Genomic DNA, 60,448 nt, shown 5'->3' with positions numbered 1-60,448 from the left:
CTTCTGTAAAGCTTCCCCTATCTGTCCAGAGTTAACTTCAACAACTAACCTCACTGAATGTAGTATATAACTTTATTATACGGTGTATCCTTTTAAAGTTTATTTTTTTGAGAGACAGCAAGCGGGGGAGGGGCAGAGAAAGGGAGAGAGAGAATCCCAGGCAGCCTCTGCACTGTGAATGCAGAGCCCCAAGCAGGGCTTGATCTCACAAACCACGAGATCATGACCTGGGCCGAAACCAAGAGTCGGACACTTAGCTGAGTCACCCAGGCACCCCTCATTTCTCATTTGTACCCCCTCTATGAGCTTTTTGAAGGCCAAGATAAATTCTTTTTCATTAAAAAGAAAGAAAAAACCACAGAGATGGATAAGCTATTAGGTTAACAATACCATTGAACTGTAAAAATATTTTTAGACTATTACCAAAATTACCATAAGTAACATACTAGTTGCATTTGACGTCACTGGAACTGAAAGCAGGATTTTACATTAATTTTTTTTCTTAATTTCTTACTAGTTCTGACCAGTGGGTGTACTTTTTCTGGATCCTTACTATCATAGCCAAAAGAATATTTTAGTATACGCATTAACAATGCATAATAAAACCAAAACCAAAACCAAAACAGAATACAGCTTTTATATTATTGAACTTTATGTACAAAATCATTTGATTTCAAATAAACATTTAATGTAAAAACAAATGTTCTTTTAAACTGAATTTTTTTTTTTTACATCTACTGTACCATTCAAATGCTTTATCATCTTACATGATTTCTTCAAAATCTCTTATCAAGGGTACATATAGAAAAGCATTTTTTTATAAATAGAAACAAAGGGATTTTTTCAGCTTTTATTATAAGATGACATAAAAAGTTTACTCAACAGAAGTAATTTCATTACTATTTGGGGGAGGGAATCACCGACTTTTTGTGCAAACAATGCTAGCCTTCTTTTAAGCATTAAGAGCATAACTGCTTAAGAAATGACATAAGCAATAATTCTACACCTACATCTCCCCTAAAATAATCTATTTTTTTTTTTTACATATGTGCACAGCTTTAGCAAATTAAAGCCCGAGAGAAATGCTCGAGATTCACTATCCAGAGGCATGATCAGAGTTGACTGTAACTCCTCATGTAGAGAGCTTACCAATCAAGGAGTCTGTAATGAAAGCTGCAGTTTCCCTCTTTCCTATTTTTTTAACACAAAAATCAATGACTAAGAACTTAATACTGGATGACAAATCACATCCACACTATTAGTTAAATAGCCTCACAGTTAAACACATCTTAAAAGACCAATCAAATCAGTATTTACATTTTATAAATTTCTGAAGACACCATTAGAAAGCTTATATATCCCTTCATTAAACAAAATAGGGAACTGCATCTGATGGTGGTGGAATGAAATTAAAAAATTAAAAATACCTGTATTTACAGCAGCATTGATCCTTTATAAATAAAGAATATGAAAATGCAATTATCTTTAAGGATAATAAAAAATTGAGGTGATGTTACTCAACCACAGTGCTTGGAGTTGGAATAAAAATCTATTGGTGCTTGTTAATGTGCCAGTAGTGAAACCACTTTCTGTTGGAGAAAATCCAACTGCAAATATGTGCATAAAACACATATCTCACAGGGCAAAACTGCTCACAATTCAAGTCAGCTTATCTGTATTGGATATTCTAATCATGAAATACATTACAAAGACATCCTTGCAAAGAAAAAAAACAAGTTATAACATCTTCTGGTTCATTTTTATAGAACATTTCCTTCCTCAAAAGTGGCATCTTAACAATCCCAAACTCATTCTTCCCTTAGTTTATAATGAAAAGATGCGGACAGCTTAATTTTCAATGTGATTACCATGTTGGAAAAAAAAAAACAAAACAAACAGCAAATGTTCAAGTTTAAAAAAATATACTGGGTGAGCAATGCAATAAAATTATCCACATAAAAACAAATGGTCAGTAACCTTGTAAGCCAATATGACATTTCACTGTCAACTATATGAAAAATTAACATTTCCTCAAACAGGCATAAGATGAAGAAGTGCTATTTTAAAATTGTAAAATGAACTTAGATAAAATATCTCATTGTAATCTCATTCCAAAATGATAAATGATTTCAAAATCAAGGATCAAGGTTTGATTGCAAATAATAATGCAACATAATTTCAAGAAATCTCCAATTTTTAAAAAAGGGAATCACACTCCAATTTTCCCTCCCCAAGAAAAGGTTTCACAATTACAAAGTAGAAAAACAGCCAGTCACAAATGCAAAAAACATTGTAATTTAAATATAGGAAATAATTTCTAGCTTATCAATTCAATATATTTCATAAGACAATTGTTAAAGTTAAAAATACTTTCTTTGAAGTATTGCTTTTCATGCTCAAACTAGAGTGTTTTAATGACATCAATAAAACTGATATACATGTAATGCTGCATAATGAAGTGAAGTAGAACCCTGATACAAATACCCTTGTTGAAATCATTTACTTCATCTAACAGTGCCTGTTTGAAACCTATGATTACAAACAAAAACAAAACTCTTCCTAGAGGCTGAATTCCCTAGAATGACAATTTCAGTGTTTGTCCGTAACATGGGGTTAGGCCTTTTCTTTTCAGAGTTTTTGTTTTTTGCTCTGTTTTGAAACCCCTGAGACACCATCTGCTTCCAAAGCTTTCTCTTTTGAGTTAATTTCACTAAATCCATTTGCTGTCCCATTTTGTTCTTCAGTGATTTCTTCATTTGCAGGGGAAGCAGATTCTCCTTTTTCTAATTTTTGCTGCATTTCACGGAGCTTGGTAACAGCTTTATCTATTGACATTATGCTAATAAGATTAAAGTCATGCATGCTGACTAGATGAAGCATGAAGTTTCGACATAAATTCTTCTTAATTATTTTCTGTCCATAGTTTTCTACAAACAGCATACAGGCATGATTCATTTGATTGTCAGCAATAAACCTATTTAATAAAAATAACACAAACATCAATAGTAATACAAAGCATTTTTGTCAAATGCAACATAACTATGACGATAGTCCAGTAAGTGATGATTTAACAAGCAGTGAAACTACAATGAAGCTGAGATTCAGTGACCTGAATGGGCTTACTGTTTTAAAATTTTTAAGAGATTTAATTTAACCAGAGCTTAAATAGAAATCATTTCTGTCTGTCCTAATGAAATTGCACACAACAGTATTAAGAGTATATAAAGCATTTTCTCTTGCCAGCACCACCTTCATGAACTCTCTACAAACAAGTTAGCTATCTATCCCCTTTATTCTCTCCTTTGACCTTGACACACTTTGCTATTTCAGAAGCAGCATTTCTCTGCATTTTCAGTTCATGGAAAACCTTTAAAGAAACAAAGATGTCACATTTGTGACAATATGGATGGACCTTGTAAGCATTCTGCTAAGTAAAAGAAGTCAGAAAGAAGGACAAATACTGTATGATCTCATTTATATGTGGAATCCAAAAAAAACGGGCATCTGGCTGGCTCTGTTGGTAGAGCATACAACTCTGGATCTCGGGGTCGTGAGTTTGGGCCCCATGCTGGGAGAGAGTACTTGAAAAAAAATAAAAACAAAACTCATTTAAAAAAAAGATCAAACTTACAGGCACCAAAGGCAGAAGGTGGGGGGAAGGGGGGATTGGAGGAAGGTATTCAAAAGGTACAAACTTTCAGTTGTAAGATACATGAGAACTAGGGATATAATGCACAACATGACAATAGCTAACACTGTTGTATGATATATAGGAAAGTTGTCAAAAGAGTACTAAGAGTTCTCAACACAAGGAGAAAATTTTTTTTTTTATTCTTTTTATTATATCTGTATGAGAACAAGGATTTTAGCTAAACTATTGTGGTAATCACTTCACAATATATGTAAATCAAACCATCATATGATACGCCTTATAAAGTGATATATGTCAATTATTTCTCAATACAACAGAAAAAAAAGCCACGTTAAAAAAAGATTTGAGGGGCGCCTGGGTTCGGCGTCCGACTTTGGCTCAGGTTATGATCTCGCGGTTCGTGGGTTCAAGCCCTGCGTCAGGCTGTGTGCTGACAGCTCAGAGCCTAGAGCCTGCTTTGGATTTTGTGCCTCCCTCCCTCTCTCTCTGCCCCTCCCCAGGAAGCACTCTGTCTCAGTCTCTCTCTCAAAAATAAACAAACATTAAAAAAAAAAAAAAAAAAAAAAAAGATTCGAAGATGTCACAACAAATATGGTACAGTGTGGTTGTGTTAGTAGAAAGCATGCAGGGTGCACCCACAATGAATAAAATTTGAAAAAATAAAATTAAACCAAACAGGAGAATGGCTGCTCAGTTACCCACTGAAACTGTGAGTTCAACAAGGTCTGTAAAGTCTGCCTGCAGATATCGTAAAATCCAAAGTTTACCCAGCTAGCTGCCACTTTATAATGTTGGCAAATCATGAACCCCAATAGTTGTTATTCTAGCAGATTTGGATCAAGGAATGAAAATGGAACTCAATATAGTAATACGACTAAAATTCTATCTTGAAACTGGCATATCAGGACAAAAGAAAAAATAGACACTAAACTTCCACATACATACTTTACTCACAATGGAGTTTTAATGACTAGCCCACGGACTAGGCAAACATTTTCTATGAAAGGACAGAGAAACATTTTAGGCTTTGCGATCCGTTGTCTTCCTCTTTTTTTTTCTTTCAACCCACTTAAAATGTGAAGACTATTCTTAGCTCAAGTCCATATACAAAAAAAGGCTATGGCTCATGCACCCTAGACATCTGGGCTAGACAGAACTTCTGCACCAATTCCTCTTCACTCCCAGGAGTAAAGAAACAAAAGTGCTCCTTCCCATTTATTTCATTACAAATGAAAAAACCTTGGCTGCTTGTACTATAGAAGAAAGCCTTAAATGAGGATCTAATAATGGAGTCAGAGGAGAAAAAAAACGTATATTGACGGGCAAACAGTTCCCACAGGGAAGGAGACAGAACTGTAGGAAAAGCAATGTCGTGGAACACGCTTTTAGCCATAAAGGCACAAGAAGTACTGTTCTACCCTGACTTCTATGGAGCGGTAGTAAGAAATCAGAAAAGCCACTTATATCTTATTCTTCATAATTAAGCAATTTTTAAAATTATGGTAATAACTGTGATAAGTAATTTTCAGGATTTCCACACATACAGCACAGGACGTTATCTTTTTAATCCTTGGCAATAAAAGAAATGAAAATTGGGTCATTAAAAAGACATATTAAAGATAAAAAATGCCGTTAGAGGTTACACCTTCCTTACATAAATCCTTTTTCCCTTATGCAGTTATAATAGTTCGGATTAGAGTAAGATTAGGGCACATTATGTCGAAGCTAACGGAATTTTAAATAAGATTCAAACACAGATTTATAGAATGTGAAGTAGCAAGAAGAGCAAAAAGGAAATGGAATATTTAAATTTAGGAATACCCTACCCATGTTTCATGACATGGAGATTCCATAGTTTCATCACCTCCTTCTCTCCTTCATTAACATCAGAAAATTCCTCAATTTGCTAAAAAAGGAAAGAAAAAATATCTATTAAGTGCACAATAAACAGAATTGGTATTTCTAAGAAAAAATTGTGAGAATGTAAAAAAACTGAACTTTTGTAACTAATACCACAACTTACTTACACAGCAAAGTGGGAACATCAAACAGCTTTTATTTTAAGTAGTAATTTTAAAAGGGAAACCCTAAGTTACGAAAGAGTTACCTATTAAAAAATAAAAACACAATACAAAATCACAAGAAGAAAACCTGTATTTTCTTTAGTTAGTAACTCTTTCATTTTTATTTATAAAAGACTTTTTTATGCCATTTGCAACTATGTGGATGGAACTAGAGGGTATTATGCTAAGTGAAATTAGAGAAAGACAAAAATCATATGACTTCACTTATATGAGGACTTTACGACACAGAACAGATGAACACAAGGGAGGTAAAAATAATATAAAAACAGGGAGGGGAACAAAACAGAAGAGACTCTTAAATATAGAGAACAAACAGAGGGTTGCTGGACGGGTTGTGGGAGGGGGAATGGGCTAAATGGGTAAGGAGCATTAAGGAATCTACTCCTGAAATCATTGTTGCACTATATGCTAATTTGGATGTAAATTTAAAAAAAATAAAAAAATAAAAAAAAACAACAAAAAACGGGAAAAAATTTTTTTTATTTTAAAGTTGATTTATTTTGAGAGAGAGAAAGAGAAAAAAAGAGAATCCCAGGCATGCTGTGTGAAGCCTGACATAGGGTTCGAACTCATGAACTGTGAGATCATGACCTGAGCTGAAATTGAGTGGGACGCTTGACCAACTGAGCCACCCAGGTGCCCCAGTTGATAACTGTTTAAATAACACAATTACAAAAATTGTGGAGGGGCACCCGGCTGGCTCTGTCGGTGGAACATGAGACTCTTGATCTCAGGGTTGTGAGTTCGAACCCCAAGTCAGGTGTAGAGATTACTTAAAAATAAAATCTTTGGGGTGCTTGGGTGGCTCAGTTGGTTAAGCATTCAACTCTTGATTTCAGCTTACAGTTTGTGAGATTGAGCCCCACTGGGCTCTGTGCTGACACTGTGGAGGCTGCTTAGGATTCTCTCTCTGTCTCTCTCTCTGCCCTTCTCCCGCTCACACTCTCTCTCTATAAATAAATAAATAAACTTCAAGTAAATAATATCAAATCCAATCAAATCTTTAGGGGTGCCTGGATGGCTCGGTTGGTTGAACATCCAACTCTTGATTTTGACTCGGGTCATGATCCCAGGGTTGTGGGATGAAGCCCCACGTCTCGCTCCGTGCTGAGTGTGGAGCTTGCGTAAGATTCTCTGCCCCTCTCCCCCACTCATACGTGCTCTCTAAAATAAAAAAAGAAAAGAAAATCTTAAAAAAAAAAAACCTGTGGGGGCACCTGAGTGGCTCAGGTCATGATCTCATGGTTCAAGAGGTTGAGTCCCACATTGGGCTCTGTGCTGACAGCTCACACCTGGAGACTGCTTCCGATTCTGTCTCCCTCTCTCTCTGCCCCTCCCCCATTCACAGTCTCCCTCCCTCTCCCTCTCTCAAACACAAATATTAAAAAAATTTATTTAAATAAAATATAATAATAAAAAAATTGCAGATTCCCACATTCCTTCATTTAGAAAGAGCTCCTGTACATTAAGTCAAGATTTTAAATCATATTAAACAATAGTTTTTAAACACAAATCCGTAAGATTCTAAAGTCACAGTCAATAGTGATACTAGTAATACTTACTGTAATGGTTTTTTCTCTTAGCCATTCAGGATCCTTTTCATCTTCACTGTCTACTTCCATTTCTTGTGGACGGAGAGGTAAACAAGTATCACTATGGAAATACAGACGGTTGTGTCCACTACTGTACGTTCGCTGCTGTTCCACTTCTCCATCTTCAGATTCAAGAAATTCAGACATGCTTGCTTTTGTTCGTTTTGGTCTAATGGAAAGAGATGTTGATGGAACACTGAGTGACAGGGATTCTTTCTATTTCACATCTCTCAAATAGAGTATGTTCCTTGTTTCCTATCTAGGTATGCACATAGTAACTTCCACTGGAAAAACTCCTTAATCTCTCGAACCACTAGAGCAGTCGTGATATTAACATTTAAAACACAGCAAAAAGTTCTAAGGAGGAAGTAAGAAAATCACTGTGGGAGCTGGGGAGGGTTATAAAGCAGTATACCACCCCAGAGACTTAGCTAACAATCTGCAATAATGACTCCCACCTAAATAGTAGCTTTGTCTGGCTCTCCTTTATTCCTCCACCATCATCAATAAAAGTCAGAGGATAAACTTTTGTTGTATGACCTTTTTACCTACCTGCACACAAGAATGTGTGTGATAGGCGTTCTCTTTACTGGTCCATTTCGGCTAAAAGCAAATCCAGGTTGGCGATGAATATCCTGAGGATTTCCTGCATAGGAGCCATCATAACACTCGTTGATAGAAACATCTATCCTAGCACCTTTTGGATGATACTGTAAGAAAAATAGCAAGATGCTTATAATAAGGAAATATTAATTATCCCTACCCTGAACACCTAACATGCCAATTTATTTTAAAAAGTACTAGTGGGTTCTTAATGTTTTGAAAACTAAAATAAACTACACATACCAGCATGGTGAAAGGGAAGTCAGAAGATCTGGACTCAAGAAGATCTGTGTTAAAATCCTGGCTGTGACATTCACTGGCTTGGTAATTTTGTACAAATTATTTCTTGTTTGAGCAAGAATAAAGAAATGACCACTTAATTCAAAGAGCTGGTGTGAGGATTATGTGTGTCAATATAGGTGCAATATGCAAATATATACAAACTGAATCACTGTAATTCATGCATTAAGCAATCCATCAAATGCAAAGATTTTGGTATTTTTTGCAGAAGGGAAATTTATTTTATCATGTTTTAATTTCAATATAATTAACGTACAGTGTTATATTAGTTTCAGGTGTACAAAAGTGATTCAACAATTCTATACATTACTTGGTGCTCAACATGCTAAGTGTACTCCTAAAAAAAGCACAATTTTTGAAAGTCAGACTGTCTTATATATTACTGGTAGGGAAAAAAAAAGGGGTGCCTTGGTGGCTCGGTCAGTTAAGTTAGGCGTCCGACTTCAGCTCAGGTCATGACCTCACGCTTCGCGGAGTTCGAGCCCTACATCTGGCTCTCTGCTGTCAGCACAGAGCCCATTTCGGATCCTCGGCCTCCTCTCTCTCCGCCCCTCCCTTGCTCACCCTCACTCTCAGAAATAAACAAACATTAAAAAAAAAGTTACTTACAACATAATTGAAGATAAATCTGCTGTGGCAGAGTTTAAGATGCTTGAGTAAGCTATAAAGTTTGCGGCAATTCAGAGTACACCATGGGCAATGTAGGTCGTCTCTTGCTTCAGTTTGTTGTCTCGTATTGTTGTTATAAAGGAACTTGAAAATAACAAAAAACAGCAAATCTCCAACTTAAACATCTCAAGATATTGTTTCATCATCCCCTTTAAAAATAGTTAAAATGACTTAAAAAGAAAATCAAATTAGAGACATTCTTTCATTTAAATATGCAAAATATTTCAGACGTGATGTGCAAAACAAAGGTGTTTCATGATTACTTCAAAATGAAGGGCCAGATGTTTACCTGATAAAATATTCTTAATTTTTGTCGGTTTTCGTTTGAAGTATCTTTTTCTTTTCTTGTTTGTAGGTCCGTATTCAATGATTCTTTAACAGCTGAAAATACATACTTTTATATTTAATGCAAATACCTGCTTATAAAAAGTGAAATAATGCATCTTGTGAAAATAATTAAACATGAAAGGTTTCAAAGAATTCTACTTATGGTACTTAAAACGCTTTTTGTTCTCATCCTCATGTGATGATTATAGGAACAATCTCCTTAACCAGCACCCCTAATCAGTTAAGGTCTTTACTGGCAGGAGCCATTTTTTCCCCATTAAAAACCACCTCTTACATTCTAAACCATTATAAAAGTACCCCAAATAATTATATGTAGTCACTACAGTATTTTAAGCACTCTGAAGGTCAGAGTGTGGTTCTGACTGGTCTTTGTATTTTCAATGCACAGCAGTGAGCAGACTTCCACTAAGTGTTAGTTTAACAAAAATTAAATTAAAAATGATTGTATTAATTTCATTGCAAATCCAAAAGATAATGGCCATCAATAATTTTGTTCTATTTCTTTACAGACTTAAAATGTTTTTATTTTCCCTGACAGAACAATTTCATATGTACAATTTTGTATGAAACTTTTTTTCTCAGTTTCTTTGAAACTCTTTACCTAGCAGACTGGCCACAGAGTATTTTCAGAAGTACCCAGACCACAATTTACTCGGGAAATCTTTGCCCTGACACAGGCCACTTCTTATATCTCTTGGACTCTAACAGTAACTTGCACACCATAAATGGACATGAGGGGTCAATGTCAAAGACAACTGTCCTACACCTTCTGTCTTCTTTAAACAGACTTAGACAAAAACACATAGGTGCTCTCAATCAAGGACAGTGTTCCTATCAGGCAGGTACAAGATGACAGAACACTGCACCTGGGCCTTAACTCAGCAGAATTAACTTCATTTAGAAGTGTTTTTCCTCTAAAAATTGACTGCAAAATTTAACCTGGTAAAGGGGCACCCTGAGTGGTTCATTCAGTTAATAAGCCTCTGACTTCAGCTCAGGTCATGATCTCACCATTCAAGAGGTTGAGCCCCACGTCAGGCTCTGTGCTGACAGCTCAAGAGCCTGGAGCCTGCTTCAGATTCTGTGTTCTCCCTCTCTCTCTCTCTCTGCCCCTTCCCTGCTTGTGCTCTCTCAAAAATAAATAAACATTACAAATAAATAAATAAATAAATTTAACCTGATAAAATTCAAGTTATGATGATCCACACCTAGAACTGTGAAAACACTCTGAAATACTGAATTCAATTCTATAACATATACAAATCTCTACATGAATTATAAAAAGCATACAGTTCCAAAACCCTTAATATAGCTGCAGTTCCAAAATCTAAAAAGTTAGAAAAACTAATTGTTTTTCTCATGAGCTTCTGAGAAATGTATTTACTGGAAAAACGTGTTCTAAATAGACATGAGGCTATCTCTAGACCTCATCTGGAGGCGTTCCGTAACACATGGCATATATATATACTATATGTTCCATCAGGCTTTTAACATTAAAAACAAGAGCCACAAAATTCTCAGACATATCTGGCAGAAAACATAAAGAACTGCTGAGATTTCTAAAAGAATAATTATTAGCACAAAAGGCAAACAAATTAATCCGAAGCCAAGTCCTAACTCTGTAAAGCATTATTTTGTAATTTTTTACAGTTTATTTATTTTTGGTAATCTCTACATCCAAGTTGGGGCTCAAATTCACAATCCAGAGTTACATGCTCTTCTGACTGAGCCAGCCAGGCACCTATGCAAAGTGTTATTTTGACAGCAATGTTTTCTTACCTATAGTCTGAGTAGGTTTAACTGAACCAGGCTTGTTTTCTTGATGAAGACTCTCTGAATTTCTAGTGGCAAGAGGCTTGGCAATAGGAGCTGTAGATTTATCATTGGTCTCTCCTGTCCAACGAAGAGTGAACTGCAACGTAGGTCCCTGAGAAAATGTTTCAAATGGAGGCAGCCTCTAAAAAACAAAGCATAGGAGAAGAGTGAAGATTCCATATAATGAAAGAAATCATAGGGGAGAAAAAGCGCCTCCCAATATTTATTATGATAAATTAACGTGGATTTGAAAACCTAAATGCCTACAGATATGGCCAGGCAGATAAAGCAAATCCGTGGCGCTGTACAGACTGTAGTACTGGAGTGCTCAGGTTGTGTACAAAGAGCCACTTAACAGCAACAGATGAACTGTTGCGATGTGCAAACACAAGCCCAGTACCATCACATTTTCAGATTTTTTTCAAAAGTCAGAAATCCAAGTTTGCGTGGGAAATCTTCCTATTTTTACATGTTGGCAATCAATGGAATATGGCTTTAAAGGCAACAAAAAAAAACCGTGGTAACCAAAGCCTGCCAGTTTGCAACCTCTGTTAGATGACCAACTACTTTCTTTTTGTAAACTGAACGATTATGGCAATTTGTAAATTTTCCTGGACTTATTCAGCTTCAATGATAGCTGTCCTTGTTTCTCCTGTTTGGGTTTTGGGACCCGGAACTATCAGCCTTCCTCCTCAACCTCAAATCATTTATAAAACGACCCTTCTGGTCTCCCTTAATTCCCAGCTAACATTTAGCCATCGGCCCTAATCTCTCACCTATCGTCAAGGATTTGCCTGTTAGGCTGATGATCCCAAACTGATCCTCAATTCTTTGTGCTTGAGGTCTAACCCCATATACCTCCAACTGCCTCTGAGACACTACTGCTTGGATGACATCAATGTCACCTTGAACCAAAAATATGTTTAGATGTGAATCTATTTTCTCTCCTTCCCAGGCATAATTATTTTTGTTCCCAGCATTGTCATTCTACCAGTGATCCTAAGCTAAAAACTTTAGAATTACATTTGACCATATTTTTCTTTTTGTTTCTCTTACATAATCACCAAGTATAGATCCTTATTACCTTTTTACTACAGTATCTCACCTGCTCTCCTGCTTCTTTTTACCTCTCAATTCATATATAGGAGACCAAATAATCTTCTGAAAGACTACTTTCATTTTATTCCATAGAAACCTTCAGTGGGCTCCTGTATATTTTACTGCCATACAAGCCTAAACTCCTACATCTTTATTACAAACAGTCCTCTTAAAACTGTAATTTTAGACAGGAATGAAGTAAGTGTGCTTTTATAAACTAGTTTTAAAACAGTTAAGTCTGCATCTAGGTATTTATCTTGTAAATATACTTACAATGCATAAAGATACATATACTAGTATATTTACCATAACATTTGTGAAAATGTAAAAAAAATTTAAGATAACTGAATTACCCATTAAAATAGCATTGGTGTAGTAAATTATGGGACATTTATTTAAAAGAATACCACAACACTTTTAAAAGTTAGAACCAAATCTAAATGTTCCAATTTTACAAGGATGCTCATTTCATATTGCTTTAATTTCTTGGCAAAAACCATCAACTCATATATATATAATTCTTATTTTCTTGTGAATAAGAACTTTAAACAAGAAACTTAAAACATAAAGAACACTTGCATGAAATTCAAACACTGTAGATAAGCATAAAAAAATAAAAATTTAAAATTCCGTCACCTAGAGGTAACCACTATTAATTTTAGAAAAAGTAGGAATATGTATACTATTAAGTAAAAATTAAATACCATGGAAATCCTATCAAAGTATTGTTCTTTTTATGTCTACCTTTGTAGATTTAAGGTACTTCCAATTTCTCATTATTTAAAAATTTTGCCAGGACCTGTTACCTACAACTTATCAGTTAACCAGTTACTACACCTTGTGACAAAATTGAGTAACTGGACTTAATTGCTAATGCCTACATACACAATCTAAAATGTCATCCATATTGCCAGTCTGCCTTCCAGTAAGGGTGTCCCAACTTACTCTTACATTAAAGCATTATTTGAGAATATGTGTCCTCACACCTCCAACTAGAAACTGTCAATCTTTTTAATTGTCAAACCAGTAGTTAAAATAAGATCTCTGAGTTTATGTGTCTTTGAATGCTAATAAGGTTGAATATCTTTTTAAAAGCTTGCTAGCCATCTATATTTGCTGCCCTAAGAATTGCCTGATTGTTCTTTACCCATTTTTCTAATTAGATAGCTTATCTTTTTTCTGGTTGATTTATAAAATTACACATTCTTAATACTAGCTTTTTGTATATTACATTTTCCCCAGCCTATCGTTGTCTTAAACTTCAGATTTTTGCAGTTTTAGAAACGATCCACCTTTAGTTATTTTATGCTTTCTAGCTTTTGCATCATACATACAATGGCTTTCTTCACACTAAGATTATATTAATATTTACCATTTTTTTCTGCAGTTACGTAGTGTTAGTTTTTACATTTCATTTATGAGACTTCTGGAATTTATTAGGTCTGTGTTTATTTCCAAATGATTAGAGACCAGTTTTGTCACAATTAATGAATAGTCCATCTTTCCCACACAGATTTAATACTAATTTTGTCACAGATTAAAGTCTAAATGTACATGAAACTTTTAAAACTATGCTTCAGTAATCAGCACTTCTATTCCTGTTTATTATACCGTACAATTTGGGTTTTTTTTTACCTTTATACTATGTTCTACTATTTATTAAGTAAACGTTCTCAGAAAACTTCCACAGTTTTCCTTAGTATTATTATAAATTGTTTTATTTTAACTTGAAACTAATTTTCAGGCTTAAAAAACTGCTGGGATTTTGCTCATGATAGCACACTGACCTAACATATTTAGAAACAAACGACATCATTATTTTGTTGAGTCTGCCTACCCAAGAAATGTTATTTATTCTTTTTAGTCTCTTAGAAAAGTTACTTTAAGTATGGTTCATCTAAGTTCTTGATAAATTGGTCATCATATGTTGCCTGCTGTTACTATGAACGGGATTTAAAATAGTTAACATTTATTGAGCACTTATTTTATGCCAGGCACAGTGGTAAGCATATTTCATTATTTCATTAAGTATCAATTCTATGCCTCATTTTACAGATGAGAGAACTGAGACACAAAAGATTAAATAATTTGCCAGAACGCCACACAGTTTGGAATGGAGATTTGAACCTGGCCGTCTGGCTCCAAGGACAGTGCCTTCCTTTAATACTCTGACTAGGTAACTTTTACTTTGTATATTTTAAGGTATAAAAACAAAGAACTTGTTACTTCCAACAAGAATTTGCATTTGGGAAAGAACACATCGATTAAAAAAATGGGAGTTCGTAACTATAACGTGCTCCACCTTCTAAGTATTCCATACCTTCCCATCAAGAATAGTCTCCCATGTTGCTCTTTTCTTGCTTATTGGACATTCTTCCATTTCCTGCATGGCTACTTCATATTCCCCATCTAAAAGCTGTAAGCGCCTGTTAGACAAACACATACACTTTAAAGTAACCTGTGTATTACTGTAAGTACACAAATCTACATCTTTAGATTTATACTAAAAAGCATTTATTAGATTTATAAACTAGCTTACATACCCAACAAGCTTTTGAAATATACCTACTCTCCACTCCTGACAAAAGCAATTTTAATGATTTGCACTAATAACTATTATTACTAGAGAATTGTTTCATTATTGTAGCTACTCAGATATAAATTTAAACATTTAAAGTATAATACATGCCTCAAGTCTCAAAACTTGGTAAATTTTAAACATTAAGTATAAAGCACAAGTGTAAGCTTTATACTTTTAAAAAAATAGGATAACAACAGTGTTACAATACTTGCCTTAGGGAACCACTAAGAATTATGCCTCTGTTATTTCTAACTATTGAAAATATTTGAACTAGAATTCTTCACTTTCATTCATCATGACCAATAAACTTGTTGATTATGACTCTGATAACTACACGATCCTGGGGGCACCTGGCACATATAGGTGCTCAATAAACATTTCATGAATGGATGAATGAAATACCAACTGAAACAAATAATTAATGCCCATATTCACAGTGTAGTTTTAATGTGTGTGTACATGTATGTGTGTGTATGTAAGGTTTATATATATTTTTTTCCATACCTTAATCACTGGTAACACTACTACCCTAAACACCATTCTTCAACCATGCTCAATAATTCATTGTATACAGCAACAATCTGGCTTCTACTCGTCAGTCTTGGGAAAATTCTGTTAGATGATAACGGCTAACATTTATTGAGTGCTTACTATGTGCCAGGCACTATTTTAAAGACTTAACATTTCATTTAACCTTCCCAACTCCATAAAGTAGATTACTCTGCTTTTCAGAAGAGGAGAAACTGAGGCACCGAAAGATTAAGTAGCTTGCCTTAAGATGACACAGGAAGTAGACAGAGCTAGCAATTGAACCCAGGTAGTCTGTCTCTAAGTCTGATCTTAACACCAAATGATTTTGAGACTTAACAGTTTTTGTCTTTATGCTATGCTCCTTGTATCTATTCTTTGACAGTACATCAGCAAAGCTATTTAACTTAGTATTTTACAAAACTATTTTTATTTGAATAGGTAATACATTCACATACTTCTAAACTGAAACGAAGCTTCCCTCATGCGTTTACATGGCTACAAAATATCCTATTTTATAGTTGCACATTTGATAGCTACAATCCAATTTACTCTCCTACCTGTAATGCATGAGGAGGCCCTTTTTTCCCACAGCCTCATCAACAGTGCTTTATCAGTTTTTTGATCTCTGCCAAACTGGTAAGTGAAAAAATGACATCTCAGTGTACTTTTATATTCAGATGTCTTATCTTTTAAATGTTTAAGAACCACATATATTGTTTTGTAAACATCTTTATCCTTTGCTCATTCTTCTATTGTGCTGTGAAACAGCCATACTCTATAGTATGAGTTGAAATTACTTTCCTCTTGTCGTTTTTGACTTAGCTTGTGACAACCTCTTTGTTTTCAGAGTAAGTTTTTAATTTTGCTCACTATTTCATACTTTTTCTCTATGGCTTTTGAACTGTAGTCATTCTTTAAGGAGACTTTAACTTCTCTGAGATTATAAGAAGAATTTTTATACATCTAACTCCTCACATCTTGGTGTGTAAAGTACTTTTCCTCCACTAAAAGGGATCGAAACTCTTTGAAGTGGCCAATTCCAGAGCAGAAGTAGAGAGGGAAAATGTAAGCCTGAAATATCTTACTATTCAAAAAATAAGGAAAAACTAACAAAAAAATAAATAAAAGTAAAAAAGACATATAGGACCCTGTTGGGAGGGCCTCCTCCTGACTAAATTTGTGACAATTTGGACATTAAAATGAATGACCAATGGCTAGATTAAAACAGACGTACTAAAAACGGTATTTGTTACTGATTAAGAAAACATACTGATTAAAAAAATAAGTTGAGGGGAAGAATGCTCTTCTATGTCATTTAAAAAAATGCCAATAAACATGAAAGAAATAATAGAATGTTAAAATTTGGCAACTGTCCTAAGAATAATTTTTTCAGGCACGCCTGGGTGGCTCAGGTGGTTAAGCATCGACTCTTAATGTCAGCTTAGGTCATGACACCAGAGTCACAGGATCAAGCCCAGCCACTGGGCTCCACTCTGAGCATGGAACCTGCTTGGGATTCTCTCTGTCTCCCTTTGTCTTCTCCCCTGCTCACGCTCTCTCTCTACAACAAGCAAAATGAAAAACAAAAATTCTTTTTTAAAGAATGATTTTTTCAAGGAAGAATCATCAATGGATGCTAAACTGCTGGGTAAAAGGTTGTTGGGGAGAAAATGGACATTTACCCAGTTTCACATTTACCATAGAAATTACCTATTTAAAATTTTTTTTAATGTTTATTTTTGAGGCATGCACATGCACGCGCGCGCACAAACACACACACACACGTGGGGGGGGGGGGGGGGGGGGGGACACAGAATCTGAAGCAGGCTCCAGGCTCTGAGCTGTCAGCACAGAGCCCAATGTGGGGCTTGAACTCATAAACTGTGAGATCATGACCTGAGCCAAAGTCAGATGCTTAACTGACTGAGCCACCCAGATGCCCCAAGATTACCTATTATTAATTAAAGGAAAAGGTACTATTACATTAGAGAAATCCTATGAACACCACCTTAACCAAGTGACCAAACCTAATTTTACCTGTGCCTGTGATATACACAAAGAACACATCACCATTCAATGTTCCTGCCCAAAATGTTTAACCTGAATCTAATTATAAGGACATATCACAAAAGTCCAAACCGAGAGATGTTCTGCAAAACTACAGGCCTGTACTTTAAAAAGTATCACAGATAAACAACAAAAAGAGAAAGGACACAGGTGCATAAACAGAAAACAAACTAGTGGTTGCCAGAGGGGAGGGGTGTGGGGGATAAACAAAATAGGTGAAAGCAGGACTCCTGGGTGGATCAGTCAGTTAAGCGTCCAACTCTTGATTTCAGCTCAGGTCAAGATCTCATGGCGTGTGAGACTGAGCCCCGCATTGGGCTCTGTGCTGAGCCTGCCTGGGATTCTTTTTCTCTGCCCTTCTTCCACTTGCACACACATGTGTGCTCTCTCTCAAAATAAATAAACGAACTTAAAAAAAAAAAAAAAGAAGTGAAGGAGAGTAGGAGGTACAAACTTCCAGTTATAAAATAAGTAAGTCACAGGGATGAGAAGTACGACATAGGGAACATAGTAACACCGTAATAACCTTCTATGGTGACAGATGGGGACTACACTTATTGCAAACCCTGCAAAATGTACGGAATTGTCAAATCACTATGTTGGAATTACTAGTTGTATCCCCAAAAGGAGTATCACGTGTCACCTATACTTCAATGTACAACAACGTAATACGAATTATAATTAACAGTAGAAAGTGTAGCAAAGGCAGAAAGAACAGAAAAAAGAAAAAGGGTTGAAGAACTATCCCAAACTGAAGGAGACTGAATAGATATGGCAATTAACAACTAGCTCACAGATCACAACCCTTGACTGGGGGCAGGGTGGAAGAGGGGGAATAACTATGGGGGGGGGGGGGCATTATTGTGGTCAGCTGGGAAGAGTATTAAAATTCCTGAGTATGACAGGTGTATTGTGGTTATGAAGGAACCGTCCTTGTTTCCAGGAGATACATACATACTTTAGGAGTGAGGAATGAAAGTAGAGTGTCACAAACTTTCAAACGGTTAAGCACAAGAATAAAATACACATTCACAAATAAAGCAAAGGTAAAACGTTAACAACTGATGTTAACAGCGAAGGGTTATGTGGGTATTAATGATATTTATTGTTCAACTTTTTCATAGTTCAGAAATTTTCATAATGGGGCGCCTGGCTAGCTCAGTAGGGAAGAACATGCAATGCTTGATCTCAAGGTCGCGAGTTCAAGTCCCACATAGGGTGTAGAGATTACTCAAAAATAAAATCATTACAAAAAAAAAAAAAAAGAAATTTTCAATGTAAGTGGGGGGAAAATTCTGTGTTTTCTTCTTGGTACTTTTATTTATTAAACAGAAAGCAGTATTTCAGGGGTGCCTCAGTCGGTTAAGCATCTGACTTTGGCTCAGGTCATGATCCTCTAGTTTGTGAATTCGAGCCCCACATCAGGCTCTGCTCTGCTGTCAGCGCAGAGTCCACTTCTGATACTCTGTCCCCCTCTCTCTCGGCCCTTCACTTGCTCACACGTGCACTCTCTCTCTTAAAAATAAACTTTAAAAAAAAGACAGTATTTCATAAATAAAAGGAATGTGTTAATACATATATAAGGTAGAAAGAATTTTAAAAGGCACGCACGCACACACACACCCCGTGCTGCCTAAAATAGAACACTGACCAACACCAACAAAGCCCACTGTGCTGCATCCTACTTGCTTCTCCCACAGACATAACTACTATCTCCTAGAACATTTGTTTCTGTTGTTTTCCATTTAAATCTCTAACTCATGGGGTGCCGGGCAGGCTCAGTGGGTTAAACGTCCGACTTCGGCTCAGGTGATCTCATAGTTTGTGAGTTCAAGCCCCACATCAGGCTCTCTACTGTCAGCGCAGAGCCAGCTTCAGATCCTGTCTCCCTCTCTCTCTGCCTCTCCCCTGCACTCTCTCTCTCAAAAATAAACATTAAAAAATAAATGTTTAACTCGTAAGTTAAACTTCACAAAGACACTATATTGTTTTAATATTAAGTGATATATTCTAATAGTGATGTTAAGTGATTTATTCTAATACAGTAACCAGAACTTATGGCATTTTTCCTAACCATCTTTACTTTTCTATTAAAGGCCACCTTGTTACCTGGTGGCTAACAAGTGATTACATAAAGCAACAATCTAGTACTTTCTAAAGAGTAGGGAGAATGTACTAGTTGCTGTCCTTGGCTCTTTCTCCTATACCTGACTATTAGTGAACTGTGTTAACCACTAGCAAGCAGCCTGAAACAAGAACTCATGGCATATTACAGGTTCCATTCTCCAACTGGGTCACAAAAGAATGCTACTGGTGGCTCAGTTGGTTAAGCGTCCGACTTGGGCTCAGGTCATGGTCTCATGGTCTGGGAGTTCAAGCCCCTTTCTGGGCTCTGTGCTGACAGCTCAAAACCGGGAACCTGCTTCAGATTCTGTGTCTCCCTCTCTCTCTCTCTGCCCCGCCCCTGCTCAGTCTCTCTCAAAATAATAAAAATAAAATAAAAACATTTTAAAAAAAATGCTGCCTTTGTTTCCTAGATCTTCCTTCACTGGCACTAAGATGCTTCCCTACCCAATGAAAACTGCAGAGATGATGACAGATCCAGGTCGTCTTTGCTACCCTGTGCCAAATGCACATAGAGCTACACGATGACACACAGGTTTCTTCCTTATCTCTATAGGAAATACATAGTGTCAAGATGCGCACATGGCCCACTTAATTCAGATTTCTGTTCAAATATTACCTTCTCCTAGAGGCTTTCTCTATAAAACAACCACTTAACACTCATCACTAAGTGACATTAGTTGATAGAATTTTGGGGGCAGTGGTGTCTGTTTTCTCCACTAGAAGTTAAGCTCCATGAAGGGAGGGATTTTCTCTTTTTTTTTTTTTCTTTTGCCTTTTCACTAACCTAGAACAGTGTCTGACAAAGAAGGGACACTCAGAAAATACATGCCTAATACACAATCTTAACTGAGCCATTCCAGTAACAACTCGTCTGTGTTTATTGCTTTCTATGTGACAAAGAGAAAAATTCAGTATTTACACATTTTTTCATTTTTAAGAATAAAGAGAAATTTGGCAAAGAAATATCACACTATATTATGCTTGAGAATAAAAACATTCTAGAACATTATGGGAACCTCACTTGTCCATCAACATTACCTGTTTTTATCAAATACTGTCATTTGTGCAACAAATGTCTTTTCCCCATCTTCACGATTTCGTTTTCTTCTAGCTGGAAGTTCTTCATTGACATCTGTATTTTACAAACATTTCTCATGAATCACATATTCAAACAAAAATGTCATATTTATGGTATATGGTCCCTTATCCCAAATTACGTATAAATTACGATTAAGTTGTGATACAATATCCAGATTTACACTCTTCAATTTTATGTTTTACCATATGTGTATGTCCTTACTAGGCAAGGAGAAAAAAAATCCTCATTTATCATTATTTTTCAAGAACTTCAAAGGATACTTCAAGACTCAAAGATTATTTCTCCCAAGGGGCTTCTCCACTAAACTTCACATGTACCTCTATTATACCACTCATCATTTTGCTACAATTATTTATATCTCTGTACTCTTAGGTCAGTTTTTGTGACCTTTTGGAAGACAGAACTGGATGTTTTAATCTTTGTATCCTCAGCACCTATATTTTGGTTGAATGATTCCCTCAAAGGTGGATTCAGAACTGTTGGGAAGACAGAGGAATAGATATGTGATAAGCAAATACAGTAAAATCTTAATTACAGAATCTAAGCGGTGGGTAGTTAGATGTTCACTACATAAACTCTTTCAATGGCTGTGTATGTATGAAATTTTTCACAATAAAATTCTGGGGGAGGGGGGATGAAATTCTGTTTGCTGAGAGACTAATTTGAAATACCAGTCTTCTCTATCCACTGTTTAATATAATTTTTTTTACTACATGAAATACGTTTCGTCATGGAACAATGAGAACTTTACAGATTAAATACCTAGTACAGCACAATAGCCAACAGTTTAAGATCCAGGGCAAGCTACCATAAGATTAATGATCTTATCAGACTGTAAAAGATTTGCAGATAAAGGCCATGCCTTTAGAATGCATGCAATTTACTTCTACTTCTTTCTTAGAAAAGTTTAAAATAAATTAAAATTATTATAACAAAAATTACCAATATTTTCATTGGTTTCTCCATTAATCATTCCATTAAACTCTCTTCTTCCCGGACGAGTCACTCTAAATAGCAATGAGTAAGACTTCACCATATGGCTGTTACTAGGTTCAAATTCATTACTGGAAACTGCAAGGGACGGGAAATTTCCAGGTTTTGTTTGATTGAGATCAGGATTCAAAGGCACCTGCTTTTTACCTGTAGGAACTTGCCTTATTGGACAACTTACATCCTGCAAAGGCAAAGATTATGAAATTATACTTATTTATCCATATGCAATTATATGAGTTATAATAAAACTTCTAATCACAGATATAGGAAACATCATTACCAAATGGCATGCTGAAATTCTAACCATAGTTCTGAAAATTGTGATGAAACAAAAAAAAAATTTGGAATAACCATATACCAAATCTTAACACAACTGAGGATTTATCCAATCCAATGTAATAAAAGATAATGATACAGTATATACAATATTTAGCTGGTGGTCATCTGAAATACTTTTACCTTAGAAATATAGAATTAAAACCAGGCTTAAAATGTTAAGCTCATATAAATTAATAATCTTTTCCCTTAAATCTTCTACTTTAACAAAATAATTGATGGGACCATTAGAAATGAGAAAATTATAATAACACCACTGTCAACTTTATGAAATAGTAAATCCGTATATTTAAATGCTGCTTAATAAAAGCAATATTAATCATCTTATGAGTAACGTTCTATAATTATATAAGTGGAATCGCTTCTTGGCCTTTTGGCTGAGATCAAGTGTATAATTATATAAGTGGAGTTATACTGAAAAAAAATAATTGAAAACTGAGAAGATGTGGAAGACCTTTAGAGCAAGTTAGCAGCTTCTTTTTGAAAATAGAACATATTCGTATTATCTAAAAAAAAAATTCTACTCTACAAAAGAGTATAAAATGAGAAATATTTAAGTCCGCCCCACTTCCCCAGGTCCTACACTCCAAAGATAACTAACATTAGCAGTTGGTTGTGTATATCCTTCTAAGCAAATGTTTACATCTATTATTTTTTTGAAACACAAAAACGGCCACTATAGTTGTATTCATTTTTTTTTTTTGCCTGAATATAACATATCTTGAAGAATTTTCACATCACTGTTTATCATGCATACCAGGACTGCACTGTCTATTAGTGTCTATCACCTTAGTGCACTCCATACAAGTGCTCTAGTAGTGTTCAAGCCCTGTATCACCTTACCATGATTTTGGAAGAACATCAGCAATAGGAACCTCTATACAGGTCATTCCTACTCTTAAAATACCCTAGCTCTTGAAGCTACCAGAAGTATAACTGTTGGCTTTAGTGGGTTGCCAAGGTAATTTAACTATCGTAACATGTGTTTCTATGATGAAATGATTTAATCTTACAAATAAAAATTTGAAGCAACAAATAAAAATTATCAGCAATGGCTGATAATACTGGCAACAAAATTTCTTTCCTGAGAGTAATGTTACAAGAGGTAACTCAGCCCTTACTTAAATTTCAATTGGTTCAAATAGCTAAAAAAAAAATTAGCTAAGAGACTGAAGTGGTAGAGCAGAAACCGAATTTATGTCCTAAGATGCTAAAAGATAGTTTCTTTCCTTCAGTGTCAAACTCCTACAGAAGAAAGTTTTATGCAGATATCTACAGCCAGTCCAGAAAAAAACATGAGTCTGCAAGGTTGGCAAAAGAGGCTATGAGTTTTATAATTCAGCATCGACATACTTAAAAGTTTTCAAGGTTTAAAAAGCACAATACATATGCACAAACATATTCAATTAAAAAAATTATTCCACATAATCTACCAGTATCATTTTACATGTTACCTTTCTTTTTTTGTGGCAAACTTTCACAAGCAGGACTTCCAGGGTAACAGAATTTTGTTCATTTTCTGAGTTTTGTGATGGCTTATCTAAACAGAAAATCAATACTTTAAAATGTATTTTTTTAATATAAATATCATACTCATTTTCCTAAGTAATTTCCAACAAAAGACTTCCTATAATGAATACTTCTCAGAAGTTTACTCATTTTTCCCCCGAAATCATTTTCAAATTTGCAGCAAACTCTTTCAAAGCCTTCATCGTCATTTAAATAAACCTTTCACAATACAATTGTAATTACCTTCCTACAATACTGTGATTTTCTTTTGATTCAAGTAAGATAGATGCTCAATTACTTTAATACTAAAAATATTTATTTATTTGGCTATAAAGATAAGTAAAATTTATTTGGCTATAAAGATTTAACATTTACAATAATAAGAGAATATAATACACTGTTAATCAAAAATATTTTTTGACAAATACAGTTAAAGCTTCATGGCAGAAAACACGAATGAAATATTCAGGAGAGACAACCACACACAAAATTAACATTAAAAGGTTTTTTCCTTCTCCCAAAATCTATTACAAAAATTACTTAAAGATACACTTAAACTGAACTAGTTATTATTATATATGTTCATTTTGAATACACAGTGATGTTAAACCAGAGAAGTTCTTTGATTTGACCAGGCCTTGTGACCAAAGGGATTAAAATAATGGATTTCTAAAATATTTAACAGTGTAAAAGTTACCTAAACAACTATAATATAATTTCACAAGAAAAATAGCTAGTTTTTTATCTTTTTCCCAGAATTTCTCTAAAGCCTACACAGGATAGCAAAAACTAGGATATTATTTACTACCTGGGTTTACAAATCTTAAGGATTTTAATTTAAAATCCTGTATTTCATACAAATCAAAACCACACTCAGATATCACCTCACGCCAGTCAGAGTGGCCAAAATGAACAAATCAGGAGACTATAGATGCTGGAGAGGATGTGGAGAAACGGGAACCCTCTTGCACTGTTGGTGGGAATGCAAATTGGTGCAGCCGCTCTGGAAAGCAGTGTGGAGGTTCCTCAGAAAATTAAAAATAGACCTACCCTATGACCCAGCAATAGCACTGCTAGGAATTTATCCAAGGGATACAGGAGTATTGATGCATAGGGGCACTTGTACCCCAATGTTTATAGCAGCACTCTCAACAATAGCCAGATTATGGAAAGAGCCTAAATGTCCATCAACTGATGAATGGATAAAGAAATTGTGGTTTATATACACAATGGAATACTACGTGGCAATGAGAAAGAATGACATATGGCCTTCTGTAGCAACGTGGATGGAACTGGAGAGTGTGATGCTAAGTGAAATAAGCCATACAGAGAAAGACAGATACCATATGGTTTCACTCTTATGTGGATCCTGAGAAACTTAACAGAAACCCATGGGGGAGGGGAAGGAAAAAAAAAAAAAAAAAAGAGGTTAGAGTGGGAGACAGCCAAAGCATAAGAGACTGTTAAAAACTGAGAACAAACTGAGGGTGGATGGGGGGTGGGAGGGAGGGGAGGGTGGGTGATGGGTATTGAGGAGGGCACCTTTTGGGATGAGCACTGGGTGTTGTATGGAAACCAATTTGACAATAAATTTCATATATTAAAAAAAAAATCAAAATAAAAAAGACAAGAATAAAAAAAAAATCAAAAAAAAATCCTGTATTTCATATATATTCCCTGTATCAATTAATTAACAAAGGCTTTTGCAAATTGCGGTTCTAGGTTCTATAACATACTTGTCTTCAATCCTAAAGGCACTATTAATAGTTCAAACTAATCATTTATCATTGTTTCAATAATATATATAGAACTACCATAATAGATGAATCCACAAGACATAAAAAAACTTAATTTTTGTTCTGAGATTTTGGATAACTCTTTTTTCTACTTGAAAACATTCTTCTTATGTAGGGTGTGTACATAAAATACGTTTGAATTAGTATCTTTGAAAGTTATATCCAGGATAAAAAACTTTAATACAGCAGAAAAAAAAAATCCAATGTTTAAAATGCAGTAACAAAAAACACTCTCCAAACAATACTAACTATGAAAATAGCACCCTAATAATCTGTATATTCATTCTAACCAGTTTCAAGTAGTAATAGCTAAGAAAAGTCTTCATTTAAAAACAAAAGGAAAAAATAAATAAATAAAAAATAAAAAACAAAAGGAAAAATAATCACATTTTAGGAATCTTAATGTTGCTTTTCTATCTTGGTTTCTTAAAAAAAAACAAGTATAAATATAGCTTAATTAGACAAGAGAGGCAATATAGCTGCTTCTTCCCAACTTCCACTAATTTTCAAAAAGTGGCAAATTATTTTCTGGAAACAGAAGTATCAACAGAGTTTACTTTCTTATTTACTTCAGTAACATCAAGAAAAAATTAAAACTTTGAGTTTGAGCAATTTTGAACTTTACATATTTTTGTTATGTAGACAGGAAAAAAGTTTAATCAGACTACTATCCAGTTAATTTCAACTAAGTAAAATTAATTCAACTTAAATATTAATCAAGTAACATTAATTAGAAAATATTCAATTAATATCCATCACCAATTTCAGTTATGAATAACTTTACATGTTTTATGTACATCCCTGGGAACAAAGGGCTAACGAAACTATAAAATTCAAACTATAAGCTTCTAAAGTATTATGATCCATGTACTGTATTACTACTTTTCTTTTCAATTTTTTATTTTAGAGAGAATGTGAGCAGGGGAGATGGACAGAGGGAGAGAAAGAATCTTAAGCAGGCTCCATGCTCAGTGTGGAGCCCAATACGGGGCCTGATCCCACAACACTTGGATCATGACCTGAGCCGATATCAAGAGTCAGAGGCTCAACCGAGTCATCCAGGTGCCCCCCAGAGTACCTTCAAAGTACCACAGAAAACCAATAAAATGAATGAGTAGAAAAAAGGACTCTACAAGATGATTATAAGTAATTTAGGAAAAAACATAAAAATGCTACTCAGTTTACTTATATATAAAAAAAATGGACCAGATCTAAGGTAAAGCTAGAATTAAAGTTACAGTAGCTGCTAATACAGATCTGACCAGATTTCAAACCTCTCACATAAAAAAACCTGATAAGGGTTTTCAAAGTGTTCTAATATATTATTATTAAACTTTGTTTCTTATTAAACAATACCAAGGATTACCAACTTGACATGTTTCTTGTAAAGATTTTATTCCATTACACGATAATTAAAGATGGATAAGCCAAGTGGCATTTTATCCATTTTGAAACCAAATGAAACTCTACCTAGCATACTTTAACTTCTTTTAATGAAGTGACATTTAAGACAATATACTTCTCTTTGTAAAATATCTAACATATTGATATATTCCACTGGTAGCAGTGGTTGCTTCTGTTGTTTTATTACTGTATTTTTAAAAAATTATAATGTGGGGTGCCTGGGTGGCTCAGTTGGTTGAGCGTCTGACTTCAGTTCAGGTCATGATCTCACAATTCATGAGTTCAAGCCCCACATGGGGCTGTCTGCTGTCAGTGCTCAGCCCACTTCGGATCCTCTGTCACGCTCTCTCTCTCTGCACCTCCCCTGCTCGTGCGCACTCTCTTTCTCAAAAACAAATAAAAAAAAAATAAAACTGAGGATGCAATAACATCAACTAAAAATGTTTATGCAGAAAGGGTTCTACTCAGGAGATGCTTCACCTGTTCCAGATTCTAAGACAGTTAAAGTTCAAAATACATTGGAAGTAAGAAATAACAAAATCTAAGAAACTTAATTATATGAAAAGATTTTCCCATTTTCTAGTTATGATCTCTGGAAAGATGATGGCTCTGAGATGGGTAAGACAATATTATATAGCCTTTTTTTATAGCAATAGTTAGTGCCCTAAAAAGTACCATTTAGAGTGAAGAGGTGGAATTTCATCTATTTCTACATAAGCCAGATGCAGCTAACACTGACCTTCAAGATTGATCACACACAACACTAATAATTTTAACAATTTCAAAATCTACTTAAAACTTAAATCAATAGCAGGAAAGCAATAAGGAAACCAGGCTATGAACAAGATCTTATGTATAAGGTCCACCTAAAAAAGCTTTTAAGCCAGTTTCATAAAATTTATTCCTGAGACAACCAACTTCTGAATTTTTTGGTGCTTTATTAAAATGCAGACTCTTAAGTTTTACCAAACATTGGTATACCAAAGCTATATCCTACTAGATCTGAGTCTTTGTAGGTCCAGGTATACATATTTTAAACAAACTGTCAAAATATTTCTACAAACACTAAAATTTAAGAACCACTACTTTAAAAGTTTAAAGAGTGACAAGTTGTATCTTCCACATCCCATCATTGACCACATAAAGCAGTAACTGAATTGTTAGAAAAATCAACTAAAGAGAAACTGAATTATCAGAATCGACATCTTTTCCATTAAATATAATTTTATAAATATTTTTTAATGTTTATTTATTTTTGGAGAGAGAGAGGGGGGTGGGGCAGAAAGAGAGGGAGACACAGAATCCGAAGCAGGCTCGAGGCTCCAAGCTGTCAGCAAAGAGCTCGACGCGGGGTTCGAACCCATGAACTGTACGATCATGACCTGAGCCCAAGTCAGATGCTTAACTGACTGACCCACTCAGGCACCCCTAATTTTAGAAATTTATACATACATGCAAAATAATTTTTTACATTCACAAAGGTGTTTTGATGTTAGAATGCCAATACATTTACTTTCAAGTACATACCATTTTTGTGGAAGAAACCAGTAAATGTAAGCTGTAGATGAGCTGACAAGCTAAAAAAACAAAAAAAAAAAATTTATCACTTTAACACTCTATAATAAAAATAGCCAAACTTTAAAAATTAAGATTGAAATCAAATTAGTTACTTCAGGTAATCTACAAATAATGTTTGACCTTCTTACTCTTAATTCTATGCAAGCCCACAACTTCACACAAGCCTATGAAAAACAAAACATAAAAATACACCATACAAAAATACCAAAGGAAGCAAAATTAATACAAAAAGAGGGAGGGGGACAAAACATAAGAGACTCTTAAATACAGAGAACAAACAGAGGGTTGCTGGAGGGGCAAGGAGCTAATTGGGTAGGAGACATTAAGGAATCTACTCCTGAAATCATTGTTGCACTATATGCTAATTTGGATGTAAATTAAAAAATAAATTAAAAAAAAAATACCAAAGGAATAAGGCAGAAAAGAAACAGATCAGCAAATACTTTACTGTAATTTAGTACCATCTACCTATAAAATGTGAACACATTTCCCTTCCCAGGCCTTAAAAAGAAAATTTTGATAAGGGTAGCTGAGTCCATACAAAAATGCTTGAATATTTTCAAGCTGGGGAAATTCAATCTCCTAACAAATGATGCAGAACCATCATTTTCTTCTTCCATTAGGGGTGAAATATACAATTACAGATCTGTTATAGATTTGTAATTTATTGTTTCAACATGTCATTTTCACTGTTTGTTTTAGAAGCAATGGAAAAGGAAACATAAACTATACTGATCCTTTTGTTTTGAGAATCATCAACTGACATGGAAAAACTATGAAGATGAGACAGAATAAACAGAAACATCCATAGGCTTTTGTAGTACCTTTAAACTGAAAGAGCAATCTATTAGTTGACCAGGAGCCATTCATAACTTTCTAGAATACAGTTTTTGTAGTGTGATACTGACAGATACCAGATTATAGAAAACAGATGTTGGAGAAGGGAAGGAATATTGATTCCTTAATCAAAAAATTTACTAGTGTAAAAGACAATAAGGATCAATAAAGGGTATGGCTGTATGTTTTTTTTTTTTAATGATGGTGACAATCTAGTCATTCTTATAATCAGAGAAGAGTTATGTAAAGACATTGAGGCAAAAGAGTTTTAAGGAGCAAGTAATGATTGAAAATGAGGTCATACTATAAAGAGATTAGTTGTGTAACTATGCCCAGGATTCCTCTCTTTCTTAGAGAAGTAAAAGGAGAGTGATCCTTCAACAGAAAATGTGAGAATGTCTCTATCTTCTTACTGAGGTAAGCCATGAAACTGCATGCTAAAAAAACTACAGGGTGAGTGGTCTCAAAAGGCATTTCTAGAACAATACTAAGTATGCTAGGATACCAATAGAGGACAAAATGATTATGAAAGAGTAGAAATGTAAGGGTCCAAGCAGAATTAGAAAGCATAAATATAAGGGGAAAACTAACAATAACAACTTAAGCATCAACAAAATATAAGTAGGATAGAATAGGATCCTTGAAAACAGGTAAATAATGCATATTACTCACTTTCTGACATGCATCAGATTTTAAAAGAAGGGGTGGGGAAGAAGAGGGCTGACTATAAAAGGGTCATAAGGAATTTTTAGGAATCTTTATCATGATTGTGGTGGTTGCTACCTGACTGCATGCAGTTGTCAACACTCAGAACTATACACCAAAAAGACCGAATCTAACTACATATAATGCACATCCCCACCCAAAAAGTATATTAAGGAAACAAACTTGAAAGAGGCCCAAAGGGATTTTTCAAGATGATAGAAATGTTCTATCTTGGTTGTGGTTATGGTTATGCAAGTGTGTACATTTGTCAAAACTCTATACTCTTAAGGTGGGTGTATTTTATTGAATGGTAGTTATATCCAAAGCTGATTTTAAAAAGTGTATCTGCCATCTACAAAATCTACATGTCATTTTACTAGAAGAAAACAAGCACTTTCCTATTAAAAAAAAAAACAGTTTCATAAATGTCACCTTACAAAGCAGAATTACCGAAACTCCAAAGCATAACTGAAAGACAAAGAGGATTATTCTATAATTTCCACATGTTAGAAGATAATCCATTACAACCCATCTATCCTATTCTTCGTTGTTTGAGTTAAACCTACATCTCAAGGCCAGGTTAATTCTCTTAAAACATCATTCCTTTCTCCAAATTTTCCAATGAGCCCCAACTGCCAAATCTTTTGTCTAACTGCTGTCTAGAATATGGCTCCCATTTCTTTTTATCTCCACTAAAGCCCTACATAGGAAAATTAGATACAATGGTAAAACAGAGACAGAAAAATCCAAGTTTAAATTCTGGCTCAGTTATGAGCTGTGACCTAATATCTGTAAAATGAAGAAATGAGCTCTCTCAAAACTGTGAGGCTTGTATAAAATAATAAAGTATCCATCAAAGTACTCATCCTCTTCTACAATGGTCCCACACCCAACCATCCCAGAGCTTAATGATCAGAGCTTAATCCCAAGTACTTTTATTTCCCACTTTTTTGTCATTGTTGTTTCACACACAATCTTTTTATTACATCAGTGTCCCTACCACCTAGCAATGCTTTTCATTAAGAATAGCGATGTCCTCCTAGAGTAATAGGTTTTTTTTTTAAAACTAAAACTCGATGCCAAACATGGGGCTTGAACTCACAACCCCGTGATCAGGAGTTGCATGCTCTACCAACTGAGCCAGTCAGGTGCCCCTAGAGTAACAGATTTTTAAGGCCAGGGATCATGGCCCATTATACTTCAGTGCTCTGCTTATAGTATTATTTACATTGTTTTATAGAATATATGATTCTAAATTCCAATTCTGAAATGCCAGAAACATCTGACATTGATCTACCCCAGAAAATATTTTAAATTTGTGTTATTCAAAATGTGTTCTGCAAACTGAGGTCACAGGGGAAACTTGTTTCCATTCCACAACAAGAAACAGAGGACACTTAAAAACTTTTACAGAAATCTAACATTGCCATAACATCTAAGCTTGTGATCCATAAGTGTATTTACAAAGGTAAATCTATGAAAGACTGAAAGTTAAAGACAAACAAAAAGGTCCCTTACCACAGACGGATTGAGACAGTTTTAAATGGTACATTGTTAGGGGGGCGCCTGGGTGGCTCAGTCAGTTAAGGATCCGACTTTACCTCAGGCCATGATCTTGCGGCTCGGCTCAGGGAGTTCAAACTCCACATCGGGCTCTGTGCTGACAGCTCAAAGCCTGGAGCCTGCCTCAGAATCTGTGACCCTGTCTCTCTGCCCCTCTCCCACTCATGCCCTCTCTCTCTCAAAAAATAAATAAATGCTAAAAAAAAAAAATTTGTTTTTAAATAAATGGTACACCCTAGGGGCACCTGGGTGGCTCAGTCAGTTCAGCATCCAACTGTGGCTCAGATGATATCGCGGTTCGTAGGCTCAAACCCCACATTGGACTCTACATTCACAGATTTGGATTCTATGTCTCCCTCTCTTTCTGTCCCTCCCCCACTTGCTCTCTCTCAAAAATAAATATCAAAAATTTTTAACGAAACATAAAAAATAACAAACGGTACACTGTGAGTTAAATAAGATATGAAGCACACATTCAGCTATCAGCCTAACATTGTTTCTTAAAAAAAATTTTTTTTAATGTTTATTATTTTTGAGAGAGAGAGAGACAGAGAGCAAGCAGGGGAGGGGCAGAGAGAGAGGGAGACACAGAATCAGAAGCAGGCTCCAAGCTCCGAACTGCCAGCACAGAGCCTGACCCAGAGCTTGAACCCACAGACCGCGAGATCATGACCTGAGCTGAAGTCGCCTGCTGGTAACCGACTGAGCCACCCAGGTGTCCCATAACATTGTTTCTTTAAGAAAAAGAATTCCAGGGGTGCCTGGGTGGCTCAGTCTGTTAAGCATCTGACTCTTGATTTCGGCTCAGGTCATCATCTCAACAGTTTGTGGGTTTGAACCATGTGTTGGGCTTTGCGATAACAGCACTGAGCCTGCTTAGGATTCTCTCTCCCTCTCTCACTACCCCCCCGCCTCAAAAATAAAATATAGACATTTTAAATAAACAAACGTTAAAAAAAAGAAAAAGAACACCAAGTTTCAATTAACCAACTTAAAAAATAACTTTGGGAATGTGATTTGCTATGCATAATTTCCCCTGTACCTCCCCCTTCTAAAAGTAAAAACTCTAATATATACTTGGAATAAAATGTAACAATGAGGCCTAGTTGCCCTCTTCCATAGCTGGCTTCATTCAAGGAAAAAGGGCAATTTTCTTTCCCTTCCTGATACTCTATTCCCCCTCTTTTTAAATTTTTTTCATGTTTATTTATTTTGAGAGCGCACACATGAGAGGGTGATGGGCAAAGAGAAGGGGAGAGAGAGAATCCCAAGCAGGTTCCATGCTGTCAGCAGAGCCCAACGTGGGGCTCGAACTCCCTAATCGTGAGATCATGACCTTAGCCGAAAGCAATAGTCAGACCCTTAACCGACTGAGCCATGCAAGCGCCCCTACCCTCTTCCCTCTCTTGTGGCTACTATATCCACATCTTAATAGTTAAGAATGGAAAGCAAAGAAACATGTAGGACTGGTCAGGCCTATTTGGTTCCAGGCTGCACATGATCCTAACTTAATCAAGACAAGACACCGGTTCATCTTTGTGATGTGTTCCCTAGCTGTTTTTTTTTTTTTTTTTCTTAACATTTTTGAGAGCGAGAGAGCGAGAGCAAGCAGAGAAGGGGCAGAGAGAGACAGAGACACAGAATCTGAAGCAGGCTCTGAGCTGTCAGCACAGAGCCCCATGCAGGGCTCGAACTCATGGACCACAAGATCATGACCTAACCTGAAGTCGGATGCTCAACCAACTGAGCCACCCAGGCACCCCCCTATCTGTATCTTCTGAGGAAGCAAGCTATGGGGCAACAGCAAACTATATCAGGAATTTGAAATTCTGAGGTAAGATTCCAAGCATAAACATCTAACAATTCTAAAGCTGTCTACGGAATGAGGTTAAATAAATTTAAATTCATAAGGAATTAACATTTTGAGATGACGTTCATGTAGAAAACTCAAATTTTAAGAATGTGCCCTCTCAAAAAAACCAATAGCCAGATCTCACTGAAGGACCAAAGTTTTTATGGTGGAAAGAGACCGAGATTAGTGCCTCTAATTTGTACACATTAATCTGATAGTGGTAGACGTAAGGCTTCAATTCTAGAGTTACAGCTATATTACCTCAAAACAGGATAAACTACTTCTGTTAGAAGTATACACTTAACGTATTTAACGTATAATTTCTTATATATTTAATGCTATGATGTATAAAATTGAGGAATTGGTGACTACATCAAGCCCATTATTCTGGAATCTAGCATATCTTCTGAGGTTTAGATACAGATGGGAACACTCTGTAATGAGAAGATAAAGTTGAATGAGGTGAGGGAGTCCATTACAAATAAATAAATCTCCTTTCAGAAGTACAGCAGACAAAACATAAAGGAATTATTGTAAACCCAAAGATTATAAAGGAGAAACACCTTAAAATTGTTCTTAAACACTTAGATTTTAAGAATCAGATATGCTCAGTAGCAACCGATAAGACACCTTTAGGAATAGGTAAGTAAAAAGAAATCTATGGCTTATGTTCTGAAAAAGGAACAACTAAAACTTGAACATGAAAACATGCTGATTTGAAAACAACTTCAAAATTTATAGTCAATACAAGATTGTTTAAAGAAAACAGAAAGGGGAGAAACACCTAAGATCTTATTAATGGTGAAAAAGATGTACAACTGAGTTAAAGAAGCAGGCTGAAGTTTTAAAAATGCAGCTAAGCTAAAAAGGAGAAGGGTGGGGAAATGACATTAATTCAATATATCTATTTAAAGTAATTTATGGGTTTCTTGGGATAAAGACCAACATCCTCAAATAGCCTTCAAGCCTCTGCATTATCTGGCCTTGGCCATATGCTCTAGCTTTATCTAATACCACGCTCCTTATTCTTTCTAGTTAGCTACTCTGGCCTCAAATGACATATGTACAATATTCCCTTTATTTAGAATCACCCATCTCTTCACCCTCTCTCCCCATTTTATTCCTATATTCACCTTTCCTATATCTCAGCTCATTTTTTAAAGGAAGGCCTCCCTGATCATCGCTATTCCCAAATCCAACATCTCAAACAAGAACTGGTTCTCCTGCTCCATCCAGTTTCCCTATCTTTTTCTTTCCTAGCAATTATTTTTTTAATTGTAATTATTATATAATTATGCCTTTTTTCTCCGTAACGGCAGGGCCTTCATCTGTTTTGCTCATCATCCTATCCCCTAGGACTAGTATAGAATTTTGGACCTGATACACCAAAAAAACTACAATCTCAGACAAAAATAGATCCAAACTTCATTATACAAAAGATGCTCAAAAAAGGAAGATTACTAACTAAAAAAGCTTAGGTTGTAACAACAACAATAAAAAGCGATGAAAGGCAATTTATGTTATTGACCTACAAAAACACTGGCTTGAAAATATCCCTAGTAAAAGCTCAAGTTCTGGAATCTCTCTCTCTTTTTTTTGTTTTGAAAGAGCGAGCATGGTGTGCAAGCAGGGGAGGGGAAGAGGGAGAGGAAGAATCTTAAGCAGGCTCCACACCCAGCATGGTTTGATCTCATGACCATGAGATCATGACCTGAGCTGAAATCAAGAGCTGGATGCTTAACTGACTGAGCCACTCAGGCGCCCCTAGTTCGGGTATCTTTTAAGGGGATTTCTTAAAAAACTAACAGTGGACCAGGAAGGGATAATGATTAAGGGAAAGAGAGAAAAGACATTTTGCTTCTCATCTGGCCCCAGGAAACACTTTTGGAAGCAACTCAAATTTGGAAATCTTTTCATGCTACCATTTAGCCAGTGGATATACACTTAGAAGTCAGAGGAGTTATGACTATAGAATTCTGAAACTGGTAGTACTAACAGCACAAAAGGCTCCTGGAATCGTGCCAGGATATAAAACTAAAGAAAGACTAGAGATTTACTCCAATAAGCCACAGTGCTTGGTCAAAACCCAAAATAAATTAAAACTCATAATATACTGGAATGTCAAAATTAGAGCTGAAGATGACAGGATATAAGGAATTATTTCAGACATTCTAAAAAGACATTATTTTAAATATACCCTATCACACTAAAAAAAAGGCAAGGAGAAAGAGCAGGAAAAACTTGAGACTGTAGGTGCAACCACTATGAATTTCTAAAATTTGCTACTTGGTATGGAGTTTTCAGAAGTCATTCTTCAAGAAAAGAAACAATCTTCATAGATGGTAGGGCTTATTACTGAGTTTTAGGGTTATAAATGTCAATTCTGGTCTATTGCCATGAATTGACTGGCATGTTAAAGAAGTAAAAACCATAAAGTGTCCATGTTTTTCTTTCTTCTATCAGCTGCTTCCCCTAGTAAGTTCTGCCAATATCTGTAACTAGGTAAGACAACTGTAGATCTAGAATATAAAATAATAAAAGATCCTTGAACACTAGCTTCATTTTGCACAGATAATGCTGGGAATTTGGTTTGGTTTATGAGTTATTACAAATGTCATAAATAGGTCAGGCAGCTGATTGTTCTAACTTTTGGGCTGTGGGACTACAATATTTTTCGTATCATGATATTCCTCTGGAACTTTGGAGAATGAAATACATGGGATTTAGGAGTAGAAACATAACTTGGGAAATGCTGAAAGAACATGAGTTCCAATGAAAGACTCCCAGACTACCACTACTGAACAAATCCAGGGTCCAACTAGACTGAATAAGATCTGTCTGAGATGGTACAGAATAAAAAATATAGATGGAAAAGAGATATGTTTTTATGTATGACTTAAGATTTTAACTTCTACTAATTAATGTCAGGGAAGAACAAAGATTCGTATTGTTCTCTTGTAGGAGAATTTGATCAAATTTTACAAAGTTTTACAGTGCTGGCATTACATATTGCTGTGTAAGGAACTTCTTACAATCCTATGTGTTACATTCAGTGGAACAATAGGATTATGCCTAATTTTACTGTATTTTTTTTAAAGTTTGGACACCCTGATGCAGGGCCCAAACTCACACACCATGAGATCATGACCTGAGCCGAAACCAAGAGTCGGACGCTTAACCCACTGAGCCACCCAGGCACCCCAGGATTATGCCTAATTTTAGATGAGAAACACATTCAAATAATTTAATAATATAGAGCCTTAGGGTAAACTTAAAATGAAGCAATCTCCCAGTTCATTTTAGTGACTCTGGGAGTGACATTGAGACATTCATAAAGACTGGGGTGGGAGGTGCTGAAGCACTTAGCACAGTAACTCAACACCTCCAGGGCCTAAAGTGCCTTCCTGGGTACCTGGGTGGCTGAGTTGGTTAAACGTCTGACGTTAGCTCAGGTCATGATCTCATGGTTTGTGAGTTTGAGCCCCGCGTTGGGCTCTATGCTGACAGCCCAGAGGCTGGAGTCTGCTTTGTATTGTGTCTCCCTCTGTCTCTGTCCCTCCCCCACTCATACTCTGTCTCCCTCTCAAAAATAAATAAACATAAAATAAAAAGTTTTTTTAAAAAGAGAAAGACGAAGGGGGGAAGGAGGGAGAGGGATCTTGGGGGGTTCAGATGGCTAATTCACTAGTCCTAGTTGGATACTAAAGACTAAAAAAGTTGTTTTTATCAGAATCACAGAAATTCTTACAAGCTCTGATGTTTCTGTGAGTTAAATATACCCCTGTTACAGTACTGCCCTAGCTACTGAACTCACTGCGTCAAAAGGAACAAAATTATTGGGTGATTATTCAGAGAGAACTGACCAGTATTACTGATCTCCCTCACAACACACATTCTAAGGGAAGCTCTGTAGTATTTATCAAAGCCAGTATCACAATGAGATAGTAGTAGGGTTTAGCAGTGATAAACATGGAACCTTGATGGGGAAGATGAAGAAAACGGTCAAGTTTTCTTTTTGGTTTATTATTCTTTCTCACATAAACCCTGAAAGACCTGCAGAGCAAACTATTAAAATATTCAGAAGAAGCAGGAAGCTCAGAGATCAGGGTTTGACTCTACAGCTTATACTTTAAATTAAAAAGACCCTGAGGATCCCAAGAGCTCTGTCTACGGTAGGTGACCAGACAAGGATCTGGAATAGAAATTCAAGCAAAAAAGTGTACATGTACTGAGAATATTCTCAGTCCTATGTTGTAAGGCACTCCTTGGGCACTAAGAGATTAGGTAAAGAGTTGGGATCTCAGCTTCCAGAATAGACTATCACAGCTTATTCACAAGTCAAGACTGCCTAGATATGGAAATATAAATTACAGTTCAGTCCTACAAAAATGCAAGATATAAAATAAAAAATGTGATTTTACAATTCAAGTAACAAAAGAACCTAATTCAAAAGCCAAACTTAAAATATAAGCAACTACAAAAATCACATTTTACACCAGTTACTACAGATGAGAAATCATAAATGAGGCATCATTAAGTCAGTGTACATGCTATCTAAATCAATACGACTTAAAATTTTTTCAAGAGAAAAAAACCTACTGTGGCAATTTTACCAGCTTCATTTTTTAAAAATCCAGTATTTTTAGTTCTGTATTCTCCCTGAAAGTAGTCAATAAATAAAAACGACCCAAGTTCCTGTGTCTCTTTAAAATAATACTCAAATTTCTTTAGTTTGACATATCAAGAGTAAACGGAAGCACACTATCTAGCTTAGGCAGGTATTAGGCTAGTCAGAACATTTAGGGATTAGTTCTGGGTATTACACTTGAAAACATACAATAGATTCTATCCAAAGGGTCAAGTTTCTGAAACTGTAATGTGATTAACATATTTCAAGTATAAAATAAAGTTAGGAATATTCTGACTGAAAGATGTAAATATGGGGAAGGTCAAGATAGAAAGAGAGCCTCTCTCAGATTTGAAGACAATTACTGACAAGAAATGTGATGTGTAGCACCTGGCAGAGCATCTGGTACGTAGTAAGTATACCATAAATATGAGTCTCTATCCCTCCTTACATAAGGTGGCAGGACTAATACCAACTGCAGAAGTTATAGAAACTTAGAGTAAAAATGCAAGAAGCTGGTAATAGAGATAAACAATAATGAATACAACTGCCTTAGAAAACAGCAAGTCCCCAATGTTGGAGGTATTCAAGATGAGGCTTAAGGGTTCTCTGTCACGAATGCTATAGAATTAGTAATTCCTGATTTGTGCATGAGTTTAGACCAACTGACCCCTAAGGTTCCTTCTAACTCCTTACAATACTGGGGTGATCACTAGAGAAATGATCACTATAATTTCTCCTCTTTCCTCAAGTATGTCACTTAATGTAAACTGATAGGTTATCTTACCTATGAGATTCTTGCTCTCCTTTCATTTTCTCTACTTTTGATAACATATCATCAACTTTAAATGTTTTCCTGGAAGAAACAGATAAACAAAATAATCACTTCTCCACTGGGGAAAAAAAAGCAGATTACACTTTATTGTCACTATAATAGGCAAGTTGGAAATCTGATTTTGATTATTTTTAATAAGATAAATTGTGGATGGTTAGCCGTAACAATGAATACTATATTGAGACAGTGTATGTTATATTACAGCAGTCGAGCCTTCAAGTCCCATCTCAAATGCTAACTTTTCCATGAAACCTTTTGTAATTATTCCCAAACCAGAGTGATTTCCTCTCACCTACGACACTTGGTTTATATTTATTTTGACATTTAGTCTCCTAAATGTGAACTTGCATAAATATTTTATTTCTCCTCCTAGACTATAAGCTCCTGAAGGGTAGAGATTGCTTTTCTTCAAGGAAAGTCACATAGTGCTTGGCACGGTACCTTATACTTTGAAGGTATTCAAGCATCTGCTGGACTGAACCAAACAAATGCAAATCATGTATACTGTGAAATATTCATATTTCTATTAAGTAACTTGACAAGTATATGCTAGCATTATCACATAAAATATATCCGAAGTTAATAAAACAGTCTGAAAGATTATTAGCAGTGGCTCAAGTTAAATGATATGTCACATTAAAGAGATGGGTGTCAACCATCATGAAAAAATTTTGAAGTTTAGGGGATACACCCATCAAATCATAATAAAATTATTAGCTTTTAACTTTACAAGTTTAAGAGAAAAAAGTATTTTTTCCACAAAACAGAAACTCAGATTAAGAATAACCCCCAGGCACTCCCAAGCAAAGTGAGAATGAATGGACTCTAGAACAAGGTTCATCTTAGTTTTTAAGGTGGTCTATTATTGTACCTGTCCTAAGACAGAGGCTAAAAATCTAGACCCATATGTTAACTGGAAATGAATACTTCTCTTTATACTCATATATTTTCTTCAAGTTTAAAACATGAAAAGCTTAGTGTATTCTATATAAATTACTTTGTAAAGCTTGAATTCAGATATTAGAAATTATTAATGTGCTCATTCCTCAAAAATAGCTATCGTACTCAATTACTATAATGTAAAATTATCAGTAGAGAAATGTTAATGTAAATATATTACAATAAAACACCAACAGGAAGAGAATTGATGCAATCTATAATTCAGGTGAATAGCCTCCATTAACAAGATCTTTTTTTAAAAAAAGCTTCTCTCTTTACCTTTAGAGTTACTGAAAACTTCAATATTAAAGTTTCATCCAATGAGCACAGTTAAGAAGTATTTTAGGAAGGATGGCAATACATTTTCAATCTCCACAGATAAGAGAGAAGAAAGAAGAAAAATGTAGGATTATTGTAGGCTACTTACAAAAGAACTTTTCAGTATAAATGCTGAAACGTACTACTGAGGAAGGTTGTAAAGTTACTGGAAACTTTTAAGAATATGTTTATCTTTATGTAATGATTAAGAAGAAATCCTGTTTGTAGGAAGAAAAGTTAAGACTAGAAGTCACAAGGTTCATCTCTTCCAACATTATGGACATGTGCATAGGACAAGTGCATAGGAAAGTTGAATATTAACAACCATCTGAAATAAGTAAGATCATAAAGGCAATTCAGCCTTCCTTAGGAAAAAAAACAAACCACATAAGCAACTATACAAAAGCAGCCCCACTCCAAGCACCAAGTATTTCTACTTCTGTTCTTTAGAAAGGTACTGCAACAGTAGCTCAGATTTAACAAGGGAAATAGTTATCAAAAGATCATCAAAAAGGAGAATATTTTTAAAATTCAAGAAATTCCAGGAAATTGTCTTGGGAGGATTCAGAAAACAACTTATGTGAAATCTAGTAAAATGAATTTAATAAAAGATGCCTGTCTCCTCACGAGTATTTCCCCTGTATCAGTGTTGTGTTAGTCTAAAGCATTTGAATACCTCTACGAAAGGAGACTAAAGTACAAGGTGAGTTTGACAAACATACCAGAATTAATATTACAACTGAGTGTAGGACTTCAAAGGGAGTGATATATTTATTCCAACAAGGGATATTATGCTGTTACAATAGTAAAAAGGGAATTCCAAAAACATTTTGAACAAAAGGATAGTATTAAAAGCAATTTTGTAAAAGGAATCTCTAAAACATGTTTAACAAAGACCACAATCACTAGGCTAAATTCACCACCCTCCGAAGTCACCAATTACTCTGAAAAGAACAGCTCTCATTTGAACATGTAGGTCATATAATTTAAAACTTAGCTTTAACATCTCTCACAGGCCAGGCATATAACAAAAGCATTAAGTGATTCCTAATGCATTTTTGCATGAAAATAAACTGGGATTTATATGTTTCTTGGCTGGTAAACTGCTACAGAACCCCCCCAAAAGAAAATTTGTTGCCTAAAGTACAACAAATTAAGAAAAGTAGTTTCTACTACCAAACTGTTAAAACTGTCTCCACCTATTAGCTGACAACAGAAACGTATCCCACGGTGAGACAAATAGTCCATTAACAAATATGACAAGAAAATGGGGTTAGATTTTAAACATATTTTGTATTTATTTATGGATTAACTCACTTATTTTGAAAAAAAATCTTTAAAAGATTTTATTTTTTAGTAATCTCTACACCCAACGTGGGGCTCAAACTTATACCCCCCCCCCCCACGACAAGATCAGGAGTTACATGCTCTACTGAGTCAGCCAGGTGTCCCTAAAAAACTTAATCACTTTAAAATTAAAATCAGGCAGCAACCTAAACGATAACTCAATTAATCTTCCATATTAAAAATACCAGAGTAAAAGTTAACTGCTTAATCAAATTCTCCTAGTTTTATAGACTAAATCAGCGGTCAGCACACTACGGACCATAGGCCAAATCCAGCTTACTATCTGTCTATGCACAGCCCACGAGCTAAGAATGATTTTTATGGATAAATATTTGTGACTGATTTGATAGAGAATTCTAAACCCCAATTAAGGAGAATGTTATCTCCTCCCAAGCCACAAAAATAAAAGAATCTCACATTTCTCACTAGTAGGCCCATATTACAAAACATTGTACTGAGTTATTACATTTTAAATCTCATCAATAAAAAATTTGCAGCCATTTGTTACCTCTCTTTTTGTGTAAGTACCCACCTACATTCTACTTAATAACCTCAATTCTGCCTCATGGACCACAAAGCCTAAAACATTTACTAACTGGTCCTTCATAGAAAAAGTCTGCTGAACTCTGTCATAGATCAAATAATTGCATAGACAGGCAAAAAGCTGACAAATTTAATTCTGTTGCCTAATCCATCACCTTCTTCCTAGTTATTTAGGCTCTTGGCAAGCTTCACCTATTAAATGTAATGCGCACAAGTGCATAATCGCTCCCACGCTCTCTGTTCAGAAAAGATTACCAGAAGACAAATAGTTTTAACATTTCCATCCTTCAAAATACACACAGGTAGATCTACAAAGATAAACCAAGTCTTGCTATTGAAACATGATGCTTACTTAGTAACCAGTATGAGCCTCCAAAGGAGTTTGGTTTCAAAGTCTATTGGGATAACTTAATGGTTTTAGTGAGTCAAGACTAACAACTAACAACTACCAAATGCTTAATACAAGATCTCTCCTTTAAACTTAAAACTGTTCACTTGATGTGCTCAATAATCTTGCACACAGGATAAGAAACTAGCATTCCATAATTACATATAGTTAAATATCACATGTTATAAACAAAAATAAGCTCTGATCAACACCTCCAGACTCTACCTGAAGACTAGATAATTAAGACTTATTGTTTTTTAAGGACATTCAATGTAGTGACTTCAAAAATATTTCCTCTTTTACAAAGACCACCATCAAAGGTATAAAATGAGACTTTCTGAACCTATCATTATGGAAGCAAATTCTTTATTGTTAGAACATATAAGAAATACTTAAAAATTAACTTAATTTTATGTATCAAAGATAGTTCCCCTGAGCCCTTTAATATTTAAATCCTCAACTTCTATCAAACTTGAAAAAACTCTTAGCACAAAGGAAAAATATGAATCAGTAAAATTACTTCATATACTTCACTACTAAATCATTTCTATTAGGAAAAACTTTGGTAATAAACTGGGATTTATAAAAATGTACTTATTAAAAATCACTTGGCAATCAATTCAATCACTCTTTTACCTCAGTTTTCATATTTAATCTTTAATTAGAAATAGTACTTTAATACAAAACTTTAACATCGTTTGATCAACTCGAAATAAAATTCATAAAATGTACCTTTTTATGTTTGTTCTGGAGTTTCGATGAGACATGTAAGTAAGAGTCCTGTGCAAAAATATTGGCTATAAAAAAAGTTTTAAAAATATTAAAATTAAATAGGTGAAATTTTTAGTAAAAAATAATATTCATTAATTGTATTGATTACTTACAGCTATAAGATTTCGAGTTCGAAGAAATCTATAGATCTGTGTTGGTTCTAGGTAACAGGAAACAAAAGGATTATTTAAGTTCTCAAGAAAATAACCAATCTAGCCAGTGTTGTAACCAATGTAAACCAATCAATCACCTGTACGAAAATCATGTACTAAATATCTTGACATCAAGAAAATTTGTATGCACAATAAAACCAAAAGACATTCAATCTACGGCATATATTCACAAAACTCACCTACATTTATTTTATTTTATTTTAATGTTTATTTTGAGAGAGAGTGAGGGGGGAGGGGCAGAGAGAGAATCCCAAGCAGACTCTGTGCTGTTTATGAAGGGCCCCACGCAGATCTCACCAACCTTGAGATGATGACTTGGATGTTTAACCGCCTGAGCCACCCAGGTACCCCTCTACATTTATTTTAAATTTAAGGTTCTCTACAATCTTGTGCTTAAGCCTTGCATTTCTAAGGTAGCTACTTTTTAAAAGTAGCTGAAATGAGGTAGCTGGGATTCAACAAAAGAACTTATTGATAACAAACAGCAAAATGAAATTTTCATTTTTTAACTGGTCTTTTAGAAAATTTGTAGTAAACCAAAACAGAATACAACTGTTTCCTAGATGTCCTAATACAGATAGAAAGTCTGTCAATAATGGGAAAAAAATGACTCAAATTGTAGCTGAAATTTCCAATGAATATTTAGTTATACTTCAAGTTTGTATCCATTTTGTTCAATGTAAATATTATCCCAATATGTAAATACCACCTCAAAACATATTTAATTAATTGAGATTCCTAGACTTTTTAATGCTATTTAGTTAAAATCAGTTTGCCTTTATAGATAAAAAGGAACTGTATACAAAAATACCAGTTACATTAATGATCTATTAGTTTCACACTTCCTTTAATAAAGGAGTATCAAAACAAACTAAAGATGACTGACTATATCAGTAAATACATCAAAGCATTCCAACCTCTCTGAAATTAAGATCAACGTTACAGAAGAATCAAGCTGTTGTGTGACAAAATCTAGCCCTTAATGACAGTTTGCTCCTCCCAACGTAGACTCATCAGAAAGCAAAACAGCTAAAACTTTCTTGGCAGATTTGTCTTCTCTTAACATTTAGAAGGAACTGTTTAAATGTCCACTTAATCTTCAGGTAGTTTAATTTTAGAGGCAAATAAACGAAAAAGAGAGATATTTTAGAAGGAGTACAAACATGTATGTTTATTGTCATCACTGCCCTTCAATGCTCTATCATTTTTCCAATTTAAAGCGTCTCCAGAATTTTCAAAGCAGATTAAGCAAAAGAAATGTGAATCTCCCTCAAGCAGGTTCAATATTCGTTTCAATAAAAACTGAAATTCCTTGTATTAAATTCCAATTAGAATTTCATGAGGCACTAATCAGAGAGAATGAAAGAAGGGTATTAAACAATGTAATACGTCTTTTCAAGCACAGCTGATACCATGGCCTTAACATATGCCACGGTAAAATCGTAAATAAAGACATTCCGCGGTAAAGCCGAGTTTATTCAAGTTTCTCTTATTTAGCTATTAGCGATCGTCCGAATTGTAAAATGTACACAAAAGCAAAAAAGGAAAACAGAGTATAATACTCACTAAAGGACAATTGAGATTATTTACAATCATGCTTTTAATAAATTCTATTGTTTTATTTCCAGATAACCTTGCCTGCCTTCCCAAATCATGTCATAGCTTTTGCCCTTTCAACAAGACCATAAAAGCCGAAATTGACATAAGAAAATGTTACGGAATTAAGACAAGTACAACCGGCAGCATTCCGAGGTCGCCGCAAGATGCGATGCTTAAAACACTACCTGACTCAGTTTACGTACCCATGAAATGGGTGGATAGATTTGAAAGGTTAAAAGCACCAAAAGGTGCCATGTTAACATGCAGCACCAAGTTAGTGCGAAAGCATTTCAGACAAATGACAATTTGGTCGATTTCACTGCAACTCATCCCTTCACAGGCTTCATTTTGCTCCTCAAAACCTACAACCTACAAACCCCTTGTACTTCCAGAGTAAAAAAGACATGAAAGAAAGCAAGAACTAGTCTCGGGATCTGACTGCATCCTCCGTCCAACTGTAACCTCCTCATCTAAAAGAAACCTGCTCTTAACGTGGGGCCACACTGCCCAACCTCTTGTGTAAATCTTCGGGGAGTCAAGAACCTCACCTGCACCCCCTATTCCACCTCCCCCGAAGGCCCTAGACTTCGGGCCCCCTTGGCCGTAATCCCTGAAGTGGGAACTGCCCCCTCAAATTTCTCCCTCCACTCCCAAATCAAGTCGAGTCCCGGAGAGGCAGGGGGCCCCAGCACGAGCGTCCCGGCCTCCTAATGCTGGACGAGGGGGTATTCCTGCCCTCAAAGCCTCAAACACACTCACTCTCAAAGGCCTGGAGGAAAAGCTCGTGGTCAGCCTGGACGTGCTCCATTTTCGGCTTCTTCACCGGTAACACCGCGGCCCCCGCCGCTGCCGCCGCGGAGGAGGAGGAGGCCGAGTAACTGCCGCCGCCTCCACAGCCCCCGCCGCCGGATTTGCCGCCCGACGCCGTCGCCGCCGCCACCGCCGCCGAACCCCCGAAGCCGCCTCCCCCGGACCCCGCGCTGGGCCCCGAGCCGCCCCCTCCCCCACCGCCGTGCTTCTGAGGCGCCATCGCGGTTCCTGCCTCCTCCCCCCGCCAGCTACCCGCCGGGCGGCCCCGGAGAGTAAGCGCCTGCAATACCAACCGCTCGCCCCAGCAGGCTCCGGCGGACCGAGGGGGGAAGGAGGAGAGAGGGGAGGAGAGGGGAAGGGAAGGGAGGAGGAGAGGAGGGAAGGAGGGAGGAAAAAAAAAGTGTCTCCTCCTGAGAGCCCCGCTCCGCTCGGGAGGCCGCTCACCCTAGCCTGGCCTCGCTCCGCCCACTTCCCCCGCCCGGCGCCCCGATTGGCCGGCGGGAGCGCGCGCCGCCCGGCCGCCCAGCCCGTTGGCCCGCGGATTCTCCCGTCAGTCACGCGGAGGCGCTTCTCGCGGAGGCGCGGCTTGGTTGGCCCGTGCGCGCTGCCGATCGCGGGCCCGGCCGCCTCTTTGAACTGAATTCGCGGGAAAATTAGGGGTCGGAGCGGCCTTCCTGCTGGCCCCGGTGCATTGTGGGGAGAGAGGGACCCAGCGAACGGCTTAGGGAGCCGTTTCTCGCCTTCTGAGCGTCGTCAGTCACCGCCCCCAGGGGGGTACAAGACCCCTGAAGAGAGGCGGGCCTCTGAGGAACTGGGGGCGAGGGGCCTGTTAAATGAACCGAGATCCATTACAGATCATCGAGTCTCTAACTTCACAGGAAGGGGCCTGGCTAGGGGTTGGGTGGGTCGTTTCTCGTCAGAGGGGCGCCCAGGGCGTGGATCGCGCGTCTCCTGTCCCCTCGCCACCACGTGCCCCTTGCCACCCAAGGCCGAGTCCCACCCAGCAAAGCCCTTGAGAGGACTGGGGGCAACCAGGGTGTTGTGGCTGCAGCTCTCGGACGCGACCGGGCTCCACCAAAGGGAGTGACTTCTATGTAACAGGAATCACCTATGAAATGAGGAAAACTATTTTTGGTAGGTGCTTTGAAGCTTCAGGATCGTTGCTGAGAAAGTCGTGGTTTCTCAACGTGTCGGAAGCCAAACGTAGATACCTGATCCCACCCCCACTCCATCCTCCCCCCCCCCCCACTGCACCCCTCTCCCCACTCAGCCCCGCCAGGCATCATAGGAGTGGGCAGAGACAAACTGAACAATTTCTTTAAAGTATGTGTAACCTTGTTGGGAACCTGCTCGTTTTGCGCTCAGAAACGCGAAGGAATCCGTGGTTTTGCCGGTCCTGCTAAAAAGACAGATGCATAGGCCCGACTTAGTCTGCTCGTACACACCGGTTTGGAAGTGAGCTAACCTTCTCCAAGATTTGAATTTCAGCTGGGACAAGGTGATGTCTGAGATGTTCCTCCAGTTCAAATACTGTGATCTTGCATTACATTAAAACGAAACATTATCTTCAAATATCCCAATCTCTAAGCACAGAACCATTTCATACTTCCAATAACAATACTTTCACACTTTCACATGGCTGCTTGGGGACCTTTGCAAAAGGCAACTGCAAACACTGTATCTTTGGAATGGGTCAAAGCTGTTTACAAAACTAGTGTCTTTGGAACAGTTATTCAAACATCTGAAGTACTGATTTTAATCCAAGCATTTGCTACCTAAGAAAATGAGCTCTACAAATGGTGTGTTTAATATAAAATACGGCATTTCAGGAACGCATCTGAAATAAGACATACCTGTTGCTGATACATAAGTACAGCCTGTATTTTTAGTCAGATAAAAAGTTCAGAATGCTCTCATTTCTTATACTGCTCTGTGCTCTCTGGAAAAACTCCCCCCTTCCACAAAAAGAGGGTTTTTTTTCTTCTTTTTTTAGATTTCTGAAATAAGTCTTTTCTGATTGATGCCACCCCACAATTTTAGATTGGGGTTTTAGATGTTGATAAACTGCTTGTCTTTAACTTTGCCTGGTTAGAAAATGAGGCTTCATCATTCGGTCGGGGTTTGGAGAGTTAAATCACACCAGGCAAATCACAAAATATCAAGTTAAAAACTAGAATGCCGGGGCGCCTGGGTGGCTCAGTCGGTTGAGCAGCCGACTTCGGCTCAGGTCATGATCTCACGGTCTGTGAGTTCAAGCCCCGAGTCAGGCTCTGTGCTGACAGCTCAGAGCCTGGAGCCTGTTTCGGATTCTGTGTCTCCCTCTCTCTGACCCTCCCCCATTCATGCTCTGTCTCTCTCTGTCTCAAAAATAAATAAACGTTAAAGAAAAATTAAAAAAAAAAACCTAGAATGCCAATTTATTCGCAGTAAACATAACCCGTCAGTGATCCATTATTTATACAGGGTTTTTCCTTTGCAGGGCAGTGTGGGGGACAGGTATGATCAAAGAAAAAGAGCAAGGCACAGGCTGTCATCAGTGTTTGATGAACAGAGAAATGGAGCTAAGGGAGCTGGGATGTTCTTAAAGGGTATTTCCCATAAGAACTCCATGTTAGGTAGCATTCTTGGCTAGGCATGGGCATGGTTTTGATGTACAGTAGAAGAGGCATAGTAACAGATTCTCCCTTTTTGTATTCTTTGTCTAGAATACATGTGGAACACTGAAAAAATCGTATTACCTTGGACAAGGTAGAGTTAACTGATGAGTTGTCTTTTACAGTCTGCATAATCACATTTTGTTCCATAGGCATAACTATTTAGAAATCATCACGCGGTTGGTTGTTTCTGCGGCCAGCTTACATATTTTGTGTTGTTATTTCTAAGTTTGGGGTGGCAACTGTTTTGGAAACTTGTCATGCCTCTTTCTGAAGGCACTAAATAAGATCTAGTAGCAGTTCAATCTGATAACTTTCAAAGTAATGATGACGGCAAATAATATTTTGAGATACCTGCAAGAACCGTAATGTGATACTGAAATATCTGTAATTTCTCCTGGAAACAAAGCCACAGGCACTGCTAACACTACTGTGATTTATCACTGTTATGAGTAGTTGAAGGAAATGCTCACTTCATTTAGGGACTCCTCGAATATGATTCAAATTATTAGCAACCCGTATGTTATAGCGCCAAATCTTTTTCTTTTTACTTTGCTGTAACCTCTTGGGTGCAGGGATGATGGGTGATTTGTCTTAGTAACTTAGATAGATAATGTCTACCGTTATGCCTGGCATAGAATAGGAACTCATCTAATGAGTTTTGGTGAATAAGGATGGATACCAGTGCACAAGTATAAGTAACAATAATGATTACCGGTGCCAATGACAGGCAGTATTTTAAGGTTTTGTTTGTTTGTTTGTTTGTTTGTTTTTTAAGTGGGCTTCATGCCCAGTGCATGAAGTCCAACATGGGGCTTGAACTCACAACCCTGAGATCAAGTCCTAAGCTGAGATCAAAGTCACTTGGGGTGCCTGGGTGGCTCAGTCCATTAAACGGCCGACTTCAGCTCAGGTCATGATCTCACAGTTTGTAAGTTCGAGCCCCAGGTCAGTCTCTGTGCTGACAGCTCACAGCCTGGAACCTGCTTTGGATTCTCTCTCCTTCTCTCTGCCCTTTCCCCACTTGCGCTCAAAAATAAATAACCAAAAGAAAAAATTAAAAAAAAAGAAGAGTTGGTCACTTAACCAACAGAGCCAGCCAGGCGCTCCAATTAAAAATTTTTTAATTTTTTTTAAAGATTTTATTTTTAAGTAATCTGTACACCCAACATGGGTCTCAAACTCACAACCCTGAGATCAAGAGTTGCCTGCTGTACCACCTGACCTATCCAGACACCCCAGTATTTTAAGTTTTTAACATTTTTAACACATTCAATCCTTATACCAACTCTCTGAGGTAGGTAATTATTATTATCCCCATTTCATAGATGAGGAAACAACAGCAAAATTTGTAATGGAGCTAGTATTCTAACCCAGACAGTTTCCAGAGCCCTCACTCTTGACCATCATGCCATGAAACTGGAGAGTTTTAGAGATATACGATGCTGAACATGTCATTTCTAGGTCAAGAAAGATCAGTAAATATTACCTCTGAAATACTGAGATAAATAATCATCAGCATTGAATGCATTTGCCGACAAAACCTAGATATCAGTTTTCTATTAAAAATTTTTTTTAACGCTTATTTTTTGAAAGACAGGCACAGAGCGTGAGCAGAAGGGCAGAGAGAGAGGGAGATACAGGATCCGAAGCAGGCTCCAGGGTCTCAGCTATCATCAGCACAGAGCCTGACGCGGGGCGTGAACTCACAAATTACGAGATCATGATCTGAGCTGAAGTTGGACACTTCACTTACTGAGCTACCCAGGCACCCCTCAGTTTTCCTTTTTAAATTGTACAGTGTCTTTCTACCCTCAGTCCACTCCTATCACCTTAACTAAGTGCTGAGACTATTGAAACAAGCCAACAAATGCTATATCAGAAAAAAAAATTTGTTTTAATCTTGCTTTAAGGAGACTAAAACTTTATATTTGCTAATAAGTTCTTAGAGAAATATAATCAAATTTGACTTAAAGGAATGGCCTCCCCTTAAGAATAGCAATAGCCTTCCTAATAAGAGCGTAAAGGAATCATTTTAACAGTTCTATTTGAAATTTAAAGTCAAAAGTTACTTTTTTTGTTTCTTTTGTCGAGAAAAGAAAAACAGGGGAACCATGGAACATTTACTGCGTACTATGGAGTGTTTGTAACAAACCGCTGATTTGAATGTGTGTGTTTATCTGGAGTTAACTAGATATAATAAGGATGTAGTAGGCCATCGTTAGAACCCCTGGGACAAGAAGAAACTTGATACTAATAACCTGAGGGATGAAAAAACACCTGAGACAAATTGGAAATATCTAAACCTGAATTTTTGGGAGGCCTACATCTGGAGACAGCTATTACCCCTGTGTGTGTGTGTGTGTGTGTGTGTGTGTGTGTGTGTGTGTGTGTGTGTTTCACTGTGGGATCAGTGTTTCATGTTTAATTTTAAACAAAAGCACAAGCGAACTGATATTTATTGGACATCCTATCCATACAACAATCATAAGCTGTAATTTTAGTTGCTATCGGTGACCTCACATACACGTAACTCAATCTCAAAGAGATTAACTCATCCTCCCACAGCTTGTAAGAGGGTCAGCTGAGATTTGAGCCCAGTTACAGGAGACTCAAAACCCCACGTGTTTTCCAGTACAACAAAGGTATCTAGGCTGTCGTGTTGAAAGCCCCAGGATTTCAAAAGCTACCCCAGGGAAAAGACAAGGCTGCAAAATGGTGGGGTCTGCACCCGCAGGCAGCTACTCTGATTTTATCTGTTTGAAAATTTGTTTGAAGATAAGTGGTTGTAGTTACTAAACAAATTTGTTTTGAAAACACCACACGATGTGTTTTTTACCTTCCCAAGTCTGGTAATGAGAGACAATGAGTTAAAGTGGCACTAATAATATATCCTGGGCTATACTCACCTCCAAAATCAACAGCACTAAAAACACACCTATGATAAGAATAATGACTATTTCATTTCATAGTCATGAAATATAGATGAAAGAATCAATCTGTGTATCTCTTAGGCATGCTCTGCTCAGGAAAAAAAAAAAAAATTAGTCTTGCTGTTGTTCCCTCTTAATCTGTGTGTGAGCTTATTGTTTCCAAAATGTTTTCTTTATTTTCTGAGGAAAAAAGGGCATTGCTGTGTAGCTGTCCTTGATAAATCAGGTCAGTATAACCAGGTATTATAACCACTTCCGTAATACTACTGTAGTCTGCATTTCCATTGAAAGTATAAATTCATCTTTTCACCATTACTAATTACTGTGAATCAGAACAAATTACGAGATAAAAGGGAGCCTTAATTTCTAGTTAGTTTTTATTGCAACTACCGTTCTTATTTCCGTGATGTGACTTTTGTCTGAAGGATATTATTTAGCAGTTACTGTTTAGAAACTTAGTTATATGAAGACACACTTATAGCTAGAGGAAACTTAGTATCTAGTTTAAGCCTCTTCCTACACCTGAGGAAATGGAATCCCAGAATTTAAAGTAATTTGCCAAGATCATACCAGAGGTTAAGTACATGTTGAGAGAGAATCTATTTGTGGAAGAGTTGTCTCCTAGCCTAGAAATTCCGTGTTCTTTGAGATGTTTCACGTACCTCACACGAGAAATGCCTTTACCCACCTTACTCTATGCAAGATTTTACTTCTGCTTACACTACTCAGTGGAACTAGTTTCTGGTGAAATGTTGCTGTTATTCCTGGTCGAACTACTATTTTTTTCTTCATACTGATGGCTTCCTATCTCTTAATTTCAGTCTGCAGGAAGATTTTTCCTAGGACCCTGTAGCATTTGAAATTTGCTGTGAATCCATTGAAAGGCATTGTCATTCCACATTGCCTGTACTTATTAGCACTCGCAATAATTTTTGGCACGGAAGATTCTGACAACTTACTCATGTGACTAGTTTTAGAAGGTTGCCACCTTCATGACTGAGCCTGAATAAGAGATGTACTGACGAGGCCACAGAATGATTTAGCAGCTGTTTTTGATAGAACAAGGGCTTATATGTTGTCACTAGTAGGAGAGTTTGTACTCTATGTGCTTGGAAGAAATTCCTTGAGATTACAAAAGCATTCAACAACAGAATTCAGAATTCTGTAACCACTTTCTATCATACAGGCACTCGAAGAGGAGGGACGGTTGGAGGAGTAGGACTTCTAGGACTTTTACTTTATATCGAGATAAATTAAGTTTCTTTTATTTTTTTTTTTAACGTTTATTTATTTTTGAGACAGAGACAGAGCATGAACGGGGGAGGTCACAGAGAGAGGGAGACACAGAATCTGAAACAGGCTCCAGGCTCTGAGCTGTCAGCACAGAGCCCGATGTGGGGCTCGAACCCACGGACCGTGAGATCATGACCTAAGCTGAAGTCGGACGCTTAACCGACCAAGCCACCCAGGCGCCCCTAAGTTTCTAAATTAACTTTCAGTTTATAAGGATCAAATTAACACACAGAGGCCAAGGAATTTTTATTTGGTCGGGCTTTCTTCAGAAAGAAAGAAGAGTTCTCTTTGAAGAGAATTCTCTTAACAGGAGAGAAACGCTTCTGGCTCTATTTCTATTTTTGAAACCTATTTTATCCTCAAGTTCCCCTTTGCAACAATCTTAGGAGAAAGAACATTGTAGTGTACTATAATCAAGTCTTGACTTAATCATTAATTCACAGTGTGAGTTTGAGAAAGTTATTTAACTTCTCTGATCTTAGTTTCCTCAAATAGAAAATTAAGGTTTGATTTAGGTCAGTGATTTTTGGCCATGATCTCTGAAAGTTGAGGATAGGTCATGTGTAATTTGGAAAATCATATTCAACATTATAATTTTATTTTTGGCAAGCAAAAACAAAGTCCATTTGTAGTTTTTCACTGTAATCACTGAAAACAAAATTCTTCATCATTGGATGTTAGGATATACAGTGTTTGTAAGACACATTGCTCTAAAGAGATAATTTCAGAAGTGGGGGATAGGAATTTTTAAAAAATCAATTTAGACATTGAGAAAAAACAAGAAACAATGATGTAGCTTATTGTTAAAATTATCATAGTTCTTTAATTCTAAGAAAGTCACTGAAATTTCATTGTGCTATACCAAAGTTAAATTCATACTATTGTCCCTTTTCTATAAAATTATGTAGCTTGGATTCCCCTTTTGGTTCCTGAATGATCAATAAACAAAAGGAAAATCGTGTCATCCTTTCTCTGATATAACAGAAGGGGATTACAAATTCAGCTCAAAACATGTCAAATGATGTCGAAGAGTGCCCAGTAAGAACGTGAACTGCACAACATTTAGAATTGGAAATAAAAGGGAGAGTTTGTATCACACTCATCATGCAAGAATCTCAAAATCCTCTTTCACAAATGGCAGAAATACCTTAAAAATACTGAAAGTACAAAAAGATAGGAGCATTCTGATAGGTGTATCACAAAATAAAGAAGTTAGGCCTTTTTTTCTTTTTCTTTCTGTTTTTTTTTTTTAATGTTTCATAATTTCTTTAACCAACCTTTTATTCTGTGTTGCAGTATAGTAAGGGGGAAAATGCTGTATAATATCTGCTTTTGAGAATTTGCTGAATTTTTTTTCAAGGCCTAGAATGGTCCATTACTTTAAACGTTTCATGGCTGTAAAATAACATGCATATTTTCTGTTGGGCAAAAGTTTACTGTTTATGTCTACCTACCTATCTCTCCATCTATCATCCAGGATACCACATTACTTTTAATCTTCATATCTCCTTAGTCCGCTCTGGTCTGTGACCTGTGACACTTTCTCAGACTTCCCTTGTCTGAGAAACCTTGACAGTTTTAAAGAGTTCTGGTCCCAGGTATTTTGTAGAATGTTCCTCAATTTGGGTTTGTCTGGTGTTCTTCTAAGAATGGGGTTATGGGTTTGGGGGAGGAAAATGACAGATGTGAAGTACCATTCTCATCACATCATATCCAGGGTACATCCTATCAACATGACTGTCATTGACAATGTTAACCTTAATCGCCACCAACTTAGTAGTTGACAGGCTTTTCCACTGTAAAGTTACTTTGTCTCCCTTGCTCCCTTGCATTCTGGAAGCAAGTCCCCAAGTGTAGCCCACACTCAAGTGTGGTGATAGTGATTGGGTGGTGAATTAAGCTCCACCTTCTTATGTGGGGAGTATCTGTGTAAATTATTTCCAATTCTTTTGTAAGGAGATTTTCCTCTTTTCCTTCATTTCTTTATTTATTCAATCATTTATTTGTATCAGTATGAGTTCTTGGATATTTGATGTATCTAATACTGCATTATTTGTTTTGTTATTCACAATGTTCTTTCTTTGGCCATTGGGAAATCTTTTAATTGATTCCTCTGTCCCTTTGACATGACCCTATCATTGTGGGTGTTTTTTTGCCTTTAGCAATTCCTTACTTTCTTGTACTATGAGAAGCGTGTCTCATTTTATATATTCCCTACCCCAGTTCTAGATCAGCCATTTCTCCAAGGAGCCCTGGTTCCTTTCATTATGATAAAATGATACAGAAACCAAGATGTGGGTGTTAAGTGCGTTTATTGCCTCTGGGGTGTCATTGCTTCTAGGCTCTCAGTGGACAGAACTAGGAAATATGTGTATGTAAATTAATACTTATATGCATACAAATTTATAATTATTTCTGTATCTATCCATCTCTATATTGATAAACATGAGTTCATACTGCTGTCTCTGACTCCAATCCTTTCTTGTTTCTTTGTTACTTCTTTTTTAAGTTTATTGTGACAGAGAGAGAGCTCACGTGAGAGTGCAGGGGAGGAGCAGCAAAGGGGGAGAGAAAGAATCCCAAGCAGGCTCTACATAATTAGTGTGGAGCCTGACGTGGGGCTCGAACTCATGCACTGTGAAAATCATGACCTGAGCTGAAATCATGAGTCAGATGCTAAACCAACTGAGCCACCCAGGTGCCCATTGTTTCTCTGTTGTTAGTGAGAGTAGTCCTATTCTTTTCAATCTCTCTCTTTCCTGAGCACTTATTCCAAGGGGGCCCAGTTGTTGTTGTTAATACAATTACATACGCATTTACCATATTTTAGTGAGAACTAATTTCATTTTCCCAGGAAGCTTGAAATGTCAGGGAAGAAATATATGACAACCAAATTCTTGAGTTATAGGAAACACAGCATTGCTCCTAGCTCTTCCCAGCAAACTCTGGTGAGGGAAAGAGGCAATGGGGGTAGCGAATGAGTTGAAGGTCTACTTAAAAGTGATGTCTCTTCTTCACTGGCAGAGCTCACTCTCTAGACTGGGGGCTTACTCTTCACTTAAACATGAATCCCCATCTTAAGAGGCATGTTTTGGGTTTCTGTCTTTAAGGGCTCCCAGAAAATTGTATTAGCAACTATATTTTTATGGTTGTGATTATGTTGCTTATATACTCGATTAAAGGAGAGGTTTTTGTTTGTTTGTTTGTTTGTTTGTTTGTTTCTCATTAGAAGCTACTTTGCAGGGGCGCCTGGGTGGCTCAGTTGATTAAGCGTGCCACTCTCGAATTGGCCCGGATCATGATCTCCGGGTTGTGGGATGGAGCCCTGCATGGGCTCCGTGCTGAGCATGGAGCCTGCTCAAGTTTCTCTCTCCCTCTCCCACTGCCCCTCCCACCCTACTCTCTCTCTCTCCCTCTCTCTCTCTCTCAAAAAAAAAAAAAAAAAAAGATGCTACTTTTCATTACTTAGAAATCTTGAAATTTTATTGAAGTGTTGGAATAGAAGAAGGAAAGCAGAATATAACATGAACAGAAAGAATGAGTTCACCATAAAACTCCCAAATAAAGTTGGGAACTTGTTTTATTCTGGGCTAGATGTTTCCTGACACTGTGAATTCAGGAGTATTTCAGAGGAAAGTATGGCACATAACAAGTAGTTTGGAAAGCCATGAAGACTTTTTTGAATGCCTAAGCTACTGATTCCTGACGGAAACAATACCATGATAGCGTCTTTTGCAAAGTTAACCAATATCCTCAATTTCTTAGGTAAAGGCCTTGCAAATCAGAATCTTCCCACCCTCTTACCTCATTTCTTTCTATTCCTGCCCATACTGCCTACTCTGGGTCATACTAGGTTCAGGATTATTCCATGAACATTTTTGTACTTTCTTAATATGCTTGGAATGCCTCTCCCCCCGCCATTCCCTCACCAAAGTTCTACACATTCATCACTTTAACTCAGATGTCATCTCTGCGCATGAAAATATCCCCCAATATTCCCAGATAGAATAAGTTACCAATAGTGCATATGTGCTTGTCTACCCTATTAGCTAATGTCTATTTCATCTGTGCATCTCTACAGCCTGTTATTGAATAGGCATGCAACAAATCTTGGTTGAACTAGTCAACAAAGGAATGAACATATGGACATAAAGTTGTTTCTCTACTGCTTGGTGGACATCAGAGCTTGCCCTTAGGTGAATATTTTAAGTATTTTGAGGAAAAGACACACTAAAGTATGAGCCAGGATACCTAGGTCCTCTAATCCTAGCTCAGCCAACATCTATGTAGCCTTAGAAAAGTCACTTCAACTTTTCAGGCCTATTTCTCTACACAATTTGAAGAATTTTTTTTAATGTTTAATTTTGAGAATGAGAGAGAGGGAGAGAGAGTGAGAGAGAGAGTATGAGCTGGGGGAGGGGCAGAGTGAGGGGGGGGGGCAGAGGATCTGAAGCGAGCTCTGTGCTGACAGCAGAGAGCCTGATTCGGGGCTGGAACTCACAGACTATGAAATCATGACCTCAGCCCAAGTCAAATGTTCAAGCGACTGAGCCACCCAGGTGCCCCTGCACAATTCAAAGATTCTACTAGATCGTTTATTCTCACTTCTGAAATAGGATCATCGCTTAAAATATTTTGGGTCAGAAAAATCTTGTTAACTTAGATTTAAATTTAAAAAATTCTCAGAAACTATAAATTGTTTGTATACATTTGCAGATCTAGAAATCACTTATTTTTGAAACTCTGGCAGCAAATCAGAAAGCACAAGTAAAAAGTAGGACAAAGCCAATGCTGTGTTAAGTGAACTGAATGGTAAAGAAACTATTTTATACTTCGAAGGAGACTAAGTTTATTAGTGAGCAAGGGCCAGGAATCCAATTTGTGAAGATAACTGGAGATTATACATATGACTCCTTGGCTCTGAAACACTCTCCTGAATATAATAGGTTCTAGAGGCCTGAAGAAAAGAAAAGAAAAAAGAAAAATCTTTGTGATCTTCTGATGATTACTAACCCTATGAAATCATGAAATATATGATTTCTGTCTAGCCTATAGCTCATTATATCTTTCAAGTATATTTTTCCACTGCCTTATACTCTAATACTTCCATTTATTTTTCATATTATTTCCATGACATTTCTTCCATTCACATTTGTAAATACTTCACAAACTTAGCAGCATATACTTTAATATTTCCACCTTTCCCATACACTGATAGCTTAAAGAAATCCTTTGTTGGTTCACTCTGAAATTTTTGTCCTTAACCGAATAGACCAGCAGTTTGTTCTGAGGACATCTCTTTTCACTTAAAAAAAAAGAGAGAGAGGGGCGCCTGGGTGGCTCAGTCGGTTGAGTGTCCCACTTCAGCTCAGGTCATGATCTCATTCATGGCTGGTGAGTTCGAGCCCTGTGTTGGGCTCTGTGCTGACAGCTCAGAGCCTGGAGCCTGCTTCAGATTCTGTGTCTCCCTCTCTCTCAGCCCCTAACCCAGTCACATTCTGTCTCTGTCTCTCTCAAAAATAAATAAACATTAAAAAAAAATTTTTTTTTAAAGAGAGAGAGATTAGCAGTCTTCAAAATGAACTCTTTTTTTTACCTTTAGGGCTTGTGATGAGAAAGCATATAATGCTTGGGGCGCCTGGGTGGCTCAGTCGGTTAGGCAGCCGACTTTGGCTCAGGTCATGATCTCGCGGTCTGTGAGTTCGAGCCCCGCGTCGGGCTCTGTGCTGACAGCTCAGAGCCTGAAGCCTGTTTCAGATTCTGCGTCTCCCTCTCTCTGACCCTCCCCCGTTCACGCTCTGTCTCTCCCTGTTTCAAAAATAAACAAAACGTTAAAAAAATTTAAAAAAAAAAAAAAAAAAAAAAGAAAGCATATAATGCTTAACGAAACAAAAACCCCAACCCACTAGTAGACCTAAAAGACAAGGAAAGACAAACTGAGTTTTTCCTTGGCAGATCCCCCATGCTGAATTAGTCATTTGCTAGGCATTCCTATAGTACTTGTGCATGGTGTGTGTGTGTGTGTGTGTGTGTGTGTGTGTGTGTGTGTGTGTTTTACGGTACTTATCACATTCAATAGTATGTAAGTTTTTCTTCTCCTACGCTGGGAGTATCTCAAAGAAAGGAAATGTATATTATTCATCCTGGTATCCTCACTCTCTTGGTTAAAACCTTGCTTATAGCAGATGCCTGATCAATATTTGTTTAATAGACAAGTAGGAAAGGTGGAATGTGAATTGAGGGTTGACTGTTGAGGTTTTCAGTAGGCAGAGAAACAACAAAGAGTTTCACTTAGGGAAGTAACGTGATCAGAACTGTGTTTAAATTACTCTGATTTGATTTTACTATGTTAGGGACCATGATTTTTTACTTTGAAGCAGTAGTTTGCAGGAACTGGCTCCTACCAGTTTGGAAAAACCAATTGTTGATTTTTCAGGAATTTTGCAAGCCATTTGTTAAACACAGTCATTATTAAAAGTTCAATTATATAAAGCTACAATTAAATATATTAAAAACAAAAGTAATAAGTACTAAAAATTTCTCACTTCCAAATTACTCTCCTACATATATTATCTATGTTCTTGAGATTATTTGTCTGTGGTGTGTATATGGTAGAAACACTAATACACTACCATGCCTCACTTCCAAGTCTGCATTCAGTGATGTCATTTGGTAGCTTGCAAATCAGCCATGGTGAAAGTATTTACACTACGGAAATGGGCAAACAAGGCTTTTTCCTCCCCTTCTAAGAGCTGCTTGTTAGACATTTACTAGCACACCATTATTTAGAAGACAAAATGGAAAATAGAAGATGAAGAGTTTAGAAATAGAGTTGAGAAAATTTGCAGACAATAAAAAGAGCAAGGAGAAGTGAAAGAAAAAATGATTGAGAGGATTAGGATTATTTACAGATCCCAGGATACAAATAACAGGAATTTGTGAAATCGAGAACAGAGGCACCTGGGTGGCTCAGTCCATTAAGCACTGGACTTCGGCTCAGGTCATGATCTCATGGTTGGTGGGGTTAAGCCCCGTGTCGGGCTCTGTGCTGACTGCTCAGAGCCTGGAGCCTGCTTTGGATTCTGTGTCTCCCTCTCTCTCTGCCCCTTCCCTGCTCGCACTCTGTGTCTCTCTCTCAAAAATAAAATAAACATTGAGAAAGTGAGAATGGAAAAGATGGGTGGGCAATAGAATAGGATAGAGCACAGATGTGTAGAGGGGAGAGATCTCATGAAGAATGCAAAGGAAAAATAAAGTAATGCAAGAAATTTGCCAGAACTGAAGGGCAAAAGTTTCTAAATTAAAAGGGTCTGTGAGTGTCTACCAAAATGAATGAAAATATCCATATCAAGGCATATCATTGTGTATTTTCAAAACATCAAAGATAGAAGATAAAGCTTCCAGAAATAGTAGTAACAATAGAGTAATACACAAAGGTATATGGGTCATGTACAAAAGTAAGAATTCATTAGAATTGTCAGCAGTAAAATTGGAAGGTAGAAGACAATTCACAGTTCTAAGAAAAAATGAATTCCAACCTAGAATTATATACCCAAACAAATGATCACATCAGTCAAGTGAGGAGGTCAAATAAACATATGTTCAGATTTGCAAAATCTCAACAAAAAAATCTCCTTTACACCCTTTCTCAGGAAGCTACCGGTGGACTGGCTGTACCAAATGACAGAGAAAAACAAAACTCGGGATCCAAGGACACAGGGCTCCCAAAATGAAGCAAGGAAAATTCCCAGGATGATGATGAAGGGAAATCCCAAAACAACAGCTGTGCAGTTGGCCTAGAGAGCAACACTTAAGATTGGAATGGGAGGAATAGTTCCAAGGGGGGAAAAACACAACAAACACACACACACACACAAACAAAAACAGACGTATTACCTGAAGAGTTTGAATGAATGGAAATTTACAGTTATGGTACAGCACTGGGAAAAAAAAAATTAGTGACAGATACATAGAAAGCTTACAAAGAATCGAGACAATGATTAACCGCAGGGAAAAGAAAAAGTCTGATGAGAAAGATATCATCGTAGTATATGACACAGACCCGCTGCACAAAGTATT

General features: G+C 36.8%; 1 protein-coding gene across 2 annotated transcripts; it reads right to left on the bottom strand.

Moving 5' to 3' along the window:
* Positions 1 to 623: 623 nt before the first annotated feature.
* SUZ12 (SUZ12 polycomb repressive complex 2 subunit) lies at positions 624 to 45,953 on the bottom strand. 2 transcript variants are annotated; one of them, XM_053893117.1, is made up of 16 exons: positions 45,439 to 45,953; positions 43,021 to 43,067; positions 42,869 to 42,933; positions 38,554 to 38,622; positions 28,132 to 28,181; positions 23,350 to 23,435; positions 21,509 to 21,740; positions 20,506 to 20,599; positions 14,482 to 14,587; positions 11,028 to 11,205; positions 9,190 to 9,281; positions 8,841 to 8,984; positions 7,881 to 8,038; positions 7,299 to 7,497; positions 5,479 to 5,558; positions 624 to 2,974 (listed from the first exon to the last, which is right to left on the bottom strand). In XM_053893117.1, exons 1-16 carry the CDS (start codon positions 45,707 to 45,709, stop codon positions 2,629 to 2,631), a joined length of 2,217 nt encoding a protein of 738 aa, XP_053749092.1. In that variant the 5' UTR covers positions 45,710 to 45,953; the 3' UTR covers positions 624 to 2,628. The 2 variants fall into 2 exon arrangements, with proteins under 2 accessions (XP_053749092.1, XP_053749093.1); XM_053893118.1 differs by lacking the exon at positions 38,554 to 38,622.
* Between the last annotated feature and the right edge of the window lie 14,495 nt (positions 45,954 to 60,448).

This window comes from Panthera pardus, unplaced genomic scaffold (assembly GCF_024362965.1).
Source record: "Panthera pardus isolate Hobbes unplaced genomic scaffold, ASM2436296v1 HiC_scaffold_3, whole genome shotgun sequence".
Classification (NCBI taxonomy): Eukaryota; Metazoa; Chordata; class Mammalia; order Carnivora; family Felidae; genus Panthera; species Panthera pardus.
The sequence above is the reverse complement of the archived record's forward strand: the minus strand, read 5'-3'. Positions and strand labels throughout refer to the sequence as shown.

Coding starts and splice junctions, on each gene's coding strand:
- SUZ12 (XM_053893117.1), bottom strand. CDS start 45,709: ATGGCGCCTCAGAAGCACGGCGGTGGGGGAGGGGGCGGCTCGGGGCCC. Junction 43,068..45,438: donor TTTCCTCCAGGCCTTTGAGA/GTGAGTGTGTTT, acceptor CCTGTTACCTAG/AACCAACACAGATCTATAGA. Junction 5,559..7,298: donor TAAGAGAAAAAACCATTACA/GTAAGTATTACT, acceptor TTCCTTTTTTAG/CAAATTGAGGAATTTTCTGA.